The sequence below is a fragment of the Hemiscyllium ocellatum genome, chromosome 13, assembly GCF_020745735.1.
Source record: "Hemiscyllium ocellatum isolate sHemOce1 chromosome 13, sHemOce1.pat.X.cur, whole genome shotgun sequence".
In the NCBI taxonomy this organism is placed as follows: domain Eukaryota; kingdom Metazoa; phylum Chordata; class Chondrichthyes; order Orectolobiformes; family Hemiscylliidae; genus Hemiscyllium; species Hemiscyllium ocellatum.
This window is the reverse complement of record NC_083413.1, coordinates 18971820-19043908: the sequence shown is the minus strand read 5'-3', so window position 1 is coordinate 19043908 and position 72089 is coordinate 18971820. Positions and strand designations below refer to the sequence as shown.

Below are 72089 nucleotides of genomic sequence, written 5' to 3'. Positions count from 1 at the left end.
AATAGCTGAAGGGAGATTAATAAACTGTTCTCATCGCTAGCAAATGTCAGCACTGGACTTCTTCTTTTGCAGTTTTGAGTTACTCTGGAAAAATCCATCTCCAAGTTTTCCACTGGAAGACCACACCAGAGTTCTGAGAATCCTTGGACTCGCACATCTTTGGACTGTGGGAGGAAACTGGAGTACTTGGAGGAAACCCACACAGTTTTGGGTGAATGGCAAACTTGTCGGGCAGTTGTCTGAGGCTCGAATTGACCCCACATTCCTTCTGAGATGGCCATTCTGGTAAGTGTGCCACCGTCTGCCTCAATTGGATTGAAAGGTCACAGGTGGATACATTTGTAATTATTTCCTTCGAGATTCGCATGTTGTGGAAAGTGATAACATGGTTTCTTAAGAGAGTATCAAACTAATTTGTTTATGTTCAACAGAGGTGGAAATTGATTCAGCATTCATTAAGACAATTTTCACAGAAATATCTGGAGCTTATAAAAATTAGTCATCCTTCTGTAAGCCAAAGATAATTTCTTGTCCTGTCAAATATGCATTATTGGTTCTTTTTAGTGGTGAATTCTGCCGTTGCTTTAGTATGGTCTACTAATGAGCAGGCTTGCAAACGTTGGGGTAGGTTTGATTTACTGGGGTTTTCGAAGGATGGAAATATCACATTGGGTGGAATTTTTGGCATGCATTCTTATCACGTTGAGCATCAGCACTTCACGTTTAGCAATCATCCGGAGACAGCAAAATGCCTCAGGTTAGTGGGTGCCATCAAACACTCCAATTTGTTTAGTAAAATGGATAACATCTGACCTCATACTGCTTCATTTACTGAATTAATTTGAAAATTCAAAACTGTAAAGAAAATCGTTCACTTCATTTTTGTGGTCCATCCCAAAGTTATTTATAACCAATCAAGTACTTTTATAATCTAGTCAATATTGTAAGATTGGTAAAACTACAATCAATATACACAGTGCAAGCTCTCACAATCAATCTTGTAATCAAAACTCAGAAACCTCTTTTAGCATTTTCCAGGGAGAGATACTTATCAGGTAAGGCACTGTGAAAGCTCTCCTAATCTCCCTAGAAATGCTTTTATTGGATTGAAGAGGGGGGATCGGGGATCCCTTTCATGTGTTATTTGAAATTGGGCAAATTGTCAGGTCTTCATCTAATGTCAATTAAGCTCTTGTGCTCAAGGTCTATGTTGTGGACCACCAACTGCCTGTTTAGAGAAAGTGGTGATACCACTGAATCATAGCTAAATCAGCTAAGTGGTGAGCCCCCTAATATAACTGTCAATGTCATTTTCTATGTTATTTCTTCACCTTGTCTGCAGATTTCAGTTCAGACCTTTTCGTTTTGCACTGGCGATGATTTTTGCAATTGAGGAAATAAATAATGATACAACTCTGCTTCCTGGTGTCACGCTGGGATACCGCATCTATGATTCTTGTAAGTTGACCCAGTTATCGTTAAAAGCAGCTTTGGCATTACTGAACAAACCTGAAGCAAGTGTGCCGTCTGTTCACTGTAAAAGCTCCTCCATTGCTTCTGCGATTGTTGCTGATTCTGGATCTACGCAGTCTTTAGCAATAGCACCATCTATCGGTGCCTTCAGAATCCCTATGGTAAGATATGACGTTTAATAAAGCGGTTATACAAATATGTGTCAACAGTATATAATATGATGTTGTAGGTGTCAGTTATTCCATCATCTATACAAAAGTAGGAATGATTATTCATGATTTAAAACAAACTAAAATAATCAGTTACATCCTCTTTAGAATGTTCATTCAGGATGGTGAGACGGTCCATCTGTTGATTGCTCTTTGGCTTTATAACTTGGCTGTAATCCTTCTTCTCCGAAGATCCTTCTTCTCCGAAGATACTTCATCACAAGTCTCATTTAATGATTTAAGTAAATGATGAGGAAGAAAACGTTCAAAAATGTTTACAAAAATTGACAATTTTAATCAAGTTTTATCCTTTTCTGAAATGTGGGCTACACTCTCAAAACCAATATTTCAATTTTGTCCCCAGTTGCCCTTGAGTTAAATGGCTCCCAAGATCATCTGTGAAGGAGATTAAGAGTGAATCACATTGTATGGAACAAAAACAGATGCAGCTGGAAAATCTCACCAGATTTGACAGCAGCTGTGGAGAGAAATTAATGTTAACCTTTTGTGTCCAGTGATTCTTCTTCAGAACATTGCATGGAATCACATACAGTGTAAATATTCCTGAACCAGCTGGAAACTTTTATTTTACTACAATCATAACTTCATGGTCACTGTTACTGGGCTATCTTTATTTTCCAAATTGGATTAGATTAGATTAGATTCCCTACATTTGTATCCTTGAAATTAATCTCCACTGATTGTCATGGCCAAATGCTGATGACATTTGCACATCTGCACCTTCAGTCATTGGTCATTCTAAAAGATTCACCATTTGTTAAATGAACCACATCCTAAATAATAAAACTAACTATGTTACCAGACATTCACTTAATTTTCAATCAACCTGTCATAGATAATATCATAATCTCTAGTCAACATGAGAATGACATTTTATTCACAGGTTGGGGCTTGACCACTGCGCCACAACAGCCAGAAGCAATTTTTTTTAACTGCATTTGTTTGTCAATATCTTGATGTGTTCATATCATGAACCATGTTAATTTATAAGTGATCAATCCACCCATTGTAAGTGACTTCCTTAAGTGTAAAATCACTTGATTTTCAAAACTTAACTGAGACATTAACCCATTTATTAAAACAGGTCATCAGCTAAGTGAACCCCATGATTCAGGTTTTCAGTGTTTCCTCATATGCTCTCGCAATTGAACCATGATTCAAGGCAAGAACAGATAATGTTGAAAATACTGGGCAGGTCAAACACATCTGTGGAGAGAGTAACTGTATTAAATTTTGAGTACAACTGTATTTAATCATTAAATTCTATGTCAGTCTTCAAAAATGAAATGGCTCGCGCTTCAGCCTTTCCTTAAACTTGGCACCTGATTCTGGGAATAGTCATATTCAGTTTGTAGTGATTTCAATGAGAATTCATTCAGTAACTTCAAAAATTAGCGAATGTCAGAGTGAATTCAGCACCCTGGAGCTGAGTATAGAAGTTGGAAAAGTATGTTGAGGTTGCACAGGACATTGGTGCGATTGCTCCTGGAGTTCTGGAACCAGTTCTGGTCGCTCAATTATGGAAAGATTGTTATTAACATGGAGAGGGTTCAGAAGAGAGTAACCAGAATTGGTTAATACGGAAGGATTGAGTAATAAAGAAAGGCTGCATATGCTGGGAATATTTTCACTGGAACTTAGAAGGCTGAGAGGTGACCTTATAGGAGTTGATGATCCCATGAGGAATAAATTTTGGGTTAGTGGTTGGTTGTTTTCCCGAGAATAGGGGAATTTCAAGATTAGGGGCACATTCTTTTAAAAAGAGGCATGGGGACTTTTTTTTTCACAGAGGGTAGCTTGCGTATGAAATGAAATTCCAGAGTAAACAGTGGATGTGGGTACAATTACAATGTTTAAAAGACATTTGGGTAGGATAATGAATAGGAAAGGTTTGGAGGGATATGGGCCAGGAGGGGGCAGGTGAGACTAGTTCAGTTTGGGATCATGTTAGCCATGGACTGTTTGGACTGAAGAATCTGTTTCAGTGCCGTATGACTCTATGACCATGATTCTAAGGCTATGACGAAGACAACCTTAATCTGAGTAAAGACAGAAAAATATTCTACAAGAGACAAAAACTAAGAAAAATAGCTTACATTACATTATGAGTAATCAACTCCATTGCAAAATTCAGAGAATGAAGGGTTAATACAGATAGTTATTCATTGAACTTTTGAAATTAAGTAGTTGTAAACCGTAGGTAAACAATATTGCATATGAGTGAAATTTACAGAAAGCCTGCCCAACAGCAGACAGCTCAATAAATAGAAGGATAAATTATACAACACAGACATTATATTATCAGGTGAAATAAGTCTACAACACAATGTTTCAGTTTCGGCTCACTGGGGCATATATATTTCATGACTGAAAGGCAGTGAGCTTAATTTTGGTGCCAGAAGTGGGAAAAATTCTTTAAAGTTGCATTCTTCAAAAGCAATGTTGAGCATGCTGATAAAAATATAAAGGGTTTGATGAAGAGGAATTCTATGTTTGGGCAATTGTGTAATGTACAGCATGCAGAATGATCCATGTATCCTACACCTTGTTTTACCATTGACTTAAATGCAAAGGGACAAAATGTCAGATCAACAGTGACCCTCCAAAAGAGACTAAGAAAATGCAGAATTAACCCCAAGTAACTTGTAAAAGGAGGCAGCGAAAGATAGAGAAAGAGAGAGAATGTTTGACTATGTTCTTCATGTTAATTTGTGAGGAATGGGCATTGTATGTGATTGCAACTGGGACAAGGTGAATCAAGAAAAATCAGTGCTTGGAATGAACATTGGCAGAAAATATTTAAATGGGGCATTTTGAAATTATGAAATATGTCAGTTATTATGCATTTAAGATGGATCTTGATGATGCAAGTTGGAACCTTTGTTCTTTTTTGCCAATATCTATGCCTTGATATGATGAAAAAGCACAAATTATGACACAAATGTTTTTGCTTTGTTTGTGACAGGTTAGCTACTTTTCGACTTGTGCGTGCCTTAGCAACAGGAAGGAATATCCATCATTTTTTCGAACAATACCGAGTGATTACTATCAGGCTAGAGCATTAGCCCAGCTGGTGAAACATTTTGGATGGACCTGGATTGGGACAGTTAAGACTGACAATGACTATGGAAACTTTGGAATGCAAGCATTTGAAGAGGCAGTTCAACAACTAGGCATTTGTATAGCTTTTTCCGAGTCATTTCATAAAAAATACACTCGAGAGAAATTACTGAAAACAATTGACACCATAAAAACCTCTACTACAAAAGTTGTCATTGCATTTGCGGGTGAATCAAGTATGCGTACTCTATTAAAAGAAATGATTAGACAAAATGTTAGTGGCATACAATGGATTGGAAGTGAATCATGGATTTCCACGTTGATTCTTCCTCCGGAGGAAAGTAAAAAGATTGCTTCTGGTGCGATTGGAGTCGCAATTCGCAAAGTCGACATACCAGGGTTGAGGGAGTTCCTAATGAAAGTTCATCCGTCTTTGTATCCAGGTAACCCCTTGGTGAAAAAGTTTTGGGAAAGTTGTTTTGGCTGCCATCTAAGTGGTGGAAACAAAGCAGGTTCTCGACAAAATGAATCAGGTCTAAAGGAATGCACAGGAAGAGAAAATCTGCAGTTTGTCCAAAATGAGTTTACTGATGTCACGCAATACAGAGTCACTTACAATGTTTACAAAGCAACTTATGCTATAGCTCATGCACTCCATAGTATGGTGTCATGTAAAACTGGTGAAGGGCCTTTCCCAAATGGGAGTTGTGCAAATCTTTCAAATTTTCAACCATGGCAGGTAAGGAGCATTTAATGTAGTTTGATGACTGAATTCATGTATATATATCCAATGTGCTCAAACTCACAGTTGAACTATTGCAATTAACGTAAACATGTTCCGATTTTTTTTTTAAAGTTGCTATATTACATGAGAACAGCGCATTTTATAACCAAGATTGGTGAAAAGGTTTATTTTGATGAAAACGGAGACCCTGTCCCAACATATGACATTGTAAACTGGCAACCAAATGCCATCGGTGACATTGACATTGTAAATGTTGGACACTATGATGGATCAGCTCCTTTTGGCGAGGAATTTTCAATAACAGAAAAGGCAATTATTTGGAGTGGTGGTCAGAAGTCGGTAAGATCTGTGCAGAACCATCCTTTTTTTATGAACTGCCTGATATTTAATTTCAATTCCCTTTCCTGAAATGGAAAAGCAAAATGGTGGTTGTTGTATCAAATAGGTGCTATTGCTTACTTCCTGTTGTTGAGTAAAATTAATACTTGCCAAGCAATTTTAATTCAAAAGTCGTTTAGTGGAATCAACTCAGAATGAAAGAGCAGAGCAATATTTTATTTCCACCCATTTAAACAGCAGAATGTCTTTCCATATTACTGATAAAGTTAGAAATGACAAAAAATGTAAGATATTGCAGTTTAAGTCCAAGAGTTAGAAATGTAAATGTATCCTAAATTACACAAAATGAACAAATTAGTGTTGGAACAAAGATGTAAACATCTAAACGTATATGAAAAGTGGTTGAATAGGTTTGGAAAAAGAAGTTCAAAGTAATGGAACCATAGGTTCCTTGTCAGGGGAAGTGGTGTTTCATATTTATCTTCGTGAAAAACACAGTTGTGCTATACAAATGCCAAGCAATGGCTATCTCCAACAAGAAAGGATCTCATCATGTCCACCAGATATTCAATCACTGTCACTGAATTTAACACAATCAACATCCCAGGGGATACCTGGTATGGCAAAATTAACCAGACTAATCATTCTAAGTTATGTGGCTACCAAAGCAGGCCAGATACTAGGAAATCTGCAAAAGTTAACTCACCTCTTGGTTCTCCAAATCTTAACTACCATCAATAGTGTACAGGTCAAGATTCTGATATAAACCTCCCACTTGCCTCGATTTGTGCAGATACAATAACTCTGACAGAATTTGACACCATGCAGGTAAAAGCAGCCTACGTGATCGACACCACATGCACAAACATTCATTTCCTCTACCACAGATGCTCTGTAGCCGCATCTACAGGATAGTCTACAGAAATTCAGCCATGCTATGTAAGCAGCACCTTCCAAATCATGCCCATTCCATCTACAAATACATTGGTAACAAGTCAATGAGAACACCATTACCTTCAAGTTCTCCTAAGAGCCACTCACCACCTTGACTTGCAAATATGTCTCAGCTCCTCCCTAACGATATTGTAAGTCTACCAAGGAAATGGATTGCAACTGTTCAGCAAGGTGGCTCAAAGGCATTAACAGATGGACAATAAATTTTGGCCTTGGCAGATATGTTCACCTCATGATTTTTATTCTGAATATGATTTTCATTTTAGCAATTTACTGCAAAATATATTTGATTTTATTTCATTCATTCCAGTTTCCTTTTTCAGTAATAAATGAAACAACTGCAAAAACACATCAAGTATGTAATATTAAGCATTTGAATTCACTAAAAATGTCTTGGAATTCATTTGTTGTTGCAAAACCAAGAACTTCACCACGGCTTTAAAATGAGGCCATAAGCTGTAACATTATTTTAAAAAGGACAGTCCCAACAAATATAACTGAAACAGCTTTTGTCCTGTACACCAGACTTAATATTGTAGATTTGCCTCATGTATATTATGAGTATTTCTCCAACGTTGTATTCATATTCATAATCAGGTTCCAAAAGCTGTTTGCTCTGAAAGCTGCCATCAAGGAACACGGAAAGCAGGAAGAAAATGGCAACCCATTTGCTGTTTTGATTGCATAAAATGTGCTCAAAGTGAAATTAGTAACACAACTGGTAAGCAAACATCACTGACAAAGGCATTGTTACTTAAACTTGATGCCTGCATTTCACAGGCATTAAGGTTCTGTGTATCATGACCAAGTCTTGTGTTGCTTTTTAGATTCTGTTCATTGTATAAAATGCCCATTGGAATTCAAGTCTAATGAAAGACGGGATCAGTGTGTTCCAAAGGAAATCGATTTTCTGTCATTTTTCGATATAATAGGAATAATTCTGGTGACACTGGCACTGTTAGGAGCCTGCACCACTGTTGGTGTGTTCGTAATATTCTACATCTATAGACACACTCCAATTGTTAAAGCTAATAACTCTGAGTTAAGCTTCCTGCTTCTTTTTGCCCTGACACTCTGTTTTCTGTCTTCAATTATATTCATAGGAGAACCATTAGTTTGGTCTTGTATGCTCTGCCAAGTAGCGTTTGCTGTTAGTTTTGTTCTTTGCATTTCTTGTGTATTGAGCAAAACAATTGTCGTGGTGATGGCGTTCAAAGCAACACTTCCAAGCGATAATATGATGCAGTGGTTTGGACCAAGACAGCAACGGCTGATGGTTTACATCCTTACGCTGGTGCAATGTGTAATATGTACTACCTGGTTAATTGTATTTCCACCTTATCCATTGAAAAACACTAGTCACTCTAGCGAGATAATCGTGTTTGAATGCAATGTCGGATCTTTGTTAGCCTTCTATTGTGTACTCGGTTATATTGGATTTCTATCCTGCGTGTGTTTTGCGGTAGCTTTTCTAGCTCGACAACTTCCGGACAACTTCAATGAAGCTAAACATATAACAATTAGCATGCTTATCTTTTGCGCAGTTTGGATAACTTTCATTCCAGCGTACATAAGCTCACCAGGGAAATATGCTGTGGCGGTTGAAGTATTTGCTATTTTGGCCTCCAGCTTTGGTCTTCTTATTTGCATTTTTGCTCCAAAATGTTACATTATTCTGTTGAAGAAAGAAAACAACACAAAGAGGAACATGATGGGCTCACTGAGTTCCAAATAAGACTTTGAAAATGATCATCAGTGAGATGCTGATATTTCAGTCAGTAAAGTCTTTGTCATAACAATAATGAATAATAAATGCGTACAGCAATTAATAAAGCTGAATGTTCTACCAGCACCCATTTTACACAGTCGAATGAAGCCACAATGTCCAGGAGGAAGAGCAATTTTGAAGTTAGGCTGACAATTTTGGCTTTTATACACTTTCATTGAAGTTCATTTATTTAGAGTTTAAAAGCTTGAGTAAACAATTTTTTTTGTAACATGCATCATAGTCACTTTTAGTTATTTTCCCACTCCTTGAATGTCTGCATTGCATGTACTTTCAATTTGAACCTTGTTGAAACAAAAAAACACACACTTACATTGTAATTTGACAGTTTGCAACGTGCAAAACAAATTATTCACATCTATTTCACAAAACACATGCATACCATATGTTACTTTGACATAGAGAGCGTCTTTGGAGGGAGGAGGTGATGGTGGAAGGGTCTGGAATCTTTGAGTTCACCATTTTGGTGACAGTATTGAAAAGTAGATATTTGGTTTGTTTCAGAACTCATTTTACATTCCTTGCTGAGAGAGCGCGTGAATAATGGGCTTTTTGCTGTCATTGTGGTGACATTTCTATCATCTGTACTTGCAAACTAAACAGCTTTTTATGCTTATTTAATTGATATAAAACATACATTTCAGCTAATATGTATTGTATATCTTACTGGAATGCTGTAATTCACTGCTTTATTAATATTGCGTGCAATTCTGAGCTCCCTCCTATCGGAAGATTTTGTGAAACCTGAAAAAATTAGATTAGATTATTTACAGTGTGGAAACAGGCCCTTCAGCCCAACAAGTCCACACCGACACTCCAAAGAGCAATGTACCCAGACCCATTCCCCTACATTTACCCCTTCACCTAACACTACAGGCAATTTAGCATGGCCAATTCACCTAACCTGCACATTTTTGGACTGTGGGAGGAAACCGGAGCTCCCGGGGGAAACCCACGCAGACACGGGAAGAATGTGCAAACTCCACACAGACAGTTGCCTGAGGTGGGAATTGAAGCTGGGTCTTTGGCGCTGTAAGGCAGCAGTGCTAACCACTGTGCCACCCATTAAGAAGGATGTTGCCACGGTTGGAGGATTTGAGTGAGAGGGAGAGGTTGAATAGACTGTGGCTGTTTTCACTGGAATGTCAGAGGCTGGCAGGTGACCTTATTGAGGTTTAGAAAATCATGAGGGGCATGGGTAGGATAAATAGACAAGGTCTTTTCCCTGGGGTGAGGGAGTCCAGAACTAGAGGGCATAGTTTTAGGGTAAGAGGGGAAAAATGTAAAACGGATCAAAGGGACACGTTTTCACACAGAGGGTGGTGCGTGTGGGGAACGAGCTGCCAGAGGAAGTGGTAGAGGCTGGTACAATTACAACATTTAAAAGACACCTGGATGGGTATATGAACAGGAAGGGTTGATAGGGATGTGGACCAAGTGCTGACAAATGGGACTAAATTAGGTTAGCGTATCTGATTGACAGGGACGAATTGGACTGAAGAGTCTGTTTCCATGCTGTATATCTCTATGACTCTGACACAATTATAACTTAATCATTTTACTCAACTAATTTACCAGATTACCAGATTTTTATACAGATGAGGATATACTGCACCCGTAGTTTTCTCCCTTAATTGAAAACAAGAGAGATTAGAAGTTGGTGTTTCAACATACTTAGCCAAAATTCGTGAACATGAACTGTGTGTCGGTAGACACAACTCTTTTTCTTTGTAAATAGAGGTGGCAGAAGTGTTGTTTTTCATTGTGGCTAAATTCCTAGAAACATGACACAGTCTTGAATTAATGCTGCTTGATGTTGATCTGTAATTTTCTGTGCCTGCAAGATGGTGATAATTGTTGCTTGCCGTAAGGATTGTTGCTTCCACCTGTTGCTTTACTCATTCCCTATAGCATCAATGAACAATTCAACATCCACCTTACTGTAACCCATCCAGTGTCTGTCACTTCCTCTTCCTTCGGATTCACGACAGTTAAAGGTTACAAATCATCATCAGCTCCTCTTTAGTTCCTGGATCTGGAGACATCTGTGGTGTCGCTCATGTCTCATATACCCTCAACACTATATCATCCTGTGCCAGTTTCCTTGACCAGCATTGCAATTGCCTGTCTGTTTCAAGTGACCATTCACACTTGATAATGCAATGCTTAATTCTGAATAACAAGTAGGCCTCTTGATGCAGCTGCTTTGTATCCCACTCTACATTTATATCTGAGTGATTAATGAATTTCCAATATGGATACCCATGATATTGTTACTATTTCTGAACAAGTGAAGATATGAATTTGTTAAACTTCATACTTGTCTCTATCACAGATCAAATCAAGGAATTGAATTGCGCGTGACATTCATTGATTCATAGAATCATAGATTCCTATAGCCTGGAGACAGGCCCTTCGGTCCAAACTAATCTATGCTTACCAAAATGCCCATCAACGTTAACTCTATTTCCCTGCACTTGGCCCACATCTTTCCAAACCTTTCCTATTCACGTATTTATTTAAATGCATTTTAAAAGTTGTTAATGTACCTGTCTCAACGACTTTTGCTGCCAGCTTATTCCTTATGCGAACCACACTCCGTGTAAAATAATTGCCCGTCAGGTTCCCTTTTATTCTTTTCCCTGTAAACTTAAACTGATGCCCACTAGTCCTCAATTCCCCAACCCTGGAAAAAAGACTAGGTGCATTCACCCTATCCATGCCTTTCATGATCTTATACACTTATAAAAGATCCCCCCTCAGTCTCTTATGCTCTAAAGAAAGAAGTCATAGCTTGTCCAAACTCACCTATAATTCAGACCTTGAGTCCTGGCAACATTTTCTGTACTGTTTCTAGTTTAATGACATCTTTCCTGTAGCAAGGTGACCAAAACTGAAGACAGGACGCCAAATGCAGCCTCACCAACGTCCTGTATAACTGCAACATAACCATTCTATTAGTTTTAAAATAGTGATGGGAAAGGATAGACCAGATCTAAAAGTTGAAGTTCTAAATTGGAGAAAGGCCAATTTTGACGGGATTAGGCAAGAACTTTCGAAAGCTGATTGGAGGCAGATGTTCGCAGGTAAAGGGACGGCTGGAAAATGGGAAGCCTTCAGAAATGCAATAACGAGAATCGAGAAAAAGTTTATCCCTGTCAGGGTGAAAGGTAAGGCTGGTAGGTATGGGGAATGCTGGCTGACTAAAGAAATTGAGTGGTTGGTTAAGAAAAAGAAGGAAGCATATGTAAGGTATAGACAGGAAAGATCGAGTGAATCCTTTGAAGACTATAAACGAAGTAGGAGTATACTTAAGAGGGAAATCAGGAGGACAAAAAGGGGACATGAGATAGCTTTGGCAAATAGAATTAAGGAGAATCCAAAGGGTTTCACAAATATATTAAGGACAAAAGGGTAAATAGGGAGAGAATAGGGCCCCTCAGAGATCAGCAAGGTGGCCTTTGTGTGGAGCCACAGAAAATGGGGGAGATACTAAATGAGTATTTTGCATCACCATTTACTGTGGAAAAGGATATGGAAGATATAGACTGTCGGGAAATAGATGGTGACATCTTGCAAAATGTCCAGATTACAGTGGAGGAAGTTACTTCTTTGTAGCTCTTCTAGTATAAGGGCACATAATTCACTACCGTCCAGTCTTCTGGAACCTCACCCATGGCTAACGATGATGAAAAAAATAACAGACAGGCCCCCCCAGTTTCTTCTCTAGTAATAGCAAGTGGGACAGAACACCAACACTTCGCTGGATGTCTTGAAACGGGTGACGGTGGATAAATCCCAGGACCTGATCAGGTGTACCCGAGGACTCTGTGGGAAGCTAGAGAAGTGATTGCTGGACCGCTTGCTGAGATATTTGTATCATCGATAGTCACAGGTGAGGTGCCAGAAGACTAGAGGTTGGGAAATGTGATGCCACTGTTTAAGAAGGGCAGTAAAGACAAGCCAGGGAACTATAGACCGGTGAGCCTGACCTCAGTGGTGGGCAAGTTGTTGAAGGGAATCCTGAGGGACAGGATGTATATGTATTTGGAAAGGCAAGGACTGATTCGGGATAGTCAACATGGCTTTGTGCGTGGGAAATCATCTCTCACGAACTTGATTGAGTTTTTTGAAGAAGTAACAAAGAAGATTGATGAGAGCAGAGCAGTAGTTGTGATCTATATGGGCTTCAGTAAGGCAAACGACAAGGTTCCCCATGGGAGACTGATTAGCAAGGTTAGATCTCATGGAATACAGGGAGAACTAGCCATTGGATACAGAACTGGCTCAAAGGTAGAAGACAGAGGATGATGATGGAGGGTTGTTTTTCAGACTGGAGGCCTGTGACCAGTAGAATACCACAAGGATCAGTGCTGGGCCCTCTACTTTTTGTCATTTATATAAATAATTTGGATGCGAGCATAAGAGGTACAGTTAGTAGGTTTGCAGATGACACCAAAATTGGAGGTGTAGTGAACAGCAAGGAGGGTTACCTCAGATTACAACAGGATCTGGACCAGATGGGCCAATGGGCTGAGAAGTGGCAGACGGAGTTCAATTCAGATAAATGTGAGGTGCTGCATTTTGGGATAGCAAATCTTAGCAGGACTTATACATTTAATGGTAAGGTCGTAGGGAGTGTTGCTGAAAAAAGAGACCTTGGAGTGCAGGTTCATAGCTCCTTGATAGGATAGTAAAGAAGGCGCTTGGTATGCTTTCCTCTATTGGTCTGAGTATTGAGTACAGGAGTTGGGAGGCCATGTTGCGGCTGTACAGGACATTGGTTAAGCCACTGTTGGATTATTGCATGCAATTCTGGTCTTCTTCCTATTGTGAACCTTGAAAGGATTCAGAAAAGATTTACAAGGATGTTGCCAGCGTTGGACGATCTGAGCTACAAGGAGAGGCTGAACAGGCTGGGGCTGTTTTCCCTGGAGCGTCGGAGGCTGAAGGGTGACCTTATAGAGGTTTACAAAATTATGAGGGGCATGGATAGTATAAATAGACAAAGTCTTTCCTTGGGATCAGGGAGTCCAGAACTAGCGGACATAGATTTAGGGTGAGAGGGAAAGATATAAAAGAGACTTAAGGGGAAACTTTTTTACGCAGATAGTGGTATGTGTATGGAATGAGCTGCCAGAGGAAGTGGTGAAGGCTGGTACAATTGCAACATTTAAGAGGCATTTGGATGGATATATGAATAGGAAGGGTTTGGAGGGAATGGGCCGGGTGCTGGCAGGTGGGACTAGATTGCGTTGGGATATCTGGTCAGCATGGACGGGTTGGACCGAAGGGTCTGTTTCCATGCTGTACATCTCTATGACTCTATGACTGGAACATCACATCCATCCGAGGACAAGCCAAACAGAGACATGCACGAGAATTCCTAGAAGCATGGCATTCCAACCGGAACTCTATCAACTCTATCAACATTAACCACTTCTTGAGAAAAAGAACAGGAAATGACATCACCACAGGAAATGACATCACCAACCCAAAGAAACCCAAGCATATAAATCATCAGCAATGCTTCGTCCAGAGGCTCACTGAAGATGTTACCTCGTATGGTGACAAAATGTCTGAATATGAACCTTCCAGCTCCACAAGCAAACCTACATCCAGACTCTCAACCTGAGCTACAAATCTTCTCAAAACTCACTAAGATATAACTGTCATTATATTTTACTTATCTCTGATTGAACAAATAAATGAGAACTAATAATAAAGACATAACTATTTAAAGATATTGAAAAGTCATTGAATTGGTTTTAAATAAATGCTCAGAGGACAAAGAATCCATTAGTCCAATGTCAATTGACATAATAGCTCATATTCATCTTGTTCGCAAGCACATTTTTGTGACACAAATGCCAAGCAATGACTATCGCCAAAAAGAGAGGATCCAATAATTCCACATCATTTTGAATGGTAAGAAAATCACTGAATTCACCACAATTAATATCCTAGAGGTTACCATTGAAAATAAACTGAACTGGGCTCGTCAAGTAGGTTCTACTTCTAAAAGGCATGTCAGAGGCAAGGTAACTCACCTGTACTCTCTCCAAAACCTAACCACCACTGATGGTGTGCAGGACTGTAATTGAATAGTCTCACTTGTGTTATAGTGTGTATCTTAAGACCTCTCAAGAAGCTTGACACTATCCAGTAAAATAAGCTTATTTGATTAGCACCATACCGACAAGCATTCACTTCCCTACAAGTGTTGTATACTCGCAGAATTAATGTGATTCAGTGCAGAGATTCAACAATCTTCCTTTGACTGCACCTTCTCATCCCAAAACAACATTTGTAGATGAAACATTGGAACACCATCACCTGCATGTTCCTCTGGCAGCCACTCTTCATTCTGACTTAAAAAATACATGTCAGTTCTTTTCGTGTTGTTGGGTCATTGAAAATCCTGTAATTTATTTCCTTTTGACATTATGGTGAAAAGACAGCCAACAATTCATGTTGGCAGTTCAAAGGCAACTAGGGACTGACAGTAATTATTGACCTGGCTAACAATGCACACATTGTGTGAATAAATTGAGTAAATCATTTTTACATCCGAATTTCATTTTCATTTTAGCCATTAAACAGTATCAATGAAAGATGCATTGTGTCATTTACTACATTAACACTTTCCTTTAATTTTAAAATAATAGATGAAGCAAATACAAGGGTGCATCATGAATCCTATAATGTGATTGTGTTTTCACTAAAAATGTTCTGGTTCAGTAAATGCAAATCTAGCCCAAGCATGTTAAAGAAGCTTTAAACTGGATATAATGAGGTTACAAACTCTAAGATGATTTTTAAAATGGCAGTTCTAATAAATGAAATACAAATAGCTTTTGACCTGTTCATCAGACTGAATGCGAGACATTTGCCTTGTAGGTTTATGAGTATTTCTCCACAATTTTATTTAACTTCTAAATCAGGTACCTAAAGTTGTTTGCTCTGAAAGGTGCCATCAAACAACAAGGAAAGCAGAAAGAAAAGGACAACATTTTGCTGTTTTGATTGTGCACAATGTGCAAAATGTGAAATTAGGAACACGACTGGTAGAAAATATTATTACAAATACCAAAAGTGTGAGTGTATACACTTGATGCTAGCATTGCAGAAATGGTGCGAAAATTCCTCCTATAATTACTGTTCAATTCATAGAATGTCAATTGGAATTCAAATCTAATGGAAGACGAGACCACTGAATCCCAAAGGAAGTTGAGTTTCTTTCCTTTTTTGAGAAGTTGTGACTCATTCTGGTGACACTGGCGTTGTTTGGAGCCTGCACAACTGTTGGTGTATTTGTAATATTCTATGTCTGTAGACACACTCCAATTGTTAAAGCTAATAACTCTGAGTTAAGATTCCTGCTTGTTTTTGCCCTGATCCTTTACTTTTTGTGTTCAATTACATTCATTGGGGAACTGTTAGTTTGGTCTTGTATGCTCTGCCACATAGCGTTTGGTATTCGTTTTATACTTTGTATATCTTGTGTATTGAGTAAACCATTGTCATGGTGATAGTGTTCAAAGCAACGTTTCCTCACAATAATATGATGAAGTGGTTTGGACCAATAAACAACAGCTGATGCTTTCCATCTTTATGCTGGTACAATGCGCAATATGTATTGCCTGGTTAATTATATTTCCACTTTTTCCTTCAAAAATCACTAGTCACTCTAATGAGATAATCATGCTTGAATGCAATGTAGGATGTTCGTTAGCCTTCTGTTGTGTGATCAGTTAGATTGGATTTCTAGGCGAAAGTGAGGACTGCAGATGCTGGAGATCAGAATCAAGGTTAGAGTGGTGCTAGAAAAGCACAGCAAGTCAGGCAGCATCTGAGGAGCAGGAAAATCAATGTTTTGGGCAAAAGCCCTTCAGATTTCTGTCCTGCGTATATATGTTCCCCAGGGAAATATGCCGTGGCAGATGAAGTATTTGCTATTTTGGTCTCCAGCTTTGATCTTGTTTGCAATTTTGATCCAAAATGCTATATTATTCTTCTGAAGAAAGAAAACAATACAACAATGAACATGATGGGCTATGAGCCTTCCAAAAAAAAGCTTTGTAAACGTTTATCAATGAGGCAAGGATATTTTAGTGGGTAAGTGCTTTGTGCTAATGATAGGGAATGGTAATTGCACATGGAGAGCCACAAAGGTGAATGTTTTACCAGCACCCATTTTACATGATTGAAGGGAGTCACAATTATCAGCAGCAAGACAAATTTTGAAGTTGGGCTGATAATTTTGACCATTTTTTTGTATCTCCCTCAATTTCCATTTAAGCAGAAATTTAAAATATCATTCGGTAACCATATTTATTTAAATATGAATCAAAGTCAGCTGAGTTCGCTTCCCGTTCCTTGAATTTGTCCATTATGTGGAGTTTCAATTTGGAACTTACTTTGACTGTCAAAAAAAAATCAATGGAAAGACATGACGTTGTGAAGTGTGGAAAATCAATTACTCACATTGATTTCATAAAAGATTGAAATGATTGAAAATTTGCTAGTTTGACATTGAGTGGGTCTGCGGATGGAGAGTGGAGCGATGTGATGGTTGGAAAAGGGGAGGGTTTGGAATCTTGGCAGTCATGTTTTAGCAACAATATGGAAAAGTAGATCATTGGCTTGTTTCACAAGTTGTTTTATATTCAACTCTTGATGGGGGATACAAATTACTTGCGTTTTTCTTCCCTCATGGTGACAGCTCTCTTATATGTACTTGCTAACGAGCTGTGAATGCATGCTTTTTCAATTAATATGAAATATGTTTTTGCAAATACATATTGCATTTATTCTTACTGAGGTGCTGCTATATTATAAGTTATGCATTTTAATCACCTAATTTACCAAGTCATCCCTGAAATGATTGTTTTTTTGTACAGCTCAGGACATATTGCAAAAATAGTTTTCTACCTTGATTGAAATCATTGGACACTACAAATTGGTGCTTACATTTGTCCATGATTAGTGCATGCTAGTAACAAAATATCAATGGAGATGAAGTATATTCTTTTGAAATAACAGATTTGCATCCAGCAGTCATTCCCTCCCTTTAACGTTTACTTTTCTCGGCGACAAAGCCAATCCTGAAACCCATGGCTATATCCAGCAGACAGATAAATTGTAGGCACTAAACTTTGTTATAACATGTTTGGTCTCCTTTGCAGTTTAGTTATCAGACCTTTTGAAAACCAGTTCATGATTTTTGAACTTATTACAAAATTTAAGAACAGAATTCAAGGTAGATAAAGGGAAATTGGTGATTTGGTGTATTTGGATCTCAGAGAAGCATTGAACAGAGTGACACATGAAAGTCTACTGCACAAGATTAAGCTCATATTGTAACCTGAATATAAGATTGGCCAACCAACAGGAAATCAAGAGTCACAACAGATAGGTCATCTCCAGGTTAGAAAATTGTAACAAATAGCATTCTGGAGTGATTGAGTTAAAGCTATTTACAATATTTCTGATTGAAAGAACAGAATGCGTTGCTGATAAACCTGCTGATGATAGGAAGCATTTCTTGAGGAGTCTAGTGGCTGGGAAAAATTCTGCAAAGAGATATAAGTAGGTTAGGTGAGTGGGCAAAAAATGTCAAATAGAGTCTGTTTCAGCGTAGTTTAATCTCAGTCACTTGGAGAAGATTAGAAAAATGAAACATGATTTCATTGTGAGCCTTTGCAAAGGTCATGGTGCAGAAGATTTGGATCTGACTACAGGCCATTCAGTTTTTCTAGCACCTTCTCCTTGAAATATAACATGCTGTCAGAGCAAGTAATTAATGATCCAAAATAAAATGTTGATTTCTATTGGCATTGGACTGGAATAAAAAGAAGTTCAGAAGTTTTATTACTTACATACAGCACATTTGTAAATTAATGTCTCAGGCACTGAGAACAGTTTTCCCTCCTTATTCTTGTGAAACTGATTTAAAACCAACTGCAGCTTTACTTATTCTGGCAGTCTTCAGTTTTCCATGACTCTTCTTCCTATTATTTCATCCAGAAAATTTGAAGAGAGTTTTGTGTTCTTTCTGGACTTGACACCAGTCCTCATAGCTACGCTAGTCTAAAGAAGGCCAAGAAATGTAAATTCTGGAAATGAGTTAAGAATGCCATTCCTTGAGTGAACAGTATTAGATGGAGGGTAGCCTTAAGAATTCAAAATAAAATTGAAGTAATGGAAAAATTGTCCATTGGCTAGAGCTATACTTCACACAAAGATCTTGGAAGCAAAATAAAGTAAAAGGTTGTGGTCCCAACACTGAGCCTTGAGGAACACCACTTGTCACCTGCTGCCAATCTGAGAAGACCCTTTTATCCCCACTCTCTGCTTTCTGCCAGACAACCGGCTTCTATCTATGCGAACACCTTGCCTGTAACACCAGGAGCCTTTATCTTACTCAGTAACCTCCTGTGTTGCACCTTGTCTAAGGCCTTTTTGAAGTCCAGGTAGATAATATCCATTGGTTCTCCTTTGTCTAATCTGCCCGTTACTTCCTCAAAGAATTCTAGCAGATTTGTCAGGCATGACCTAACCTTGGTGAAACCATGCTAAATCTGCCCTATTTTACCATATATTTCTAAATATTCGGAAATTTCTTTCTTCACAATGGATTGTGAAGACTGAGGTTAGGCTAATTGGTCTGTAATTTTCCATCCTCTGCCTTACTCCCTTTTTATACAGGAGTGTTCCACTTGCAAATTTCTAGTCCTCTGGTCCCCTTCCTGAAAGTGATTCCTGAAATATTACCACTAATGCCACCATAAACTTTTCAGCTATCTCCCTTTACACTCTGGGGTGTGGTCCATCTGGTTCAGGTTATTTACCAACCTACAGGCCATTCAGTTTTTCTAGCACCTTGTCCTTGGTGATAGCCACCATACTCAGCTCTGTCCCTCACTCTCTTGAATTTTTGGGAAATGACACATGTCTTCCACTGTGAAGAAGGATGCAAAGTAATTATTCAGTTCCTCAGCCACTTCTTTGTTCCCCACTACCATCTCTCCAGCATCATTTTCCTATGGCCCAACATTCACTTTTGCTTTTCTTTTGTCCTTTATCTATCTAAAGAAACCCTTACAGTATTCCTTTATATTACTGTCTCGCTTCCCCTCATATTAAAGCTTCGCCATCCTTATTTGTTTTTTTTTGCTGCCCTCTGTTGGTCTTTGTAAGCTTTCAAATCCTCTGCTTTCCCATTGACCTTCATTACTTTACCCACTTTCTTGTTTGCCTTTATGCTATCACTGATTTCCCTACTCAGTCTTGGTTGCCTCATTCTCCCCGTACCATGCTTCCTTTTCCATGGGATGAATCTCTGCTGTGTCGCCTGAATTACTCCCAGAAACTCCTGCCATTGCTGTTTTACTATCACTCCTGCAAGGCTCCTCTCGCAGTCAATCTTATCCAGCTACTCCCTCATGCCTCTGTAGTTTCCTTTATTCAGCTGAAATACTGTTATCTCTAATTCTATCTTCTCTCTCTAAAATCGCAGAGTAAATTTGAACATGTTCTGATCACTGCTTCCTAAGGGTTCCTTCACCTTAAGCTACCTACTCAAGTAGAACATAGAATATAGAATATTTCAGCGCAGTACAGGGCCTTCAGCCTTCAATGTTGCGCTGACTTGTGAAACCAATCTGAAACCCATCTAACCTACACTGTTTCATTTTCATCCATATGTCTATCCAGTGACCATTTAAATGCCCTTAATCACCACCCTCTGTCTTCTTTCAGCTCGCCAATTTCTGATCCAAACCACTAAATCTAACTCAATTCCATGCCTTCATATTTTTTGCAATAACCTACCGTGGGGAACCTTATCAAATGCCTTGCTGAAATTCATATACACCACATTAACCACTTTATCCTCATCTACCTGTTTGGTCACCTTCTCAAAGAACTGAATAAGGATGGTGAGGCATGACCTACTCTTCACAAAACAGTGTTGACTATCTCAAATCAATGTATTCCTTTCCGGATGATTATAAATCCTATCTCTTATAAACTTTTCCAACACTGTACCCACAATTGAAGTGAGGATCAGTGGTCTGTAATTACCAGAGTTGTCTCTACTCCCCTTCTTGAACAAAGGACCAACATTTGCTATCCTCCAGTCTTACAGCACTATTCATGTAGACAGTAAGTCTGCCTCATTGCACAACACTAAATCCAGTATTGCCTATTCTCTCATGGGCTCCATGACACGCTGCTTCAAAAAGCCATCTTATAGACATTCCTCAAGTTCCTTTTTATTAAAAAACATTACCAAACTGTTTTTTCCAGTCCACCTGCTTCGTGAAATCCCCCATGATCACTGTAACTTTGCCTTTCCTATACATCTTTTTTATCTCATGTATCTTGCGCCCCAGCTCCTGACTACTATTTGGAGGCGTACACATGGTTCCAACTGTGGCATTTTTTTTACCTTTATGGTTCTTCAATTCTACTCACACAGACTCTTCACCATCTGACCCTACTTTGAATCTATTGATATAATTTCATTCCTTATGAACAGGACAACCTCACCCGCTCTACCCACCTGCCTATCTTTTCGATAAAATGTGTATCCTTGAATATTCAGCTCCCAATCCTGATCCCCTTGCAGGCACATCTTCATGATGACCGCCACGCCAAACCTACCAATTTTGATGTGTGCTACAAGCTCATTTTCCTTATATCTTACACTGCCTGCATTCAGATATAACACCTGCAGTCCTGTATTAACCATCACTTTTGTCACTTTCATTTGTTTGTCCAGCGTACTCGAAATTTTATTGCTAACCCTTTCCAGATACTCTGTCCTATTTGTATCTGGGGTGGAGATTTTAATAACCTCTCCTGAGTTCTGCACTCTTACTTTCTCTTTTCATTTAGGTTATCTAGTTTTCTTCGTAACTGAATCCTCCCATCTCCTATTTAGTTTAAAGCCCTAGTCATGTAATTCACCAGGCCTCTGGTCCCAGCATGGTTCAGACGAAGACCATCCCACGGTAATAGGACCCTTCTTCCCCAATACTGTTGCCAGTGTCCCATGAATTCGAACCCATTTGTCCCACACCAATCTTTGAGCCACACATGTACCTGGTTAATCTTATTAACACTGTGCCAATTATAATCCAGAGATTATAACCTCTTTGGTTCTGCTTTCTAACTTAGCGCTTAGCGGTTCATATTCCCTTAGCAGGATCTTTGCCCTAACTTATCTATGTCATTGGTACCTACATGGACCATGAAGACTGGATATTTACCCTTCCATTGCAAGTTTGTCTGCAGCCCAGATGAGATATCCTGAACTCAAGTACCAGGCAGACAACACAAGCTTTGGAATTGTCGATCCTGGTCACAGAGAACAGTATCTATGCTGCTAACTATACTATACCTAATTACAACAGCATTTCAGGCCAACTATATATCCTAAAATAATTGAGTGCCACTTGCAAGTATTTGGCCAGTTACCCTCTAAACTCTTCTTATTTGTTGACTCATCCAGGTCTGTTTTAAATGCTGTAATTGTATCTGTCTCCACCACTTTCTTTGGCAGCTCATTCCATGCACCCACCAAGCTCTGCATGAAAAGGTTTCCCCTTGGTCGCTTTTGTATCTTTCCCCTCTCACTTTAAACCTATGCCCTCCAGTTTTGGGTTTCCCTAATCTGGGGAAAAGACCTTGGCTATTCACCCTATCCATGCCCCGTATGATTTTATAACCATCTATAAGGTCACCTCCCAGCCTTTCGAAATTATTTCCCATGTCTTCCCTTATTTGTTTCTGGGATATAGGCATTACTGGCTAACATTTATTGCCAATCCCTAATTCCCTGTGAAATACACTTGCAATGCCATCTCAGGGGAAAGGTATGAACAACTTTGCTGTGCGTCTGAAGTTCTATGTTGGCCATATTTGGTAAAAATGGTACATTTCCCTTCCTTACGGGCATTGTTGAAAGTATTTATGGCGATCAGCAATGGGTCAGCAGGGACTGTTCGACTGGCTTTTAATTCCAGAGTGTGTGGAATTCAAAACCATTGCTCAGAACATTAGCCTGACTTTCAAACTTTTTATAAATAGAAAAGTGTAATAGTGGTTGTTCAATGTTTTAAGTTCAATCTATGATAATGTTTCCAGAGTTAGAGAAACATTTGTATTGCACTTTATATCAACAGGATGACAGTAGTATTTCACAGATCTCAAGATTTGGCAAACAGATCCCTTTTTATCCCTCTGCTGTAAATGTTGAAGATTTTGTTTCACGTTGAAATGTTCACTTACATTCAGCACTTTTACATTCATTTGGAAAAACACCTAAAACATAACAATACTAATTTTTTTTACTGTCAGGGGGTGTACTATTCTGCTTTATTTTATCAATCCTATGTTGTGTTTAGTTCAAAAAAAGTTTGCTCTTCATTAAATTGGAAATACTGATGAAATTGGAAATACTGATGTGAACTTCACAAGTTAATACGCTTATTTCTAATGTACAGTAATTCTTCTTTACTGCAGAAATCTGGTTCCAAAGTGACAGCAAATCAGAGACAGAAACAAAATTAAAATGCTACTGACATGCACTTCTGAAATAAAAACAGAAAATGCTGGAGAAACTCAGTAACATCTGTGGAGATGAAATAGAGTTAATTTTTAGAGTGCATTATGACTTCTTTTAGAACTTTAGTTTCTCTCTGTTTGAAAATACCAATGTAATTGCTTTCCTCACTATGGAGAGAGAAAAAAGATGAAAGACTTTCAAAATGTAATGAAAAATATGATAAACCTCACTGTTCAGATGAAACAGAAGTTCTGGGGAATCCAAACTGCTGATTTTCCCAATGTATACTTCTAAAATGAAGTCAATGCTGCAATTTTGATGAATATTCATGAATGATTAGATACCCTACAGTGTGGAAACAGGCCCTTCAGCCCAACAAGTCCACACAAACCCTCCAAAGAATAACCTACCCCATGAAACATGAGAAGGAGCGAGAACTGCACAGTTCTTGTGGAGTCAAAGACCAGTCTATGCACTGGTGATATACCCCATCATGTCATAAGAAACAGATTTCAAGCAGACCTTTACATTTAAAAACCATGGATACAAGAGGCACTGTAGGCTACCAGTAACAGTGAAATTGCATTTAATCACACCTTGTAACCTATTGGATTGGCATATCTCCATTTTACCACGGCCACCAAGCCTGACACTAACTCTTTCAAAGAAGGATGTGGACATGCCGGTGTTGGACTGGGGTGTACAAAGTTAAAAATCACACAACATCAGTTTATAGTCCAACACTTTTATTTGAAAGTACATGCATTCAGAGTGCTGCTCCTTTGTCAGGCAACAGAAGGATGTTCGGAGTCATGTTAGAAACAATAACCAGGTAGATCTAAAGATGAGATGCTAACTTTCAAGCAATGACTTGCAAGCCAGTCAGTAGAAGTATCATGCATTCAAATGAACCAAGTGAGCCACAACTAATGGACTGATACTAGATATTTAGCACTGTCACAGAACCAGTAGACAATTAAGCAACACAAAGATGGAAAAGACTCCATGAGTATTCCCATCCATAGTGATGGAAAAATCTGTCAGTGCAGAAGTCAGGTAAGTTGCGAGCTCCCGCAAACTGTCCAATTGTTGCTCCATTAATGTAGTCCTTTTCATAAGTAAAGGGATTAAAATTGCTGTCGATAGTGTTTTCAACTGACATTTACTCAGTAATAATCTCCTCAGGGATGGTCAATTTGGATTTTGCCACAATCACTCAGCTTCTGAATTCATTAAAACCTCAGTCCAAACATGGACACAAAAGAAGTGAATCTGATAGCCATTGATAATAAAGGTAGCTAGGATCCAGATGTGGTATCAATGAACCCTGCCAAAATTAAATCAAATTGAAGCCAGAGAATGAGTTTCCATGTTTGAAGTCTTATACAGCACTAAGGAAGATTATTTTGGTTTTGGCCGTCAACCATCTCAATGGAAGGAGATCATTAAAGGAAACATATAGTGTCCTAGGCCCAACTATCTTCATCTACTTTAAGATTGACCTTCCCTCCATCAGAAGTCCAGAAGTGGGAATGATCTCTGATCATTGCATAATGCAGAACATCAACCCATCAAATACTGAAACAATTGAACTCCAAAACCATAACAAAGACAGAACGCCCCTGGTGCTCACCTTCCACCCTACCAACCTTCGCATAAACCAAATCATCCGCCAACATTTCCGCCACCTCCAAAAGGACCCCACCACCAGGGATATATTTCTCTCCCCACCACTTTCCACCTTGTGCAAAGACCGTTCCCTCCATGACTACCTGGTCAGGTCCACGCCCCCCCTAAATCCACCCTCCTATCTTGGCACCTTCCCCTGCCACCGCAGGATTTGCAAAATCTGCACCCACACCTCCTCCCTCACCTCCATCCAAGGCCCTAAAGGAGCCTTCCACATCCATCAAAGTTTTACCTACACATCCACCAATATCATTTATTGTATCTGTTGCTCCCAATGCGGTCGCCTCTACATTGAGGAGACTGGACGCCTCCTAGCAGAGCGCTTTAGGGAACATCTCTGGGACACCTGCACCACTCAACCATATCGCCCTGTGGCCTAACATTTCAACTCCCCCTTCCACTCTGCCGAGGACATGGAGGTCCTGGGTTTCCTTCACTGCCGCTCCCTCACCACCAGACGCTTGGAGGAAGAATGCCTCATCTTCCGCCTTGGAACACTTCAACCCCAGAGCATCAATGTGGTCTTCAACAGTTTCCTCATTTCCCCTTCCCCCACCTCACCCCAGTTCCAAACTTCCAGCTCAGCACTGTTCCCATGACTTGTCCTACCTGCCTATCTTCCTTTCCACCTATCCACTCCACCCTCCCCTCCCGGCCTATCACCTTCATCCCCTCCCCCATTCACCTATTGTACTCTATGCTACTTGCTTCCCACCCCCACCCTCCTCTCACTTATCTCTCCACCCTTCAGGCTCTCTGCCTGTATTCCTGATGAAGGGCTTTTGCCCAAAACGTCGATTTTACTACTCCTCGGATGCTGCCTGAACAGCTGTGTTTTTCCAGCACCACTCTAATCTAGACTCTCATTCCAAACTCATAACTTACCAAGTCAATTCTGAAATGGCCGTTCTTCATGCGGACTCTCATATCGTACCAGCACAGTTTTCTATTTTGATTGAAACTAATAGAGATTTCAAATTTGTGTTTCCACACATTTATACATTATTTATGTGTATTAGCTACAAAATGTGCCTGAATGTTAATCCTTTCCTTTCTAAGTAAAGGTGACACAACTGTTGGTGTTCATTTTGGGTAAAATTACAGAAACTTCTTAATTATCTGATAAGCCATAGGAACTTTCGTGGAGTGATTGGAAGTCTTTTATTTTGAAGTCTTACTCGTCTCTCTGACTCAGTTAATTGGAAGTGAGTTCGGAGGGTGGGAGAAATTAGCAATCCTGGATGAGATCATGACTGTAGATCTTCCTCAAGACGAGACCTTGGGGAAGTGTTTCAGGAGGTGAATGCACTTGCACATGGAGGATTTCCAATCCTGTGATGGAGACACGTTACCTCAGGGACTGAGATATGGGACAGTGGTGTTGATGGAAGATAGTCCTCTTGTTTCCTATGATCCATCAGCATAGAAATAAATTTATCTCTTCCATGTTGCAATCATCACCTCCCTTTAGCTGTAAGGTTTCCAGGCAACATAGGAATTTCTGAAACCCACAGCTGTGCTTGGTATTCACATAATTCCAAATAAAATGCTGGTCCATATTGTGAATGGACTGGAATATGAAAATGTATAGGAGTTTTATTACATCTATACAGCACATCAGTAAATGAGTGTCTCAAGTACTGACAGTCATTGTGTTCTGTCTGGGCTTGGCACCATTGCTACTGTAGGCCAAAAAACTCAAAATGAGTTCAGAGTACTACCCCTTGTGTGAGGCAGTATTTGATAGTGAATCTGAAATATAATGGAAACCATTGGTAAACTATCTGTTGGATAGAGCTATAATTAACACTAAGTTGTTGGAGACAGCAATGTCCAGCCACTTTACCAATGAAATTTCTCGGTCAGAAGACGAGACATGTAATGATCACACATAGTTCAGTCCCATTTGCAACACAGAAAAGGGAGCATTTTAAACTTGTGTGCAGATAGACCTTGGATAGGTTTCAGTCTTGAGTTGACCAGGGGCATAGATTAAGGTTAAGGGTTAGAGGGTTCAGATGAGATGTGAAACAAAAGCCTTTTCATCCTGAGCGTGGTGAGAGTGTGGAATTCACTGCCTTTTTTATAGTTGGTAGAGGCAGAAACATTCCTAGTATTTAAGAAATATCTCGATGTGCAGATACAAAGCCAAGGCATACAAGCCTATGAGCAAAATGCTCGAAAGAAAAGATTAGAATATCTTGTGCTGATGTTTCACTGATGTGGCCCTGATGTCATGAATGACCTTTTCCTGTATTGCTGATATCTATGACTGGAAAACCATACAAGTACTTCAGTGTAAGAGCATGTCAAAAGAACAGAATACGGCATGGTGTAATTCACCTCCTGATTCCCCAAAACCTTTCCATTATCACCAAGGCAAAGGTCAGGAATGTGATGGAATTCACACCATTTCTCTAGTAGATTCTGGAGAAGTGTGACACCATTCAGAGCAAAGCAGACAGCTTGATTTGTACCACATTCACAAACATTCATTCCCTCCTGCATGAATACGCAGAAGCATAAGTATGTGCCTTCTACAAGATGTAATGCAGATATTTACCAAAGCTGCTTCGAAAGCAACTTCCAAACCCAGGACAAATATTCTCTGGAAGGACAAGGGCCGCAGATACATAGAAACATTACTCCTTCAAGTTCCTCTTGAAGCCACTCAGCATTCAGACTTGGAAATTTAATGGCATTCGTTCAGTTGCTGATTCAAAATCATTTTAAAAATTCTCCTTAAAAGCATTGCAGGAGGTATCTAATCTAAATGGATGATGGTGGTTTAAGACATCATCTTCTGATGGACAGCTGGACATTAGCAATAAATAGTGGCTCCTCCAATGAAGCCTGTATCCCATGAATTAATTGAAAAAAAAACTTAAAATCCCACAGATACAAGAGTAGCTGCACTGCTGAAGACTGACATCTTGTTACTTCCCAAGATGGCCATCCTTTTGTGGAGTGTTTTCTTCATAGATTCTTTCTTGATTCTTCACTGACTGCTCAACTTGTGTGATAGATAAGAATGGTATTAATGCACTATGCAGTCCTGAATTAAAACAGCCTGTCATTGATTTGAATGTTTCTGTGCCTACAGGAGTGTGATATTTATCACTTAACAGAAAGCTTGGTTTTTCCACTCATTGTTTTACTCACTCGCTATGATGTCATTATACAGTTCACCTTCACCCTGCTGCCTCTCATTCAGTTTCCGTTGCCTCCCTTTTATTTGGGGTCATTACATCCATAGGCTACTCACCAGCATTATGTCCTATCCAGTTCCCAGGAACTAGAGACAAACACATTCCTCAGATAATGTCAACAGAATGATCACCTGTGTCAGTTTCCATTACAAGCAAAAACACTTTCATGCCTGATTCAAGGGGTCATTCACCCTTGGTAATACAGTGTTCAATTCTGACTGACATGTGGGCTGCTGCTGCAGATGCTTTGCATCTGTATATGAATCTGTCTGCTTTATGAGTTTACAACATGGATATCCATGATATGTTTGCTATTTAAGAACTGCAAGGATGTGAACCTGTAAAGTTAATACTAGCCATCTTGGTAAAACAAAGCAGGTGATATTCAATCAAGGTTTGGTGACATTCAATCAAGGTTTGGTGACTATCCTACGTCAACTGAACTTTGCATCAACTCCATCCAAGCCTTCTTTCTGGCTGGCTCATCTTTTTCATTATAAAGATAATTCCAACCACAGTATTGCAATTCTGCTTGAAGGACACCCTCCAGAATGATATTGTGATTACGATGCTAGGTATCGGAAAATAACAGTATGCATTTTCACAATTTGAGTTCACAGTTGCTCAGAGTTACAATGGTACAATGATAGAATCATAGACTTTTACAGTAGAAAGGGATGCAATTCTGCCCATCATGTTTTTAATGACTCCCAGAAGATCTGGACAGCTAGTCACCTTTTCCAGTTCTATCTCTGTAATGCCCTAAATTTATTACTTTCAAATATATTGTACAGTTTTTTGAGAGATCCCCCTTCTCTATTCTCACAGGCAGTGAATTCCAAATCCAGCAAATGTCTGAAGAAAGAGGTTTCTCCTCATCGCAGTCTTCCCTGTCTAATGAAGTTGTGGGTGTACTGTACCTTTAAGGGAGCAGAGGTTTCTGGTGAGCACAACGTTGCTAAACATTTAAAAATGTAACATTTGGTTTGAAACACATATCTGATTCTGTGTTGCCAGGATATAAAAACAAATTCAAAATTCAGCCAATCAGTTTAAATGATGCCCCAGATACAAAAGTCCAATCGAATTTGAATCTTACTATTTTGGATGCCATCAAAGCATGAAATAATCCAGTGTTTTAAGATATATATATATATATATATATATCAAACATTTTGAACAGTTTGCCAGAACGGCAGAGAGCAGTCATCATCAACAAGGCTGCTTGCAGAAAGATCTGTTCTCTGTAGAGTATCTTTATCTATCAAAGACCTGTGAAGCAGAATCCCCAAGAAGAAGAAAAGAACGTAGGAATGCAGAAAAGAACTGAAAGCTGCCTGGTTTTGATATGAAAATGTTTTATTTTGGAAATCTTAATTGGGATTTTTATTGGTCTACTATTGTGCAGGGGGAGGTAAAAAATAGGAAGCGAAAGGCGTTGTAAATCATTGTTAGTTAATATTCTCTGTTTGACGTAAAGAATAAAATTATTATTTTTTACTTTAAATGGGTTAGTTCTTTGCCTCTCCAATTTTGATAGATTACAGCATGGGTTGAATCTTTTCTGTGTTGCTGGTTTAATTAGCAGAGGAGTTTAACCCATGTTGTAACAGTTTGGGGCTTGTCATCAGGATTTGAACAGTTTTGGTCTCTGATTCGTGATTTGAACAGGTTTAGACAAATTTGAATAGAGTTGGGGTACAAGAAAGCCCAGTAGATTTAAACACTTGCAGGTTAGTGTCCTAGGTTAGATAAAACATAGGTGTGAGACAGTTTGTTTAATTTTAGTGACAGTTTGTTTAATTTTAGTGGTTAAATTAACAATGAGAGAAATGACTCTTAAAATTGCTAAAGAGATCTGGGATTTGAAGATGATTTTCAAATTTGCCCAAGCCAGTTTAGGAAGAAAGAAAAAGGCAATAATTTTAGAACTAACAAAGAAGTTAGAGTTAGGTTTAACCAAGGAGAAAAGTAAAGCTGAAATTGTAAGGGAATTGCTCAAACACTTAAATGTGTCAAAGAAACTGACAAGTGCAGTGGAGGTAGAAAAACTTAGGTTACAATTGAAGAAAATAGAGGTTGAAGATAAACAAAGGGAGAGAGAAAGAGAAGAGAGAGAAAGTGGAGCAGAGAAGTGGTAGATGGTGTTTAATCAGATAAATGCGAGGTGCTGCATTTTGGGAAAGCAAACCTTAGCAGGACTTATACACTTAATGGTAAGTTCATAGGTAGTGTTGCTGAACAAAGAGACCTTGGAGTGCAGGTTCATAGCTCTTTGAAAGTGAAGTCGCAGGTAGATAGGATAGTGAAGAAGGCGTTTGGTATGCTTTCCTTTATTGGTCAGAGTGTTGAGTACAGGAGTTGGACGGTCATGATGCGGCTGTATGGGACATTGGTTAGGCCACTGTTGGAATATTGCATGCAATTCTGGTCTCCTTCCTATCAGAAAGATGTTGCAAAACTTGAAAGGGTTCAGAAAAGATGGACAAGGATGTTGCCAGGGTTGGAGGATCTGAGCTACAGGAGAGGCTGAACAGGCTGGGGCTGTTTTCCCTGGAGCATCAGAGGCTGAGGGGTGACCTTATAGATGTTTCCAAAATTATGAGGGGCATGGATAGGTTAAATAGACTAAGTCTTTTCCCTGAGGTAGGGGAGTCCAGAACTAGAAGGCATAGGTTTAGGGTGAGAGGAGAAAGATATAAAAGACACCTAAGGGGCAACGTTTTCACGCAGAGGGTAGTATGTGTATGGAATGAGCTGCCAGATGATGTAGTGGAGGCTGGTACAATTGCAACATTTAAGAGGCATTTGGATGGGTATATGAGCAGGAAGGGTTTGGAGGGGTATGGGCCAGGTGCTGGCAGGTGGGACTAAATTGGGTTGGGATATGTGGTCGGCATGGACGGGTTGGACCGAAGGGTCTGTTTCCATGCTGTCCATCTCTATAACTCTAAAAAGAGAGCGATCGTAATTAGCTGAGCAAAGAGAGAGAGAAGAAAGGGAGAGAGAAAGAGAGAGAGAGGAAAAGAAAGAAAGAAATGGTTCTTAGCTGAGCAAAAAGAGACAGAATTTGAACTTGAGAAGCTGTGACTTAGTCAACAAAATCAAGATAACAGAATGGAGATTAAAAGAGAAGGTAAATACGGCAAAACTCTGACACAGTTTGATGAGAAAGATGTTGAAACCTTCTGTATTTCATTTGAAAAATTGGCTGGGCAAATGGAGTGGTGCTAAGATTTATGGGTAATGCTAGTTCAGACTAAACTGGTAGGCAGAGCTAGTTAGATCTTTGCCGTGCTGTCAGATGAGGGGTCAAGGGATTATGAAGAGGTTAAACAGGCTATTTTAAGTGCTTATGAATTGGTACCAGAAGCATATAGACAGCGGTTCAGAAACATAAAGAAGGAACTAGGTCAGAATTATGTTGAGTTCAAAAGAATTAAACATAGTCATTTGATAGATGGGTGTGTGCTTTAAAGATAGTTAGAACTTTTGAGGCTCTCAAAGAGATTATTTTGCTGGAAGATTTAAAAACTCACTTTCAGAGATGGTAAGAATTCACCTGGAGGAACAGAAAGTTCAGGAAGTGAGAAGGGCAGCACAATTAGCAGATGAATGTATATTGATGCATAAGACAAGTTTCCATTCAGAAATTTGTCCTGTGAGGGATAGAAGTTGAGAGAAGGGGAGATCCTATACTACAAAACAAAGAGTAGAGAACACTGGTAAGAGTTCACCACAGGATAAAAAAGAAGCCCAAGAGGGTGGAAAGAAGGTTGAAATGCCTCAGGTGTTTCCACTGTAGTAAAGTGGGACATGTAAAGTCACAGTGCTGGTTGTTAAAGAAAGGCACTGTGGGAAAAGATGTGATAAAAGAATCTAAGCCAGTGGCATTAGTGAGGATAGTAAAGGAGACCGGAAGAAGGGCCGAGGAGCTGCAGGACTGTGCACAGCCTAGGCAGGGACTGGGTGTTGAGTTAGTACCTGATCTCTACCAAGAATTTGCCTCTGTGGGTAACGTTTACTCAGAAAGAACAAGAAGTTATAATTTTGAGTGATACAAGATCTAACGAGTTGCTGATAGTAAAATGAGCAAACTGGCATTATTTCTGATCTGTTACCTGACAGTATGGTAACTTGTGGGCTAGATGGATAGAAATTTAGCGTTACCCTTTGTAAGATCAGGTTGGAGTGCCAACTTAAGACTGGGGAAGTTACAGTGGGTGTGATTGAGAGAGTGTCAATTCCAGGAATTTGGTTTGTTCTTGAGAATGATTTGGCAGAATCCAAGGTGGGAGTGACACCCCTTGTTGTGGAGAAGCCCAAGGAAGACCAAGGAACTGAGGAGTTATAACAGAAATACCCTGGTACTTTCCCAAACTGTGTAATAATCAGAACCCACTGTTATAAGTCACAGTATGAAGCAAAAACTATGGAAAAAGATGAAAGAGTTGAGGTTCAGTTAGAGGACAGACTGTATGACATAAAGGTGCAGGAAAAACCTGAACAGGCAGAGGGTCAGACCAAAGTGTTTAGCCTGAAAGATTAAGAGACTTGCAACAGCAAGACAAGACAATAAAAGATATATATATGGGTGCATATTATAAAAAGGAGGCAGAGATTATTCCTGAGGATTATCATCTGAAAGATAGAATCCTCAGATGGAAGTGGAGACAATTGCAGATTAGTGCAGAGGAGAAATGGGCTGAAGTGCGCCAGATTGTGTTGCCGGTAGCATACAGAGATGAAGTATTACGGGTAGCACATGAACTATCTATCCCTAGGAGGTCACCTAGGGATGCGGAAAACTCAGGCTAAGGTTGGAAAACATTTTTATTGGCCTGGAATGCACAAGGATGTGGTTACCCTTTGCCATATGGGTCATACATGTCAAATGGTGGGTAAGCCACAGATAATAATAAAACCGGCACCTTTGTTGCCAATTCCCCCACTTGAAGAACCTTTCATGCAGGTTATAATTGGTTGTGTAGGCTCCTTTCTGAGAACTTCACCCCCACCTTCATCTACCTATCATACTGTCAGCTACCTTCCTCCCCAGCCCCATCCCCTTCCACTGGCCCACAAGCCTCATTCCTGATCATTGGATACTGCCTGATGGCTGTGCTTTTCCAGGACCACACTCTCAACTCTCCATTTTACAACTGTAATCAAATCACACATCAACCGCAATTCAAAGAAGAATGTAAGAAATCATATCAGAAGCAGTAAGCAGTTAAGTCTAAAAATGAGGTACCAACCTACAAGTTTCCACCTCCATATCAAACAGTCGATGTAGCATGCAATTGAAAAAAGCTGAAAATGTGTTGCTGGTTAAAGTGCAGCAGGTCAGGCAGCATCCAAGGAACAGGAAATTTAACGTTTCGGGCATAAGCCCTTCATCAGGAATTTCCTGTTCCTTGGATGCTGCCTGACCTGCTGCGCTTTAACCAGCAACACATTTTCAGCTCTGATCTCCAGCATCTGCAGACCTCACTTTTTACTGCAATTGAAAAAACCTAAGTGAGCTATACCCAATGGAGGGGTTCACATTCCCATTCATATTAATGGAAATAATCAGGACAACAGTGTGGAAGACAAGTAATTTGCAAGATTCGTCAAACTGCAACTATCACTCCATCAGTGTAATCCTTAACCAAAAATGTTGTCAAAGGTATTATAAACTGACACTTATTCAGCAATTATCTTGTGGTTGCTTAGCTTGGCTTTCACCACAGCTACTCAGATCCTGACTTCATTAAAACCTTGGTCCAAGCATGGACACAAGAGTTGAACTCCTGAAGTGAGATGAATGCTGCTGCTCTTGATATCAAGACAATACAGGAGTTCACTGAAGAAGGAAAACAGGTGAGCAAAAAGATGGGGCTTGATAAAAAGAAGTCAGCAACGCTTTTTGAGTGGGAGATCATCCCTCACAAATTTGTTAGAGCTTTTTGATGAAGTGACCAGGAAGGTTGATAAGGGTAGGGTGGTAGATATAGTCTATGTGGATTTTGGTAAGGCCTTTGATAATGTTCCACATAGGAGGCTGCTCTGGGAGGTTAGATTGCATGGAATCCAGGGGGAGCTGGCAAATTGGATACCAAATTGTCTTGATGGTCAGAAGCAGAGGGTAATAGTAGAAGGATGCTTGTCGGACAGGAGGCCTATGACTAGTAGAGTGCCTCATGGTTCTGTGCTGGGCCCATTACTGTTTGTTATCTATGTTAATGATTTGGACAAGGATGTATAAGCATTATTAGTAAGTTTGCTGATGACACTAAAATAGGCGATAGTGAGGAAAGTTGTCAGAAATTGCAGCAGAATCTTGACCGGCTGAGCAAGTGGGCTGAGAAATGGCACATGGAGTTTGACATAGATCAGTATGAGGTCTTTCAGTTCAGAAAGTCAAGTCAAAGTAGTGGCTTCATTGTAAATGGTAGCACCTTAACAAATGTAGTAGAACAGAGGAATCTTGGAGTTCTCTGAAAGAGAATCACAGTTCTCTGAAAGTGGAATCACAGGCAGACATGGCACTGATGAAGGTTTTTGGCATACTGGCCTTCATCAATGAGGGCATTGAGTATAGAAATTGGGAACTTATGTTGCAGTTGTATAGAGCATTGATAAGGCTGCACTTGGAGTATTGAGTTAATGAGATATTATTAAACTGGAAAGAATGCAGAAGAAATTTAGAAGCATGTTGCCTATGCTCAATGGACTGAGTTTTGGGGAGAGATTGGACAAGCTAGGACTTTTTTCTTTAGAATATAGGAGATTGGTGGGGGGATGGGAGGTTGTTGGAATCCTAATAGAGGTGATTAAGATCATGACAGGCATGCACTAATCCAGAATCTGTGCTATAGGACTCTATGACTCCAAGAATGTTTACGTGTGACATCTAGGAGCCATAGCAAAAGTCCAATTAATGTGAATTCTTAGACAAATACTCCTTGGTTGAAGGCTCATGTTGCACAAATGATGTTCATGACTCACCTGGATGTCAATCATCTCAAAGCCAGGAGATCAGTGCAGAAATCACATAGTGTCATAGGCCCAGTCATCTTTACCTAATTTATCATTGACCATGCCTCAGAAGTCCAGAAGTGGGAATGTTCTCTGATGATTGCACAATGCATAGACCATCCCCAACTCATGAGAATCTGAAACACCTGAAGTTGTAATGCAGCAAGACCTAGATAACACAGAGACTTGGGCTGGGAAGTGACAAGCAACATTGATGACACATAAATCCTCGAAAACTGCCATTTCCATCAAGAAATTAACCAATCAGTTCTCACTGTAGATCAATGGCTTTAACATTGCTAAATCTATGCTGTACAATTAATAGCCTGAGGCCTACAATTGACCAGAATCCAAAATGATTAAAACATGTCAATATATTAGCCACATGAACAGGTCATTGGCTTATAATTCTGTACTAAGTAACTCATCTTCTCTGCACAGCAGCTGTCCACATTTTAGAAGTCATAAATAGGACGTCTTATTCATATTCTTTACTTGGCTAGATGATTGTTACTCCAGGAATATTTGAAAGTTTTGTCACTATCCAGGCCAAAGCAGCCTGCTTGAACTGAGTTGGTAAGTATAGAGCCGGAACCATTTTGGGATATTTTCTGGCAGCTGATGTCCTTACTTGCAAGCTGGAACAGAACTGCAATTAATTTAAGGTGGGTTGGGAACTGTGAAGACTTCAGCCCTCTTTGTTTTTGAAGCAACAATACTTTGGTGAACAACTAAACATTGCTAATTATTAGGGAGACTGGGTAAAAGCAGGAAGGATAAGACAAGCAGTTAGCACAATTTTATTCAAGGCCGGGACATTCCAAATGATTTCTCATCCATCAACGTAAGCTCTTGACCCTGACCATGGGTAAGTAGCCCACTTGACACACCATCTATCACATTCAGCATGTCCTCCCTTAACCGCTGGTGCCCAAGAGCATCCAAGAACATCCTGTACAAGATTCACTGTAGTGCTATTGTTCTTTTGATGACATCTCCTACTCTCTCCAATCTAGAAGATTATAAACAGCAGATCACATGGAAATGCTAGCACCCACAATTTTCCTTTTACCAGTGCTGATTGGTAGGCCAAACAGTTCCGATTGATTGATGCATTGTTACCATCATGGCAATTATGGATAGGAATTTTAGAAGGGAGAAATTCTTGAATATATTTCTTTTGCATGCATACCCTGCATATCTTGAGGTAAAACCTTCAGCAAGCACAAACAAGCACTTTTCAGTGCCTCCTATGGTACATTGAAATAAATGTACCTCTGAACTAGGAGGTCTGATTCAAGTCCCATCTACTCTGCAAAAACATTTCTGAACAGGGTGACCAGAAAATATTTAAGTGAGCACCTTAGCAGCTCAACTAATGATCTCAAATAGATCAATTCTTGCTTAATAACCAAATCACAACTTGTGGTCGTCACTGGGCTCTGACACTCAAAGATGATATTGTGCTGCATCCAGGAGGCATATCAGGCCCGAAGGTCAGTGAAATGCACCATTCACAAAGCCACCACATCAATAGAACAATGGCACTACAGCTAATCTTGTAAAGGATTTTCTCAGATGCTCTTGGGCACCAGCGGTTAAAGGGGTACATGCTGAATGTGATGGATGGTGTGCCAAATGGGCTACTTATCTCTGGCCAGGACCAAGAGCTTAAGTTGATGGATGAGAAATCATTTGAGATGTCACTGCATTAAATAGTTTTGGTAACTTGATGTGCAGGTGAATGAGACCATTTTCCCTTCCAAATAATTTGATAAGGCAGGAAGTTTACAAACCCCAAAGTGGTAGCCTTTGGCACATTTGCGAAATGAACAAACACTAATTTGACCCAAATTCACATTGGCGGAAAGAATATGGGGATCACTGTATGGAGATGACAATACTATTCTTGTCATCAGCAAATGCAGCCGCTAAATCCCACAACTAAATCCCGGCAGGTTGGTTTGGGCTTGATGGGCCGAAGGGCCTGTTTCCACACTGTAAGTGATCTAATCTAACTCTTGTGCAAATTCCACACAAACAGCCGACCGAGGCTAGAATCGAACCCGAGATCTTTAGTCCTGTCAGGCAGCAGTGGACCCATTGTGCGACCATACCACCTCAATTCGATTGGAAGCACCCGGGTGCAATTGTTTCCTTCCAGATTCTCATACTGAAGAAAGTGGTGATGTATTTTCTTCAGGGACTAGCCAAGTAATTTGTTGATGTTCAACGGAGTTTGAAAACGATTCGACACACACAAAGGCGATTTTCATGGGAATAGCTAGAGTCTATATATATATAAAAAAAATCAGTCATCATGCTGTTAAGGCGAGGACAATTACTTGCCCTGTCAAATATGCATTGTTGGTTTCTGTTCACGATAATTTCTGTTGTTGCCCTAGCATGGTCCAGTAAGGAGCAGGCTTGCAAACGTTGGGGTAGGTTTGATTTACTGGGCTTGTCGAAGGATGGAGATATCACTCTGGGTGGAATTTTTGACGTGCATTCTTATCACGTTGAGCATCAGCGCCTCTCATTCGGCCATCACCCGGAGCCGGCAAAATGCTTCAGGTTAGTTGGTGCCATTAGATACTCTAATTTGTTTAGTAAAGTGGAAATCATCTGCCCTCATGCTGCGTCACATTCTAAATTAATTCGTAAATTTAAGATTTAAAAAGACATCGTTAACTTTATTTTTGCCATCCGTCCCAAAGTGCTTTAGAACCAATCAGGTACTTTTGCAATCTAGTCAATGTTGTAAGATTGGTAAAACCTCGGTCAGTGTATGCAAAGCAAGCCCCCACATTCAGTCTTGTAATCAAAACTCAGAAACGTCTTTTAGCATTTTAGAATGAGGGATAATTAATGGAGAGAAAATGCGAAAGCACTCTTAATTTTCAACGAAATACTTCGATTGGGCCTAAGGAAAAAAAGGTCGGGGGTTCCCTTAAAGTCGTGTTTGAAACTGGGCAAATTGTCATGTCTGATTCCTGGTGAAGGGCTTTTGCCAGAAACGTCGATTTTCCAGCTCCCCGGATGTTACATGACCTGCTGTGCTTTTCCAGCACCGCTGATCTAATGTCTTTGATTAATGTCTGGTAAGATTTTGTGCTCAAGGTCTGCATGAGAACATATATCCACTAACTTCCAATTTAGAGTCAGCGGTGTGGCTAATTTATTTATTTAGCTAATAATAGATACGTGGTGGTCCCTCATTCTTTTTTTCCTGTGTTTTTTCTTTAAAGTTTCTTCACTTTCTCTGCAGCTTTCAGTTCAGACCTTTCCGTTTTGCACTGGCGATGATTTTTGCAATCGAAGAAATAAATAACAATACAGCTTTACTTCCTGGTGTCACACTGGGATACCGCATATACGATTCCTGTACGTTGACCCCGTTTTCGGTAAAAGCAGCCATGGCGTTTCTGAACAAACTTGAGGCAACTGCGTCCTCTGCTAACTGTAAAAGCTCCTCCACTGTTTCTGCGATTGTTGCTGATGCTGGATCCACGCAGTCTTTAGCAATAGCACCTTCCATCGGTACCTTCAGAATCCCTATGGTAAGAGATGGCATTTATACAATGTGAACAAATATGTGAAAACAGTATCCGATTTGATGTTAAGTGCACCATTGAATCCATAGTCTATCCAAACTTTTCAATGTTTATGGGTGATCCAAACGCACGAAATTTTCAGTTACATCCCCATTAGAATGTTCATTCGGGATGGCGAGACCTGCCAATACAGCTAATATTGATTGTTGTTGGGGTCAGGCTAAGCAGAGATTTATAACAGGATTATTATTCCTCTTCTTCAAGGATACTACTTTGAAAGTCTCATTTCAGCGATGAATAGGAAGAAATTATGGCAAGAAAATGTTTAAAAATGATTACGAAAATCGGTCATTTTAGTTCATTTTTACCTTTTCTGAGACGCGGACAGTGCTGGGAAAATCAAATATTTGTTTCCAGTCCCCAGTTCCACTTGGGCTGAATGACTTCCTGGATCACCTGCGAATGAGATTAAGAGTGCATGGAGCAAAAACGAAAATTGCAGGAAAATCTCAGCAGGCCTGGCAGCATTTGTGCAGAGAAATCACAGTTAACGTTTCGGGTCTAGTTACCCTTCATCAGAACTTTACAGGAAAACACATGAAGTGTGGATATTAGTGAACTATGGGAAGTTTTGTTTTACTACAATTTGTGGTCACCATTACTGGGGCTGTCTTATACACCCCTGTATTCGAAATGTACTCCTTGAAGTTAATCCGCACTGTTCACATGCCGATGACATCTGCACCTTCATTCACCCTTTGCTCATACTAAGAGATGCAGAATTAAAATATCCCAAATAATTAAACTAACTATTTTACAGAAGCTTTACTTAATTTTAATCATTCAGTCCATTGATGCTATCGCAATCTCTGGGCAAAATAAGCTGGCATTCTATCCACAGATCGGAACACTATCACTGTCCCACAAGAGCGTTACAGCATTTTTATTTAGTACATCTGTTTGTTAATATTTCGATGTGTTCTTAACAGGAGCCATGTTAACGTAAATTACGAGTGATCAGTCCAGCCAGTACCAATCTTAAGTGTAAGAGAACTTTGCATGCTACCACAGTTGTCCGTTTCAGGTTCTAACTGAGACTTTAACACGTTTATTGGAAATAGCTGATCGGGGAAATGAATCCTGTGGTTAGTTTATTTTACTTAATTGCGTGTTCTCGGCATTGAACCGCAATTTAAAATAAAAATAAATAATGTCAAAAACATTGGTCATCTGTGGAGAGAGAAACCATTTAAAAGGTTGATCATGACCGCATTCCATCAGTAAATTCAATGTCAGTCTTGGCAAAAGAAATGAAGAGCACTTTGAGCCAAAACTTAAAGATGATAATTGATTCTGGGAACAGTCACATTCAGCCGGGTAGTGGTTTCAGCAAGGATTCGCTCAGTACCTTCAAAAGTGAAATAATGTCATCTTGAATTCAGCACTGTGGAGCTGAGTATAGGAGTTGGGAAATCATGTTGAGGGTTTGCTGGACATTAATGAGCCCTCTCCTGGAGTACGGTGTCCAATTCTGGTCGCAGGGTTAGAGGAAGGTGAAGATTAAGTTGCAGTGGGTTATCCTAGAATGTTGCTAGCTGTTAGTTATTTAAAAAAGGCTTTTCTCATTGGAGCTGAGGAGTTGAGACCTTACAAACTTTTATATAGTTATGAGGGGTATAGATAAGGTTAATTGTAGGTGGTAGTTTTTTTTTCCATATGAGAGGGGATTCCAAGACAAGGGGGCACATTTTTTAACGTAACAGCAGAGAATTTAAAGAAAAGACATGAGGGGCAAGTCTTTTATTCTACAGAGAATGGTTTGCGTGTGGAATGAGCTTCCTGAGGAAGTAGTGAATGTGGGCACAATTACACTGTTTAACGGCATTTGGATAAGACCACAAAAATGAAATGTTTTGAGGGATCTGGTTCAGGAACAGGCAGGTGGGACTAGTTTACTTTGGTTAAAATCAACTAATAGAAAGTGAGGACTGCAGATCAGAGTCAAGAGTGTGGTGGTGGAAAAACACAGCAGGCCAGGCAGCATCTGGGGAACAGGAGAATTGACATTTCGGGCATAACCCTTTATTAGGAATGAATCCTGATGGGGGCTTATGCCTGAAACGTCAATTCTCCTTCTCCTTATATGATGCCTGACCTGCTGCGCTTTTCCAGCACCACATTGTCGACTAGTTTAGTCTGGGTTTAGTTGTAACAAAGGGACTGTTTCCATTCTGTTGACTGTACGAGTATGACTATGTCTATGACTTTATGACGGCGCCTGAGATAACGTTTTGTTTTAGTAGGGAAGTCAGGAGGCAAAGACTGAGAAAAATAACTTACATTTCATTAATCACTCTTGTGCTATCAAATCCAATGCAAAATTCAAAAAGATGGACAATCAGATAGCTATTCCCTGAACGTTTGACGCTAAGGAAGTGTAAACTGAAAAGATAAGCAACATTGCACGTGAATGAAATATGAAGAAAGCCTGCTCAGTAGCGAACAATGCGATAAATAGAATGCTAAAGAATTCAACAGAGACGTTATGTTTTCAGTTGAAATACATTTAATTTAAACAGTGTATTGGTTTCGGCTCACTGGGGCATATACAATTCATGCCTGAGACAGTGAGCTTAATTTCGGTGCCAGAAGCCAGATGAAACTCTTCAAAGTTGCACTTTGGTACCTTGAATTAAAAATAAAATTGAACATGCTATTAAAGAAATAAAGGGTTCGATGAAGAGTAATTTCATGTTTGGGCAAATGGCGCAAAGTAGCTCACATAGAATTAGTCACGTCTCCTACACTGTGCGTTTCTTTTTCCTCCATTGACTTCAGTGGGAAGGAACAAAAGGCGATATCGACAATGGACACACAATACGATAGTAAACAAAGTTAGAAATATCCTCAAGATACCTGGAGACAGAGCAGACACAGGGAGAGAGAGAGAGAGAGAGAGAATATTCAACGACTTTATTCATGTTAAACCGAGGATGGAACATTGTGCATGGTTACAGCGAGGACAATGCAAATCAAGAAAGAGCAACACTTGAAATGAATCTTGGGTGTGAATATTTGAATGAGACGTTTTTGAAATGAGCAAATAAATATTTTATTTTATTATGCATTTAAGAAGGCCAATCCTATAAACACAGTGTGAAGTGAAATCTTTGCTCTTCTCCAGCAATGTCTATTCCTTGAACAACCAGAAATCATATCATGATGAATTACAAATTATAATCGAAACGCAAATGCTTTTCCTTTCTTTGCGACAGGTTAGTTATTTTTCTACGTGCGCCTGCCTGAGCAATAGAAAGGAATATCCGTCATTTTTTCGAACAATACCGAGTGATTACTATCAGGCTAGAGCATTAGCCCAGCTGGTGAAACATTTTGGATGGACCTGGATCGGGACAGTTAAGAGCGACAATGACTACGGAAACTTTGGAATGCAAGCCTTTGAAGAGGCAGTCCAACAATTAGGTGTTTGTATTGCATTTTCCGAGTCGTTTCATATAGCAGACGCTCGAGAGAAATTACTGAAAACAATTGACACCATCAAAACCTCTTCTACAAAAGTTGTCGTTGCGTTTGTCGGTGACACAAACATGCGTGCTCTGCTAACAGAAATGATTAGACAAAATGTCAGCGGCATACAATGGATTGGAAGCGAATCATGGGTTTCCACGTTGCTTCTTCCTCCGAAGGAAAGTAAAAAGATTGCTTCTGGTGCAATTGGAGTTGCAATTCGCAAAGTCAGAATACCAGGATTGAGGGAGTTCTTGATGAAAGTTCATCCATCCCTGTATCCAGGGAACCCCTTGGTGAAAAAGTTTTGGGAAAGTTGTTTCGGCTGCACTCTAGGTGGTGGGAACAAAACGGATTCTCGAAAAAACGAATCCGGTCTTAAGAAATGCACAGGGAGAGAAAATCTACAGAATGTACGAAACGAATTTACTGAAGTGTTGGAGTACAGAGTCACTTACAACGTGTACAAAGCAACTTATGCTATAGTTCATGCACTTCACAATATGGCATCGTGTAAAGCTGGCGAAGGACCTTTCTCCAATGGGAGCTGTGCAAATGTTTCACATTTTCAAGCATGGCAGGTGAGGAACATTTAACAAAGTATGATGACCGTATTTACATATAAATCCAATGTAGTCGAATTCACATTTGATTTATTACAGCTGATGGAAATGTATTCCGATTTTGTTTTTAAGTTACTGTATTACATGAGAACAGTGAATTTCATAACCAAGATCGGCGAAAAGGTTGATTTTGATGAAAACGGAGACCCTGTCCCGTCATATGACATTGTAAACTGGCAACCAAATGCCCTCGGTGCTCTTGATATTGTAAATGTTGGGCACTATGATGGGTCAGCTCGTGCTGGAGAGGAATTTTCGATAACAGACGAGGCAATTGTTTGGAGTGGCAATCAGAAGTCGGTAAGCTTTGTACAGAACCATCACTTTTCAAACACAGATTAATTTTATTTTCAATTTCCCTTGCTTGAAATTGAAAAGCGAACCGGTGGTTGTTGTATCAAATTGGCGCCCTACGCGATAGTGACAATTGCTTGATGTTGAGTAAAGTTGCGATTTAGGAAGCAATTTTAAATGGAAAAGATCTGCTCACTAATTCGAAAATCACTTCTCTGAATCAATGCAGAATGTAAGACCAGAGAAGTATTTCTTTTTACCCATTTCAACAGCAGAATGTGTTTGCTCATAACTGAACTAGTGAGAAATGACAAAAAACTAAGACAGTGAAACTTAACAAGAACTATAAATGTACAAATCTCTTAAATGACACTAAATGAATGTTTGAACAAAGACGTAAAAGTCTGAACACAGTGAAAAGATGTTGAATAGGTTTGAAAACAACATTCAGAAAGCAATGGATCCATTACCTTGATGTCAATGGACATTATGGTTCATGTTCATCTTGTTCACAAATACATTTTTGACACACAATTGATAAATAATTGCCATCACCAACAAGGGAGGGTCTAATCATCTCCTTTTAATATTCAACAGTATCAGCATTACAGAATCCCATGCTATCAGAATCTCAGGTGATTTCTCCTATGAGAAACTGAACTGAAATAAGTTTTGTGACCATTAAGTGTTAGGAAACCTGCAAAAGGTAACTTACCACTGCACTCTCCAACACATCGTGACCAAGGAACTGGTCAGGGCTGTGCTAGAATCCCCTCTCTTGCCTCAATGGGCACAATTTCAATAACACTGAAGAAGCTTGATACCATGTCGGAAAATCAGTCTACTAAATCAGCACCAAACCCACACACATCCACTTTCTCCACCACAGATGCTCAGTAGCAGCATCTACAAGATATACAGCAAAAATTCAACAATGCTCTTTAGGCAGCACCTTTCAAACCCATCCCCATTTTAATCTAGAATTATATTTGCAACAACTCCTTAGGAACGCCACCAACTGCAAGCTCCCTTCAAAGCCACTCACCATCTTGACTTTGGCACAGCTCTTAGTTCCTCTCTATGATATTGTAGGTCTACCTACAGGAAAAGTCTTGCAACAGTTCCAGAAGGAAGCTCAGAAGCAACTAGGGATGGTCAATAAATCCTAGCCTCATCAGAAAGGTCCATATTACATGATTTGTTTTCTGAATCTGGTCTTCTTTCCAGCAATTAAACAACATTACTGCAAAATATGTTTGATTTTATTTAGTTCATTCCCAGTTTGCTTATTCAGTAATAAATAAAGCAACTCCAAAGACAAATCATGAATGCAGTAACAAGAATTGTAATTCCTTAAATTCCAGCCCATGAATCTCCAAATACAGCATATTATGCTCCACCATTTTTGCCACGTATTGTCAGACCCCACCACCAAAATGATATTTCCCTTCTCACCCCCAACCATGTTCCACAGAGATCATTCTCTCCGTGACTCCCTCCTTAGGTCCATGTTCCCCACCAAGCCACCTTTCCCTGATGGCTGGATGAGGTACAAAGCATATGCACAATCCTACCCCTCCCCCACCCACAACCAAAACCACCTCCGTCCAAAGCCCTAAAGGATAATTTCAAATCCTGCAGAGATTTTTCTGCAAATCCACCCACATCATTTATTGCATCCATTGCACTCCATGTGGTTTCCTTCACGTCAGGGAGACTGAGCACCAAATTGGTGAGCTTTTCAGGGAACATCTCTTCTTCTCACACATCATTCAAGCCCAACACCCTGTGACCAAATGCTTCAACTCCCATTCCTATTCCCCCAGGAACATCTAAATCCTGAGCCTCATCCAGGACCAAATCAAAACTACCCACTGACTGGATGAAGAAAACCTCATCTTTGGCTTTTGGAACCTACAACCACACAGCATCAGCATTGACTTCACCAGTTTCTAAGTTTCCCCATCTCCCACCTCAGCCTACATCCAACCCTCCAACTCAGCACTGCCCTCTTAACCTGACCTACCGGTCAATCTTCCTTCCCACCTATCCACTCTATGCTCCCCACCGACCTATCACCATCACCTCCTGCTTGCATTCTCCAATTGCCATTCCATCTGCCTTCATCCAACCCAACTCCCATAGCCTATTTATCTCTTAGCCCCCTTACCTCTCCACATTCACAATAAAGGATTAACACCTGACATGTCAAGTTTCCTGCTCCTTGCATGCTGCCTGACCTGTTGTGCTTTTTCCAGCACTGCACTTTTCAGTTTTGACACTCGAGTTCCTGCAGTCCTCGCTTTCTTCTATTTCACTAAAAATTTCCTGGTTCACCAGCTGCAAACCTGTTTCTTACTGTGGCTTTAAATGGAATATTATGAGGTCACAAACCATACCATTTCTTGAAAAAAAAAGATGGTTCCAACAAATGTAAAAAAGTGACTTTTAACTGTATATCAGACTGAATGTTGTACACTTTCCACATGGAATTGCTAGTATTTTTCCACCATTGTATTCATATTCCTAATCAGGTCCCTAAAGCTGTTTGTTCTGAAAGCTGCCATCAAGGAACAAGGAAAGCAGGAAGAAAAGGGCAACCCATTTGTTGTTTTGATTGCATACAATGTGCGCAAGGTGAAATAAGTAACATGACTGGTAAGCAAACGCCATAGCCAAAGGCATTGCTGCTTAAAATTGATGTCTAGATGCACAGGCTTCAAGTTTCTTCATATAATGATCAAGATGTGTATTGCTTTTTAGATTCCGTTCATTGCATAAAATGTCCACTGGAATTCAAATCAAATGAAAGACAGGATCAGTGTGTTCCCAAGGAAATTGAGTTTCTTTCCTTTTTCGAGACGTTGGGAATCATTCTGGTGATACTGGCATTGTTGGGAGCCTGCACCACCATCGGCACATTTGCAATATTCTACATCTACCGACACACTCCGATTGTTAAAGCTAATAACTCTGAGTTAAGCTTCCTTCTTCTTTTTGCCCTGACACTTTGTTTTCTGTCTTCAATTACATTCATCGGTGAACCTTCAGTTTGGTCTTGTATGCTCTGCCATGTAGCATTTGGTATTAGTTTTGTTCTTTGCATTTCTTGTGTATTGAGTAAAACAATTGTTGTGGTGATGGCATTCAAAGCAACATTTCCCAGCAATAATATGATGAAGTGGTTTGGACCAAGACAACAACGGCTGATGGTTTACATCCTCACACTGGTACAATGTGTAATATGTACTGCCTGGTTAATTGCATTTCCACCTTATCCATTGAAAAACACTAGTCACTCTAATGAGATAATCGTGTTTGAATGTAATGTAGGTTCTTCGTTAGCCTTCTATTGTGTGCTCGGTTATATTGGATTTCTATCCTGCGTGTGTTTTGTGGTAGCTTTTATTGCTCGACAACTTCCAGATAACTTCAATGAAGCTAAACACATAACGTTTAGCATGCTTATCTTTTGCGCAGTTTGGATAACTTTCATTCCAGCGTACATAAGTTCGCCAGGGAAATATGCTGTGGCGGTTGAAGTATTTGCTATATTGGCCTCCAGCTTTGGTCTTCTTATTTGCATTTTTGCTCCAAAATGTTATATTATTCTTCTGAAGAAAGAAGACAATACAAAGAGGAACATGATGGGCTCAGTGGCTTCCAAAAACTGTTGAATGTGTTACCAGCACCTATTTTTCACAATGAAACAAAGCCACAGCCACCAGCAGGAAGTGTAATTTTAAAGTTGCGCTGAAAACTGAGACCATTTATATACATTTCTCTGATTTTCATTTAGCCAGAACTGAAAATCATGTGTGACCTATATTTATTTAAATTTGGATCAAAGTCCATTTTAGTTTCCTCTTCATGCCTTGAAATTCTTTATTGCATGGAGTTTTGATTTGAAATTTGTATTATCTATCAAATAATAAAAAAAGTTATCATACTTGGCCTGTTACTATATTTTCTCACTGAGATGGAGTTAATTCATTGCTGATTTTAAATTAAGCATATTCAATGCTTAATTCATTCTTGAAATGGTTGATTTTTAAAATTTAGGCTGTCATGTGCTGCACATTTTTTTTTACCTTAATTGAAACCAATAGAAATAGGAAATTGTTGCTTTCAACACATTTATCCATTATTCATGCACATCATCATGTCTATGAATATGAATCATTTTCTTTCCAAATAAATATGTCTGAAGTGTTGGTGTTCATCATGTGCAAAAGTACACAAAAGAGTTATTGCAACACATGATAATTAAATATTTAATTTGCAATTAAAACTTTAATGGTGAATAGGTGTGCTTAATTTGGAAATCCAACTTATCTAACTTACTCTGTTCCCTTTGAGATATTTCGGAGAGCTGTGGCACAGCACAAAGCACAGGTAACCTCAGGTTAGCTTTCCTTTTTAGTTTTACAGCTGTTAAGATGGCAGTTAGGGTAGACGCTTTTTCCTCCTGCGGGATGTAGGAGATCAGAGAGACTTCTACTGTCCATGATGAGTATACCTGTGGGAGGTGCACCCAGCAGCAGGTCTTGGGAGACCGTGTTAAGGAGCTGCAGCTGGATGCACTCAGGATCATTCAAGATGCTGAGTACTTCATTGATAAGAGTCTTAGTGAGGTGGTCACATGTGAGGTGCAGGCAGAGAGTTGCTTATTGACCACCAGGCAAAGGGAGTAGGTAGCAAGTGCAGGAATCCTCTCTAGCCATTCCCTCAAAAACAAGTATACCGTTTTGGATACTGTTCAGGCTAATCACCATGTAGGGGAAGGCAGCAGTAGACAGGTTGGTGGCACTACAACTGGCTTTGGGGTACAGTGGGAAAGGGGAAAGGTAGACCGAACCTTAGTGATAGGAAACTTGACAGTTAGGGGGCAGATAGAAGATTCTGTGGTTGCAGGCAAAAATCCAGGATGGTGTGTTGTCTCCCAGGGGCCAGGGGCCAGGAGGTCTCAGAACAGCTGCTGAACATTCTGAAGGGTGAGTGTGAGCAGCAAGAAGTCATTGTACACATTGGCACAAATGGCATAGGTAGAAATAGGGATGAGGTCCTGCACAGTGATTATAGAGGGCTAGGAAAAAGTTAAAAATTAGGACCGCAGTGGTGATAAGCTCTGGATTACTTCCAGTGCCATGTGCTCATGCGGGTGAGAACAGGAAGATATGCAGATGAATGTGTGGCTCAAATATTGATGCGGGTGTTGGGATTCAGATTTTTAGACCATTGGGATCTTTTTTGGGGTAGAGGTGACCTGTTCAAAAGGAACAAGTTCTACCTGATCTGGAGGGAGCCAAAATCTTGGTGCCCAGGTTTGCTGGTGCTGCAGGGGAGGGGTTAAACAAAATTGGCGGGGGGTGACAACCTCAACATCAGGGAGGCAATTACAATGCTTGAAAGAGGTGCAGTAATCAGAAATAGTGAGACACGTCACACTGGAACACAACAGGGGGCAAGGAATGCTTCTTTGGTAAATAGATACATGGGGCTAGGAAATTATAGCTATTACAGAAACATGGCTAAGGGAGGGACAGAACTGGTAGCTTAATGTGCCAGGGTACAGGTGCTTTAGGCAAGACAAAAATGGTGGAAGGAGGGAAGAGTGAGTTGCATTTTTGATAAAGGCATATATCGCAATATAATCAGAGATGAAATAATTCAAGAATCAACCAGTGTGGCTTTATGATTAGAACTCAGAAATAAGCAGGGATAGTGACATTGTTAATGCTTTCTATAGGCCCCAAATAGTCAATGGGATTTAGAGGAATAAACCAGCACAGAGATTAACAAGACTTATAGGAGCAATGGGGTTGTCATAGTAGGGGATTTTAATTTTCCGAACATAGACTGGGACTGCCAGCGCATTAAGGGCTTAGATGGATTGGAATTTGTTAAATGCATTTAGGAAAGTCTCCTCAAGCAGTATATAGAGGGTCCTACTCAGGAAGGGGAAAAACTCTACCTACTCTTAGGAAATAGGGTAGGACAGGTGATGAAGGTGACAATGGGGGAGCACTTTGGGACCAGTGACCATAGTTCGAATCTTAAAATAGTTATGGAGAGGGACAGAACTGATCCATAGGTTCAAGTTCTAAACATGGGCAAGGTGAATTTTGATAAAATTTTGATGAAGCTTGCAGGGCTTGACCAGAGTAGCTTGTTTGCAGGCGAAGGAATCTCTAGCAAGTGGGAGGCCTTTAAAAATGAAATGGTTAGACTTCAAGGTCTATATGTCCTTGTGTGGGTGAAGGGCAAGATTGGCAGGAATAGCAGACCATGGCTGACAAGAGATATTGAGGCTTTGACCAGAAAATAGAAGGAGGCGTGACTCAGGTGCAGGCAGCTGGGATCAAGAAAATCCCTGGAGATATACAGTGAATATAGAAGTTCCCTGAAGAAGGAAATCAAGAGGGCAAAAGGAGCCACCAAGTAGCCTTGGCTGAGAAAATTTAGGATGAATCCAAAGAGGTAGTTTAAGTGTATTAAAGGAAAAAGAATGACTCGAGAGAGAGAGAATAAGGCCCCTCAAGGACCAAAGTTGGCATGCATATGTAGAACTGCAGGAGATGGGTCAGGTTCTCAACGATTATTTCTCCTCTGTGTTTGCCATGGAGAAAGACATGAAGACTTGGGAACTTGGGGAAGTTAGTGGTATATCTTTGGGACAGTCCATAACACTGTAGAGAAGGCTTTAAATGTATCTGAAGGTGGATGAATCTCCTGGTGCTGACCAGATAAAGACAAGAACATTGCAAGAGACTAAAGAAGAAACTGCAGGGGACCTGGCTGATATTTTTGCATTACCATTAGCCATGGGTGGGATCCCGAAAGACTGGAGGGTAGTGAATGTTTTGCCCTTATTCAAGAAGGGCTACAAAGAAAAGCCTAGGAGCTATAGACCAATAAGCATAATGTCTGTTGTGGGTCAGTTACCTGAGAAGATTCTGAGAGATAGGATGCACGTATATTTAAAAGAAATCAGCATGGCTTTCAGAGTAGGAGATCATGCCTCACAAATATATTGGAGCTTTCTGATGAAGTGACCAGGAAGATTGATAAGATTAGGACGGTAGACTTGGATTTCAAATAGGCCTTTGATAAATTTTCACATGGTAGCCTGCTCTGGAAGGTAAGACTGCATGGAATCCAGAGCTAGCTAGCAAATAGGATACAAAATTAGCTTGATGGTAGGAAGCAGAGGTTAATAATGGAATGATGCTTTTCGGACTGGAGGCCTGTGACTAGTGGAGTGCCTTACGGGTTGGTGCTGGGCCCATTGCTGTTTGTTATCTATATCAATGATTTAGTTGAAAGTTTGCTGATGACACCAAAATAGGTGGCATGGTGGACAGTGAGGGAGGTTATCAGCAGGACCTTGATAAGCTGGCGTAATGGGGTGAGAAATGGCTAATGGAGTTTAATATAGAAAAGTATGAGGTCTTGTGATTTGGAAAGTCAAATCAAGGTAGGAGTTTCACGCTGAATATTAGGCCTTTAAGGAGTGTAGTTGAACAGAGGGATTTTGAAGTTCAGGTTCACAGTTCTCTGAAAGTGGAGTTACAGGTAGACAGGCAGTGAAGAAAGCTTTTGGCACACTGGGCTTCATCAGTCGTATTGAGTACAGAAGTTGGGAACGTTATGTTGCAGTTGGACTATTGTGTTCAATTTGGGTCACCTTGTTGTAGGAAGGACGCCATTAAACTGGAAAGAGTGCAGAAGAAATTTAGCAGGATGTTGTCTGGACTCAATGGTCTGAGATGTAGGGAAAGATTTGACAAACTAGGACTTTTTTCTTTAGAGCATAAGAGTCTGAGGGGAACTTTATTGAGGTTTATAAGATCATGGAAAACATGGATAGGGTGAATGCACTCAGTCTTTTTCCCAGGGCTGGGGAATTGAGTACTAGAGGGTATCAGTTTAAGGTTAGAGGGAAAAGAATAAAAAGGGACCTGAGGGGCAATCTTTTTACACAGAGGGTGGTACGCATATAGAATGAGGTGCCAACAGAATTGGTTGAGTTGGGTACATTAACAACATTTAAAAGGCATTTGTACAAATACATGGATAGGAAAGGATTATAATAATATGGGCCAAGTGCAGGGAAATGGTATTAATGTGACATTTTGATTGGCATGGACAGGTTTGGGCCAAAGGGCTTGGCTCTGTGTTGTAGGACTCTATGACTATGACTAAAGCAGTTAATTTGACTCAACATGAATCACATTAAACATGAACTTCAATATCAGTGTTGCACAGTGGCACCGGTGTACACTGTCTAGAAGATGCTCTGAAGTAATTTTGCAAATGTACCTTCTTTGAAACCCAGGACCTTTGCCATTTAGAAAAACAATGACAGCAGGTCCTTGTGAATACCCAATGTATGAAAGTGGTCAAAATGGAGACATGGATTTCACAGGGGCAGGGATCATTGCTGGATGTTCCAGGGTTTAGATGTTAAAAAAAAGGGAAGGGGGAAAATGAGGAGGGGAAGTTGCATTGTTAATTAGAGTGTGCTTCACAGCTGCAGAAATGGAGGTTATTGAGGAGGGTTCGGGGACTGAGTTAGTATGGGTGGAAGTCAGTAACAGGAAAGGAGCAGTCACTGTTTTCTACAGACCACCTCAACAGCAGCAGAGAGATGGAAGAATGGATTGGAAAGCAAATCTTGGAAAGGTGCAGATGTAACAGAGCTGTTGTTATGCGTATCTTCAACTTCCCCAATATTAATTAGAACCTCCTTAGTGCAGTTGGTCTGGATGGAGCCAATTTTGTCAGGTGTGTCCAGGAAGGATTCCTGAATCAATATGTAGATAGGCAAACCTAGGGGGGAAGCCATTTTGGATTTGATGCTAGGCAACGAGCTAGGCCAGATGTCAGAACTCTCAGTTGAAGAGCATTTTGGTGACAGTGACTACGACTGCCTCACCTTTACCATAGCCACAGAGAAAAATAGGAACAGACAGTATGGGAAGGTACTTAATTGGGGGATGAGAAATTATACTGCTATTAGAAAGGAGCTGTGTAGTATAAATTGGGAACAATTATTCTATGGGAAATGCACAACAGAAATGTGGCCACTGTTTAAGGAGCGAGTGTTGGATAACTTTGTCCCACTGAGACAGAAGCAGAATGGTAAGGTGAAGGAGTCTTGGATGACAAGAGAAGAGGAGCTTCTCATCAAGAGGACAAAGGAATCTTACTTATGTTTCGGGGAGCAAGGATCTGGCACAGCTTTAGAGGATCAGAGGGTATCTAGGAAAGAACTCAAAAATGGACTGGGGAGACAATAGACAATAGACAATAGGTGCAAGTGTAGGCCATTCTGCCCTTTGAGTCTACACCACCATTCAATATGATCATGGCTGATCATCCTTAATCAGTATCCTGTTCCTGCCTTAACTCCATAACCCTTGATTCCACTATCCTTGAGAGCTCTATCCAACTCTTTCTTAAATGAATCCAGAGACTGGGCTTCCACTGCCTTCTGGGGCAGAGCATTCCACACAGCCACCACTCTCTGGGTGAAGAAGTTTCTCCTCATCTCTGTCCTAAATAGTCTACCCAGTATTTTTAAGCTGTGTCCTCTGGCTCGGCACTCACCCATCAGCGGAAACATGAGAGTTAGGAGAGGGCATGAGAAAGCCTTTGCAGGAAGCCCAAAGGCATTCTACACTTACGTGAAGATTAAGTGAGTGATCAGACAGAAAGTAGGGCCAATCTGTGAAAGTGAAGGTAATTTGTGCTGGGAGTCAGAAGAGGTAGGGGAGGCCCTAAATGAGTTTTTTGCTTCAGTATTCACTAGAGAGAGGGACCTTGTTGGTAGTGAGAACACTGTGGACCAGTTTAATAGGCTTGAAGAGATTGATATTAAGAAGGTGGATGTGCTGAAAATTCTGGGAAGCATCAAAATAGATAAGTCCCCAGGACGAGACCAGAAAAACCCAAGGTTACTGCAGGAAGCAAGGAATGAGATTGCTGCATTTCCAGCAATGATCTTTGCATCCTCACACTCCATGGGAGTAGTACCTGATGGTTGGAGGGAGGGGAATGTTGCTTCTCTGTTCAAGTAAAGGAATAGAGTAATACATGGGAATTACAGACCAATCAGTCTTACATCTGTGCTCAGCAAGTAACAGGAAAGAATTCAGAGAGATAGGATTTAGGATTATTTATAAAATCACAGTTTGATCAGAGATAGTCAGCATGGCATTGTGAGGGGCAGGCATGCCTCACAAGCCTTATTGAATTATTTGAGGATATGACAAGACAAGTTGATGAAGGTTGAGCAGTGGATGTGGCGTATAAGAATTTCAGTAAGGCATTTGATAAGGTTCCCCAAGGTAGGCTCATTCAGAAAGTAAGAAGGTATGGGTCACAGGGAAATTTTGGTGTCAGAGTTGGCTGGCTGAAAGAATGGTAGTGGATGGAAAGTATTCCGTAAAAAGTGGTGCCCCGCAGGGATCTGTTCTTCAGTCTCTGCTCTTTGTCATTTTTATAAATGACTTGGATGAAGAAATGGAAGGGTGGGTTAGTAAGTTTGCCGATGACACAAAGGGCGGTCGTGTTGTAAACAGTGTTGAGGTCTGTTACAGGCTATAACAGGACATTGACAGGATGCAACGCTGGGCTGAGAAGCGGCAGATGGAGTTCAATCTTGATAAATGTGACGTGATTCATTTTGGAGGATGAAATTTGAAAACTGAATATTGGGTTAAAGACCAGATTCTTGGCGGTGTGGAGGAACAGTGAGATCTTGGGGCCCACATACATAGGTCCTTCAAAGTTGCCACACAAGTTGATAGAGTTGTTAAGAAGGGGTATCGTGTGTCCACTTTCATTAACAGGGGGATTGAGTTTCAGAGTTATGAGGCTTTGCTGCATCTCCATAAAACCCTGGTTTGACCACACTTGGAATATTGTGTCCAGTTCTGGTTGCCACATTATGGGAAGTATGTCAATGCATAAAAGAGGATGGAGTGGAGAATTTCCAGATGTTGCCTGGCTTGCAGGGCTTGTCTTATGGAGATTGAGGGAGCTAGAGCATAATACATTGGAGAGAAGAAGGAATAAGAGGTGACTTGATAGAGGTGTACAAGGTAATGAGAGGCATAGATAGAGTAGATATCCAGAGACTTTTCCCAAGGGTTGATAGGTAGGCTGTCATGAGGGACCATATTTTAAGGTGATTGGAGGAAGGCATTGGGGAGATGTCAAAGGTAGGTTCTTTACACAGAGAGTGATGGGTGCTTGGAATGCACTGCCAATGGTGGTAGTAGAGTCAGAGACAGTAGGGACATTTAAGCGGCTGCTGGACAAGCACATGGATAGCAGTAAATTGAGGGATGTGTAGGTTATTTTGATGTTAGATTAAAGTAAGTACTCAGTAAAACATTGTGGAGCTGACGAGCTTGTGCTATGCCGTACTGTTCTATGTTCTATGAATGCTACAGCGTGAGCTTAAAACCATCTTAATGAGAATGGTTATCACAAAGAAGGACATCATTCAGCCTTCTGAAACTGCACCAGTCCATTAGACTGGCAAATCAACTTAGTTACTTCTTCATCCTTTCTCCCTAAAAATTTATATATTAATCTCGAAGTGCTTGTCTAATTTCCTTTGGAAGCCGCAAATGCATTTCCCATCATGACCATATTAACACTTGCATTCTACATTCTAACCATTAACTGCACAAGACATCTAACTTCCTGATGAACCTTTCACTATTTTGGAAATATATTGTTGTTTCTTTACTGTTGATAGTTCACAAACTTAGAGGTTTGTCTCTCAGTGCAGGCTATCTGTGTCTTCACCATAAGGAGGACAGTGGTTTAAGAGTGATTCACCACCGACTTGTCAGGATAATTTTGGATGGTGATGCAATGATGACCTTGCCAGTGATGCCCATATGCCAGAAATTCATAAAAAGATATGTCCAAACACTGTGCCAACCATAGAATGATTATTGCAGAAGAATGAATGAACACTTCAAGAATTTTTAAACCCATTTCCACATTTGTTTCTGATAGTCATGAAATGTTATTTACTTTAAGTACTTCGCAAATTCTATTGTGAACTTTACTGGTGAAACTACTTCCACTACCACTTCAAGCAGTGCATTCCAGATCATATAAACTCTTCCTTCACGCTAAACACTTCTGATTGATTTAATGTTTTTTTTAATTTATGCCCTTTGACTCATGACACTTCTGTCACAGGAAGCAGTTTCTCCAATTTATTTTCTTCACTTTATGACTTTGGTCTCTTCTCATAAGTCTTACTTAACTTTCTCTGCCTAAAGGAGGAAATGATTTGGAGGTGCCGATGTTAGACCAAGGCGAACAAAATTGAAAATCACGCAACATCAGATTTATTTGGAAGCACTAACCTTTGGAGCACTGCTCCTTCATCATGTGGTTGTGGAGTACAAGATCATAAAATGCAGAATTTATAGCAAAAGGGTTAGAGTGTCATGGAGTTGGAATGATATATTAAACAATTTTGTATTAAGCCTTTCATCTTTCAGAATGGGATTGGCTAATTTTGGTTCTTTAACATGTGAATCCCAGAAATGCTTTTAAGTTACACTCTCAAGATAGCTTTAGCTTTTCTAACAATAAGTACCATCTCAGCTCAGACAATGCATTAAAGTTTGCCTGTGTCCCAATATTGAGTCAGACTGGTTCTATGTCTAAAGTGGGACTTACAGAATCTTACATGGATTTATGCAATTTTTGAGCAAAATAAAATGTAATTCTGTAAATACAAATTCATCCATAAACTTATATGTGTGTGTGTGCAGAAGAGACAGAGTGATTCACAGTGCATGTGAGTGTTTGTGTATGGGTGTGAGTGCATGTGAAAGAGTGTGTGTGTGTAAGTTTGGTCAAGTATGTGTGTAAGTGTGATGGGTATAAGCCTGTGAGAGAGTGCATGTGTGGGTGTGAGTGCGGGGATGCATGTGTATGCGTATGAGAGAGAGCTTGTGTATGTGAGAGGGTCTGTGTGAGTATGTGAGTATGTAAGACCGTATGTGCGTGTGTGTTTGAGAGAGAGTGTATTGTGTAGTGGGGTGACCTGTAGTGTGGCATGAATCCAAGGTCCTGGTTAAGGTCATCCCTATGGGTATCGGACTTAGCTATCAGCCTCTACTTGGCCACTTTGCGTTGTTGTTTGTCCCAAAGTCCACTTTGCTGGATGGTCACCTGCAGGTCTGAGGCTGAATGTCTCGGACTGCTGAAGTGTCTCCTGACTGGAGGAACACTCCTGCCTGGTGATTGTTATGCAATGTCCATTCATCCATTGGTATAGCGTCTGCTTGGGCAATGGACCATGCCTCAGGGCATCATTACTTGCAGTGTATGAGATAGACAATGTTGGCCACTTCACATGAATACCTACCATGCTTATGGTGGGAGATGTCTCCACATATAATGGTGGTATCCGTGTTGACACTCTGACTCCTCTTGCAGTGGCTGTCATGACAGGCTAGTTCGGTGTGGTGGTCGATGTTGTCCTGAAGGTTGGGCAGTTTGCTGTGAACAATGATCTGTTTGAGGTTTGCTGGTTGTTTAAAGGTGAAAAGTGAAGGCATTGGGAAGGTCTTGACAAGGTGCTCGACCTCATCAATAATGTGTTAATCATCGAGGCTGTGAAGAATATGGTGTATTATTTTGGCTCCTGGGAAGTACTGAAGGGAGAAAAGCCTTCTTCAGTCGTGTCTCCACATTGTGAAGTTCAACATCTCAGTAATAATTTTTTCCTACAACCGTATAATGGCTGAAGATTCACTTGAATATGTGATTAATTTCTCTAGTTTTTTTTTGTATGGTACAAATATAATGTTTAGGGCATGCTCAGATCCAGATTTGCTTTGTGAAAAACTTTCGTTCTGCTCAGTGAAAGTGGAAGGGATTAGATCGTCATTTGTGATTGCTCAGTGATCACTGAAAGACCTTTCAAACCAAAACAACATGCACAGAAGGTCAGTAATTATGGGAAAGTGAGCGATATAGTCTCCATTTTTATGAGAAAGGCAATTAACTATACTGTCAGGCAGATAGCTATGCAACACCTGTAGGGAACACAGTGAGAAGCCAAAAACAGTTGGAAGACTTTGCTGTTCACAGGACCCCTCGAGTGTGGAACCAAGCCTTTCAAAGCATTGAGTGCACACCAACCCTCCAAAGAGCATTCTACCTGACCCACACACCCTACTCTTTCTCTGTAACCCTGCAACCACCTAGCTTGCACATCCCTGAACACTGTTTGGCAATTTGGCATGTCTAATCCATCTAGCCTGCATATCTTGCATTGTGAGAGGAAATCACTGCTCTCTAAAGAAACCTGTACAGACACAGGGAGCATATGCAAACACCACACATACAGTCACCAAAAAGTGGAATCAAACCCAGGTCCGTGGTGCTGAGAGACAGCAGTGCTCACCACTGAGTCACCATGCCACCTGTTAGAAAAAAACAAGAAGATCACTACCAATGTGAATTGGTAGTGAACTAAGAGTCAGAAACAATACTCAGAAGAAGTCCTTAGGGCAGTTGCTGGCTTTTGTCTGAGAGAGCCTGTGAATTTAGGAGGTTGGATGAGGCCTCTGTGTTGAAGTTGAAGGCATGTACTGTACTTGTAAGAGAGAGTGAATACTGTTTTGACCTGAGAGCTTACAAACACCTGTGTATTTAACTGGTTAGCAGTCTCAGAGTATACTGGAAAATTGTAAATATGCAACATTTGACTGTAAAATAGATACCTGAGTTGGTTGCTGTTTTGACAACAATTCAAATTTAACCAATTAGTCTAAATTATGCCCCAGGAGCTAAAACCCAATTGAGTTTTAATTTATGTTTTGCCAGCATCAAACTAATAAAATGATCCAATGTTGGCCATATAAAAAAGGCAGGCAGCTTGAAAGTTTGACAGAGCAACTGTCATTTGAAACACAAAGGTACCTTTTCACATGAAACATCCTTGCTGTAAAAAGAAAGAAGATGAACTGTGTGATCTTCAGCCAGAAGATGAAAGACACTGATGATGGCAGCTGTTGTATGGTTTTGAAATTAAGTTGATGTAATTTCAATAAGTGTTTTATTGAAACAGTATATTGGTATTCAGTTGGAGGCAGATAATAAGCAGTTAAGAGAAGGAGGGGCTTTGAGTTGTGAATAGCTATTTTTTAATGTTCATTTTTATAGTTAAAGAATAAATTGATACAATTTTCTTTAAAAGTGGAATTTTGGAGTTCTTTTTCACTCATATTTTAACAGATTATAAAATGAGGTGATCTTTTTTTGGGTGTTTGCTGGAATTAACAGAAAGATTCATTATCTTGTCGTAACAAATGACATTTAATAACTCAGTTGTGCAGTGTGAATAAATGGGTATGAACAGATATGATATTATATGCATCATTTAATCCACCGTTTATGCAAAATTTGGAGCATTTATGGGTGATCTGAAACAGACAAAGTGAGACATTCCAAAACAATTACTGTTGATTGCTCTTTGACTTGGTCTAGCCAGAGCTTTATAACAAGGCTATTATTTGTCTTCTTTGAAGATATTGTTCAGAAGCTCCGTGATAGCTAGTAGGAAATTATGAACAGAAAGCATTCAAAAATGATTACAAAAATTGTTAGTTTTAGTTCATCTTTACTCTTTCCCGAGATGTGGGCATTGCTGGCAAAATCAACATTTGTTTCCAGTCCCCAGTTACCCTTGAGCTGAATGGCTCCCTTGATCATATGCAAGCAACATTAAGAGTGAGTCACAATACATGGAACAAAAACAGAAGTTGCTGGATTGTCTCAGTAGATCAGCAGCATTTGTAGAGAGAAATCAGAGCTAATGTTTCAGGTCAAGTGATCACCCCTCCCCCCCCACCTTCAGAACATTACAGTGAAGTTTAGACATTAGTGAATCAGATGGGAACTTTTGTTTACTACATGGTCACCATTACTGATGTTTCTTTATATTCCAGACGTAATCCTTGAAGTTAATCTGCACTACTCAAATGTCGATGATATCTGCACAGCTGCACCTTTGCCTTTTTGTCTTACTAAGATATTCCACATGTATTAAATATCCTAAATAATTAATTTAACTACTTTATCAGAGTTTAACTTAATTTTAATCAATTAATGCATTAATGCTGTCACAATGTCTAGGGAAGATGAGATGACATTTTAACTGCCGATCACAACATTACCGCTGCGCTAAAGTAGCCTTACAAGATCTTTCTTTAGTGCAACAGTTTATCATTGTTTTGATGCGTTCTTATCATGAACCATGTTAACTTAATTTATACGTAATCAATCCAGCCATTAAGAACCTCCCTTAAGTATAAAACCAATCACTTTTCAAAAGTTTGTATGTTAGCACATTTGTCTGTCTCACGTTTTAAATGAGACTTTAACCCATTTATTAGAAACAGCTCATCGGTGAAATGAACTCTGTGTACTTTTTTTAATCAACTCACGTGCTCTTGACATTGAACTGTGATTTAAAATGAAAACAGGTAATTTTGAAAATAATGGGGACGAGAAACACATCCGTGGAAAGAAAACAGCCTTACGTCTTTGAATTTAATGTCATTCTTCAAAAAAGGAATGGATAATACTTGAGCTAATCCTTAAACTTGCTAACTGGTTCTGGGAACAATCACATTCAACCTTCTGGTGGCTTCAGTAAGAATTCACTCAGTAACATCAAAAGTAGGCTAATGTCATCTTGAATTCAGTGTTGTGGAGCTGAGTACATGAGTTAGGCAGTCATATTGAGGTTGCACAGAACATTAGTGAGCCCTCTCCTGGAGTACTGCATTCAGTTCTGGTCACCAAGTTATAGGAACCTGATGATTAAGCTGCAGAGGGTTCAAAAGAGATTAACCAGGATGTTATCAGATATGGAAATTTTCAGTAATAAGAAAGGCTGGGACTTTTTTCACTGGAGTATAGGAGTTGAGAGGTGACCTTATAGATGTTTGTAAAACTATCAGGGATATAGGTAGTCCTAATGGTAGGTAGGTGTTTTCCCTAAATTGTGGCAAGGGGGCACATTTTTCAAATGAAAGGAGTCAGATTTAAAAAGACATAAGGGGCATTTTCTTTCTGCAGAGGGTTGTCCGCGTATGGAATGGACTTCCTGAGGAAGGTGTTTCATGCTTGATTCTTCTCTCTACAATCTCTCCTGCCTGTAAGAATTTGAGTTTGAATTTACCATTTACCAAGGGATATGTTTTTGGGATGTTGTGGGTTTTATATGATAATGACTTATATTGTGGAAACAGGCCCTTCGGCCCACCAAATCCACACCGACCCTCCAAAAAGCAACCCACCCAGACCCATGCCCCTACATTTACCCCTTCACCTAACACTACCGGCAATTTACCATGGCCAATTCACCTAACCTGCACATTTTTGGACTGTGGGAGGAAACCGGAGCACCAGGAGGAAACCCACGCAGACACGGGGAAATGTGCAAACTCCACACAGACAGTTGCCTGAGGCAGGAATTGAACCCGGGTCTCTGGCGCTGTGAGGCAGCAGTGCTAACCACTGTGCCACCATGCCGCCCTTCGGAACAGTTTTGGAACAGTTTCTTCGTTAAGTTGTAATTTCGAATCAGTTGATTTTCCAAATAGTTAAGCTATTCAAAATTCTGTTTTATTTTGTTTGTGTTTCAACTATAGTGTGTAAATAAATTTTGTTTTGCTCGAAGCCTACTAGATTGACCAGCTGAATCACTCATGGATTATCAGCTCTACATCTGCCTTTAAAATAAGAAAAAGGTAGGGTCTGGATTCCTTCTTAAAGTATTTTCAGGGGGTCCGGTCTTGTCCATAACAGTTTGGGAGTCGTCTAGAATATATTGTAAATTTCCAATTTGGGATTAGCATTGGTGGACTCAAAGGTGGCAAGTAGTAGGTGTTAGTAACATTTGTTCTGAGTTTAAGCAGTGCTTGGTGCTGTAGTGGCTTTTTGAGTCACTAAAAGTTTTCTGGGGGTGAAAGAAGTCACTTTGAGAGCTTTACAAAATATGGACAAGGTAAAGTTGCTGGAATTGTCAGACAAGCTGGAGTTGGAGTTGCCATCATCTGCGAGAAAATCAGACAGAAGTACAGCAATAGCTCACCATTTAAAGTTGCTGGAAATGCCATGAGAATCTTTGGAAATGGTTAATAGTGAAATGAACATGAAACAGCTTGAGTTAGAGGCAAAAGAAAAAGGAGGAGAAAAAGAAAAAGAAATGAAACAGTTTGAATTATGGTTAAAAGCAGAAGAAAGAGAATAAAGAATGAATTGCCTCAGTGGAACAAAAAGGAAAGGATGGAATCACTTTCACGGAACAAAGAGAAAAAAGTGAGAGAGGAAAGGGAGAAAGCAAGACTGGAAAGGGAGGAAGAGAGAGAGTTTGAACTTTGGAAATTGGCACTTAGACAGTATAGTTGGCTTAAAAAGATGACGGTGAAGGTAGAAGATAAGATTTGTGTGAAAGTTAGTGAGGATGAGCAAACCCACTGTAGCCAAAGACCTGGTGGGGATCTTTTTACAAATATCCAAGCATTGCCTAAATTTGATGAAAAAGATAAAGAAGACTTCTGCATCTCATTTGAAAAAGTGGCTAAACTGATGAAGTGATCAGTGAACATGGGGTTTTGTTGTGTCAAACAAAGATGGTAGGTAGAGCTAGTTAGGTATTTGCATCCCAATCAGTGGAGGCATCTGGGGAGTATGAGGAGGTGAAGAAAGCCATTGTAAGTGCATATGAGCTTGTTCCAGAAACCTACAGTCAGCATTTCAGGAATCTAAGGAGAGCCCTGGTTAAACATACATTGAGTTTGAAAGAGTTAAACAAAGTAATTTTGGTTGGTGGATAAGAACATTACAAGTAGAGCAAAATTATGATGCTCTCAGAGAGACAATTATTTTGGAGGAGTTCAAAAATTCACTTCCTGAAGTAATGAGAATTCATGTGGAAGAGCAGAGAGTTAAAAAGTCAAGATTAGCAGCTGAAGTAGCTGATGATTATGCGTTGATGCATAAGTCAAAATTTGGTTTCCAATATCAATTTCAATCCATGAGGGTTAGAAATTGGGGAAAAGATAAATCTTCACTTGGTAAGGGAACAATAGATCAGAAGGATAACTTACCACAGGGTAAAAATGAAATCTAGGAAGGGGAAAGAGAAGCTAAAATAATCTGTGTTTTCACTGCAATAATGTAAGCCACATAAAGTCACAGTGTTGGTGGGTTAGAAAAAGCACTGGGAAGACAAATATAGGAAAATAGGATAAGCCAATGAATGTTGCTGGAGTGGTAAAGTAAAGCACAGTGGAGATTTAAAGGCTGCACCAGAATGTTGAATCTGGTCAGAGGTTGGTTAAGGAGAAAGTGCCAGATCTTCTTAAACCATTTATGTGTGAAGGTAAGGTTGACTTGCATAAGCCAGGAGTAGCAGGGACAGGGGTTACAATATTAAGTGATATAGGATCATGTCAATCTTTCATGTCATGAGATGAGGAGATATGTAACTCTGCCTGGCAGAAAAAGTGTTCATCAGTGAAATATATGGTGAGACAAGAAGTGCTCAATTATATGTGGTGAGGGGAGAGTGTCTAGTGAAAAGTGAAGAATTCATGATAGGAGTACAGGAAGAACTCTCGGCTCCAGGAATGTAATTTGACCTTGCTAATGATATAGTTGGGTCACAGGTAGGAGTGATGCCTATGTGTTTGAAAAGCTAGTGGAAAACCAGGCAACTCAGGTATCACAGGAAACATACCCTGGGGTTTTTTTCCTGACTGTGTGTTAACAACGTCACAAATTCAGAAGTTGAGACAGGAGGAGAAATCAAACAGTACACATAAAAAAGTAGATTAACAGAAAGCATATTTGATCAAATAGTTGATGCAAAACAAAAAACAGTTGGAGGACAATGTTGCTGTCATTAGCTCAGAGAAATTGAGTTCATAGAATCCATACAATGTGGATTTGGCCCAACAAATCTACACCAACCCTTCAAAGAGTAACCCACATAGACCCATTCCCCTACTGCTCTACATTTACCCCAGACTAACACACCTAACCTATACCTCCCTGAACACTATGGACAATATTGCATGGCCAATTCACCTGACCTGCAAATTTTGGATTGTAGGAGGAAACTGGAGCACTCTGAGGAAACCTACATTGACACGGAGAGAATGTGCAAAGTCTACACAGTCAGTTGCCTGAGGTTGGGGATGAACCTGAGTCCCTGGTACTGTGAGGCACCAGTGCTAACTGCTGTGCCACCATGCCACCCATGCACAATTTTAAAAATCAAATTGCTGTAACAACAAGCTCCACCTAAACAGTCCGGCATTTTTGTCCTTAGATTTCTCCACAGTATTCAATGGGTTATGATCAGTGTATATGATTGTCTCAAATATATTACAGGTATAATAAACATTGAAATATGGTAATGCCAACACCAAGCTCAAGTCGCCTTCTAAACAGTCGAATATTTCTGCTAACGAATGTTCAATTTTCTGGAGAAATACCCAATAAACCTTTCTATCTTTTCATCCTCTTCATGCAAGAGCACAACACTGACACCTACATCAATTGCATTGATAGCCAACTTGAATGGCTTTGCGTAATTAGGTGTGGCTAATACTGGGGCAGCGGTTAACACAGATTTAAAGGGGTCAAATGCCTTCTGACAACCCACAGTCCACTGAAATTGCTTACCTTTCTTCAGCAATTCAGTGAGGGGAGCAGCCACACTGCCATAATTGGGTACAAACTTTTGATAAAATCCACTCAGTTCCAGGAACCATAGTAGTGCTCTTCTTGTTGATGGTGTGGTAAACTCCCCAATTAGCTTTGTTTTTGCATTCCATGCAGCCATTTGTCCATGTTCAACAACATGGCTCACGAAGGTGACTTGGACTTTGGCAAATTCACTCTTAGCCAGGCTTATCATCAAGCCTGTCTTCCAAAGTAAATCAAGCACGTCTGATAAATATTGCAGATGTTCCTTCCATAAGTGACTAGAAACCACCAGTTCATCAATGTACATGACATACTTGGGTGATCCAGAAAATACCTTATTATATAGTCTCTGAAATGTAGCTGGTGCATTTTTCACACCAAATTGCATGACTTTCAACTGATACAGTCCATTCGGCGCTATGAAAGCTGAAATTGCCTTTGATCTTCCTGACAAAGTTACCTGCCAGTATCCTCTGTGCAAGTCCAACTTAGAAATATATGTTGCTTGTCCCACCTTTTCAGCACAGAATTCCAAATGCAGAATCAGATATGCATCCGTCTTTCTAACTGCATTGATTTTGCAATATTCCACACATAACCATTGGGTACCAATTGGTTTAGGCAATATTACTATGGTTGAGCTCCAGTCACTGTAACTCACTCCAATTTTGTCATCTTGGAGCATGTGTTTCAATCTTCTTTTGCACCTGTGCCAACTTTACAGAGTTATGCCGCTAAGGATGTTGCTTAATTGGAATAGCATCTCCTATATCTACATCATGTATAATTAGGTTAGCACTTCTTAGCTTGTTTCTACATATCTCCCCGTGTGATTGTAATAACTCTTTCAGATCATTTCAATTTTCCTCTGGAAGGTAACACAATAATTTATCACAATTTTCCTCATTGTCCAATTTAATTTGAAGAATGTCCAATTCAGAATCCTCTGAACTTGGTTCTTCACTCTGTGTTGTAACTAATAACACAATCTCCTATGGCTTTCTAAAGGAGATGCAGCTGGTCAAATCACTTGGTTTGAAACAAAACAGAATTTATTTGCAAGATTACTGAACAAAACACAAACAAAAGAGAACAGTATACAGAATAACTTAACCTATCTGAAAACTCAAAAGATTATACCAACTTAGTGATGCTGGTCCAAATCCTTGCAACAATCCCCATAATCACCCCTTGGCACAAAAGTAATTTCAAACACGGGCTGTTACAGGACAGATGTCAGAGACAGAGGTTGTAGCGTGGAACATTCAACAGCTATGTAGCTGTTTCTTGGATCAGCAACCTCAAAGTGCTTGACTACTTTCAGTGAATAGCCAGACTGCCAAAACCAAATCAAACCAAATAAAAGCTGAGCTGGGACAACGAGCCATTCTCATTTTCATTGTGCAAGCACTTTTTTTTTGAAAGCCTTTTGCCTGAGGCAGTATATGCTACCTACAATTAAACTGGCCCTAAAACTCATCCAACTTAGCCTTTTTGGAATCTGTGTCTTTTACGATCTCTCTGAAAAAAAAACAAAGCCAAGGAAATACAACCTTGTTAAAGGAGCATCATCATCGTCATAGTGAACCTTTAAAAGCACGGTTTAGCGGACCTTATCAAGTTGAAAGGAAATTGAGTGAGGTAAACAGTTTGATAAGGACTCCAGACAGAAATAAATCTCATTGTGAATATGCTCAGAAGATATTTTAATAGGGAAGGAAAGCAAAAGGAGAATGTATTACTGGCTATAGCACAGATTGAAGAATCAAGTTCAGAGGATTCAGAATTGGACATTCCTCAAATTAAGTTGTAAAATGAGGTTGTCAAAAATTGTGATAAGTTATTGAGTTACCTTCTAGTGGAAAATTATAATGACCTGAAAAAAATTATTGCTATTGCATGGGGAAATATGTTAGAATAAGCTGAGAAGTACTAATCTAGTTGTACATGATGTAGATATAGGAAATGCTGTTTCATTTAAGCAACGTTCTTATAGACTTATCACTCCAAAGTTGGCACAGTTGAAAAGAAATGGAATGCATGCTCCAAGATGACATAATCAAAGTAAGTTGCATTTACTGGCGTTCACCCATAGAAATGGTGCCAAAACCAGATGTTATCCAACAGTTATATCTGGAGTATTGCAATTACCAAGTCTGATTCATATTCAAATCTAAATTACTGGCAGGTACCTTTATCTGAAAGAGCAAAGACAATTTTGGCTTTTGTAAGACTGAATGGGCAGCATCAATTTAAAGTCATGTCATTTGATCCAAGAAAATGCACCAGGCACATTTCAAAGACTAACCAATAAGATCTTTTCTGGATTACCCAATTGTGCGGTTTATATCGATGACCTGCTCATTTTTAGTCACACATGGAAGGAACATTTGCAGCATTTATCAGAATTATTTGAACAACTTCGAGGCAGCATGGGTGATAAACCTGACTAAGAGTGAATTTGCCAAAGTCCAAGTCACCGTCCAGGGGCCATGTTATTGGACATGAAATGTAAAAACTAAGGTTATTCAGGAGTTTCCCAGACCAATGATAAAAAGAACAGCTCTACGCTTCGTGGTGTTGAGTGGGCTTTATCGAAAATTTATCAAATTTGAGCAGTGTGACTGCTCCACTCACTGAATAACTCAAGAAAGGCAAGAAGTCTTAGTGAACAGCAGACTGTTAAAAAGCCAGTTGGAGAAAGTGAGGACTGCAGACGCTGGAGATCAGAGTCAAGAATGTGTGGTGCTGGAAAAGCACATCAGGTCATGCAGCATCCATGGAGCAGGAAAATTGGCATTTCGGGCAGGAGCCCTTCATCAGGAATGTTAAAAGCCATTTGATAGTCTGAAAGCTGTTTAACCACTGCCCCAGTATTATCCACACCTAGTTATGTAAAGTCATTCAAGGATGGCTATTGATGCAAGTAATGTGGGTATCGATTCTGTAAACTTATAAGAAGATGGGAAGAAGATGAAAAGACCTATCAAATATTTCTGCAGGAAATTGGACATCCATTAACAGAAATATTCGACAATTGAGAAGAGGGCTTTGAGTTTGTTGTTGGCATTACACCATTTTGTTGCCAGTAATGTGTCTGATTCAATCACACAAAATGATCATAGCCCATTAAAGCTTTTTACAGATATTTAAGGATATAAAATTCAGAATGTTTAGATGGACTTTGTTATTGCAGATATTCAATTTGAAAATTGTACATTTGGCAGAGAGAGAAAATGTGATTGCTGATGCATTGTTGAGATTTGGATGACATGCAATTCACTTCTATGCCTGATTCAAGTAGCCATTCACCCCTGGTAATGCAATGCTCAATTCCGACTGACAATTAGATTCCTGTTACAGGTGTTTTTCATCTGTATTTGAATTTGTCTGATCCATTGAGTTTCCCATATGGATATTTATGATACAGTTACCATTTATAAACTGTAAGGATGTGAACTTGTTAGAATGAATAATAGTCACCTGGACAGATCAAAGTACAGAACTGAATTGCTTTTTTTTGTCCATTTGTGGGATGTGGACGTTGCTGTATTGGTTATCATTTATTGTACATTTCTAATTGCCCTTGAAAAGGTCATGGTGACCTGCATTCTTGAACCGCTGCAGTCCACCTGCTGTGAGTTGACCCACGGTGCCATTAGGGAGGGAATTCCAGGATTTTGACTAGTGACAATGAAAGAACAATGATATTTCCCCCATCATGATGGTGAGTGACTTGGAGATGAACATGGTGTCCTCATATGTTTTCTGCCCTTGTCTTTCTAGATGGAAGTGGTCATGGGTTTGGAAGGTGCTTTCTGAGAATGTTTGGTGAATTTCTGCAGTGCAAATTGCAGATAGTACACTCTGCTGCTACTGAGTGTCAGTGGTGGAGGGAGTGGGTGCTTATGGATGTAGTGCCAATCAAGTGGGCTGCTTTGTCCTAGATAATGTCAAGTTTCTTGAATGTTATTTGGGCTGAACTGATCCAAGTAAGTAGGGAGTATTCAATCAGACTCCTGACTTGTACTTTGTAGATGGTGGACAGACGTTAAGGAGTCAGAAGGTGAGTTACTCATCACAGTATTCCAGCCTCTGGTGTGTTGTTGTCACTACTGTGTCTATGTGGTGACTCTAGTTGAGCGTCTGGTCAATAATAATCCCCAGGATGTTTATGGTGAAGGATTCAGTAATTATAACACCGTTGAATGCTAAGGGGCAGTGGTTAGACCGATGGTCATAGTCTGGCATTTGTGTGACATGAATGTGACTTGACACTTGCGAGCCCAAGCCTGGATATTGTCCAGAACATGTCACAATTAAACATTGACTGCTTCAGTATCTGAGGAGTTGTGAATGGTGCTGAACATTGTGAAATGTTTGGTGGACATTCCAGTTCCTGACCTTTTGATGCAGGGAAGGTAATTGATGAAGCAGCTGAAGATGGAGGGCCTGGGACACTCTTGCAGAAATGTCCTGGAGCTGAGCTGACTGACCTGCAACAACCATAACCATCCTCTTATGTGCCGGATATGACTCCAACCACCAGAGATGTTGCACCCGATGCCCATTGGTTCTAGTTTTGCTACGGCGATGTTGACACCACACTCGGTCAAATGTAAACTTGATGTCAACGGCTGTCACTCTCACCTCTGGAACTCGGCTCTTTTGTCCATGTTTGAATTAAGGCTGTAATGTGATCAGGAGCTGAGTGGCCCCTGGTGGACCCCAAACTGTGCATCACTGAGCAGGTTATTGCTGAGCAGGTGCTGCTAGATTGCTCTGTTGATGGTATCTTCCATCACTTCCATTGTGACAGTTGGCTTGTGACATTGAATCCAGGTTTGATGATTATCCCATAGCTATTGTCCTCTGCAATCAACTCCATCCCAGCCTTCCTTCTGGTCAGTTGCTCTTGTCCATTGTAAAGATAACGCATTTACATTGCCGTATGCAGGAGAACAAACAGCATGATATTGTGATTACTGAGCTAGATCTTGGAAATTATAGCATGAAAATTGGCAATTTGAATTCACAGCTGCTCAGAGTTGCAATGGTACAATCGCAGAATCATATAATCATAGAATTTTGCAATAGAGAGGAAGGGCATTCCGCTCATTTGTACTGACACCTAGAAGATTTGACTATCTCGTCCCACTCTCCAGTCCTTTCTGGGTAACATTCTAAATTTATTACAATGTTGCTGTCCAGTTTTTCAGGAATTCACCTCCTCCACTTTCCCGGGCAATGAATTCCTGTTCCTAACAATTCTCTGAGGAATGAAGTTTCTCCTCATCACACTCTTAACTGTTTTGCTTACAATCTTGAAATTGAGACCTTGTCTTATTTCATTCGTTCTTGGCATGTCAGCATTCCTAAACAGCATTTGCTGTGAATCCCTAACTTCCTGTGAGTGCAATATACTTGCTATACCATCTCAGAGGGCAGGTGTGTACTGTTTTACTGTGGACCTGGAGTTGCATGTAGGCCATGAAGAGTAAAAATGGTAGATATCCTTCCCTAAATGACATTACTGAACCAGATGAGTATTTATGATGATCAGCAATGGTTCAGCAGTAATCATTAGTCATTAGATTGGCCTTCAATTCCAGATTTTTTTTGCTTGAACTCAAATTTCACCACCTGTTCTGATGGAATTCGAATTCATTAACTTAGAACATTAACCTGAATTTGAAGCTACAGGAAAAGAGAAATATGTGAGTACAATTGCACTATGTGTTCATTTCAACTTAAGACTGTGTTCCCAGAGTTGGAGAAACATTTCCACTATATGGTACATAAAAGGACTATCCAGGGGTTTTTGGCAGCTCAAAGGATTTTGATGGTTCATCCTGTATCTCTCTTGTCCTAGGTTAAAGGTTTTGAAATCTTCAATGACATTCAACATTATTATAATAATTTGGGAAAAATATCTGAGAAAAATAACAAAGCTACTTTCACTTTTTTTATTTAAGGGGGTACCATTTTTTTTGCTTTATCAGCCCTATGTTGTATTTAGTTCAGATAATGTTTATTCTTAACTCAATTAGCACAAATGAGGTTAACTTCCCAAGGTTTCTTTTATTACTAATATCGTAATTCTTTGTAAGTGCAACAATCTGTGTCATAAGTGATAACTATGTTGGAGATTCAAATAAAAGCAAAATACTGTGGATGGTGGACCTCTGAAATGGAAACACAATGTGCTGGAGAAACTCAATATCTGGCAGCATCTGCAGTGAGGGCAACTGAGTTCATGTTTTGAATGCAGTATGACTCATTTTAGACCTTCAATTTTGTGAATGACCTAGAGTTTTTCCACTTTACCTGTGCTATCAAGCCAGGCATTAACCACATTTCAAAGACTAATGTAAGAGGTCATGTCAGAAGCAGTGACCAGATACATCTAAAAATAAAGTGCTGGCCTACAAGCCTCCAATTTTATACCAAATAGTAAATGCAGCAAACAATTGAACAACCTACGTCAGCTACATCCATTGGATCATATACAAGATATTTAGTGTTGTCATATAACCAGTGGACAGTTAAACAACTGAGTTAAAAAGGCTGGCACTGGAAAAGCACAGCAAGTCAGGCTGAGGAGCAGGTGACTCAAAATTTTGGACATAAGCCCTTTGTTGTGGATCAAGTCAGAGTCCCTCAAAATATTTCAAGAAAGTAGCCCGGACCCTAAATTTGCTAATTGTTCTAAACAGACGTAATGTAGAGATTCCTGAGGAGATGCAGTTGATCAAACCACTTAGTTTCAAACAAAAAAGAATTTATTTACAAGATTACTGAATGAAATACAAACAAAAAAGAGAGCAGAATGCAGAATAACTTAACCTATCCAAAAACCCAATGGATTATCCAAACTTAATAATGAGCTGTTCCAAATACTTGTAACGTTCCCCGTAAACACTTCTTGGCACAGAAGGTAACATCAAACACTGGGTCTTAGAAAAGAGATGTCAGAGAGCGAGAGAGGATCAGCATAGACCTGCTTCTCTGGGTTCAGCAGCTTCAAAATTGCCTTTTCCAGGACCATTCTAATCCTCACTGCTTTCAGTGAATAGCCAGACTGCCAAAGCCAAATCAAACCAAAGTAAAAAACTGAGCTGGGAGAACTGACGACTCCTCTTTCATTGTATAATGTCAGTAACATGACCACAGGAGCAGGTCAGAGGCTTCCATTCTCTAGTAAGTAAATCATCTCAGGGAAACACTGATCCATTAGCAACAAGTCATAAATGAGGAGCATATTGTCATATTCTCCACGTGTTTCTTTTATAAACTTGAAAGCCTTTTTTGAGGCAGTGTCTGTTAGTTGTAATCAAATTGACCCTAAAAGCAATCCAAGCCAGTCTTGTTTGGAATTGCTGATTTTACAACCTCTCTGAAAAAAAAGGCCATGCACAGCATAACCTTATTAAAGGAGCAGCATCATCTCACCTTCATCAGGAAAGGCTGATGAAGAATTTATGCCCGAAACATTGACTCTCTTGTTCTGTGGATGTGTCTGAACTGCTGTGCTTTTCCAGTTCCACCCTTTTGACTCTGACTCTCCAGCGTCTGCAGTCCTCACTTGCTCAACTTAAAGTGGGGTGGATTCCACAAGTATTCCATTCACAATGATGACATACCCAGTACAACAATGTGCAACACAGATAATTTACAAGCTTGCTAAAACTGTCCAATTGTTATTCCATCAGTTTAGTCATTACAATCAGCAATGGAATTGAAATGTCAATCAATAGTGTTACCAAGTGAAATTTACTCTGCAATAATCACCCCATGTATGTTCAGTTTGGATTTCACCATGTGACTCAGCTTCTGACTTCACTAAAACCTTGGTCCATGCATGACACAAGTGTTGAACTCCAGATGGGAGTTGAGTGTGACTGCCCCTGATATCAAGGCAGTAATTGCCTCTGTGTGACATCCAGAAGCCCAAACAAAATTACAAATCAATGTGAATAAGTGGGAGAATTCTCCATGGTTGAAGTCTTAGGTAGCAGGGAGATTAGTGCAGAGATCACATAATGTATTGTCCGAGGCCCAATCATTTTCAACTGCGTTATCATTGACCATCATCCATCCAGAAGTCCAGAAATGACAGTACTCTCTGATGATTGCACAATGCAAACTCATCAGACACTGAAACACTTCAAGTTGAAATACAGCAAGACCTTGATGAGATGAAGATATGTGCTAAAAATTGGCAAGTAA

General features: G+C 39.9%; 2 protein-coding genes across 2 annotated transcripts; both read left to right on the top strand.

Annotated features, from left to right (window-relative positions):
• Positions 1 to 1346: 1346 nt before the first annotated feature.
• LOC132821451 (extracellular calcium-sensing receptor-like) lies at positions 1347 to 8536 on the top strand. Its single transcript, XM_060834037.1, has 5 exons — positions 1347 to 1634; positions 4669 to 5502; positions 5620 to 5847; positions 7399 to 7522; positions 7629 to 8536. Exons 1-5 carry the CDS (start codon positions 1377 to 1379, stop codon positions 8534 to 8536), a joined length of 2352 nt encoding a protein of 783 aa, XP_060690020.1. The 5' UTR covers positions 1347 to 1376.
• A 29822-nt stretch (positions 8537 to 38358) lies between these two features.
• On the top strand, positions 38359 to 46759 carry LOC132821681 (extracellular calcium-sensing receptor-like). The gene is made up of 5 exons (XM_060834390.1): positions 38359 to 38643; positions 41913 to 42746; positions 42861 to 43088; positions 45617 to 45740; positions 45846 to 46759. Exons 1-5 carry the CDS (start codon positions 38386 to 38388, stop codon positions 46757 to 46759), a joined length of 2358 nt encoding a protein of 785 aa, XP_060690373.1. The 5' UTR covers positions 38359 to 38385.
• The last annotated feature ends 25330 nt before the right edge of the window (positions 46760 to 72089 follow it).

Bases quoted from the DNA above. Each gene is read 5' to 3' on its own strand.
- LOC132821451 (XM_060834037.1), top strand. From the start codon at position 1,377: ATGATTTTTGCAATTGAGGAAATAAATAATGATACAACTCTGCTTCCT. The intron at 1,635-4,668 runs GTAAGATATGAC...TGTTTGTGACAG, and splicing joins GTGCCTTCAGAATCCCTATG to GTTAGCTACTTTTCGACTTG. The intron at 5,503-5,619 runs GTAAGGAGCATT...TTTTTTTTAAAG, and splicing joins CAAATTTTCAACCATGGCAG to TTGCTATATTACATGAGAAC.
- LOC132821681 (XM_060834390.1), top strand. From the start codon at position 38,386: ATGATTTTTGCAATCGAAGAAATAAATAACAATACAGCTTTACTTCCT. The intron at 38,644-41,912 runs GTAAGAGATGGC...TCTTTGCGACAG, and splicing joins GTACCTTCAGAATCCCTATG to GTTAGTTATTTTTCTACGTG. The intron at 45,741-45,845 runs GTAAGCAAACGC...ATTGCTTTTTAG, and splicing joins TGAAATAAGTAACATGACTG to ATTCCGTTCATTGCATAAAA.